We start from the raw sequence: 72089 nt of genomic DNA, 5'->3' as shown, positions 1-72089 counted from the left end.
TGCAGGTCAGATGGATTGGCCATGATAAATTGCCCTTAATGTCCAAAATTGCCCTTAGTGTTGGGTGGGGTTACTGGGTTATGGGGATAGGGTGGAGGTGTTGACCTTGGGTAGGGTGCACTTTCCAAGAGCCGGTGCAGACTTGATGGGCCGAATGGCCTCATTCTGCACTGTAAATTCTATGAAAGGTTAGTCATGGCACGACTCAACTCCAGCCTCCCGGATTCCCTTGATCCACTACAGTTCGCCTACCTCTACAACAGGTCCACAGGAGATGCCATCTCCATGGCCCTGCACTCTACCCTGGAACACCTAGACAACAAAGGCACCTATGTCAGACTCCTATTTATCGACTACAGTTCAGCCTTCAACACCATCATTCCTACGAAACTCATCTCCAAACTCCATGGCCTTGGCCTCGGCTCCTCCCTCTGCGACAGGATCCTGAACGTTCTAACCCACAGGCCACAATCAGTAAGGATAGGCAACAACACCTCCTCCACGATCAACCTTAATACTGGTGCCCCACAAGGCTGTGTCCTCAGCCCCCTACTATACTCCTTATACACCTATGGCTGTGTGGCCAAATACACCTCCAAATCGATTTTCAAATTTGCTGCTGGCACCACCGTAGTGGGTCGGATATCAAACAATGGCGAGACAGAGTATAGGAATGAGATAGAGAATCTGGTGAACTGGTGCGACGACAATAATCTCTCCCTCAATGTCAACAAAATGAAGGAGATTGTCATCGACTTCAGGAAGTGTAGTGGAGAACATGCCCCAGTCTACATCAATGGGAACGACGTAGAAAGGGTCGAGAGCTTCAAGTTTTTAGGTGTACAGATCACCAACAGCCTGTCCTGGTCCCCCATGCCAACACTCTAGTTAAGAAAACCCACCAACGACTCTATTTTCTCAGAAGACTAAGGAAATTTGGCATGTCAGCTACGACTCTCACCAACTTCTACAGATGCACCATAGAAAGCATTCTTTCTGGTTGTATCACAGACTGGTATGGAACCTGCTCTGCCCCAGACCGCAGGAAACTACAAAAGGTTGTGAATGTAGCTCAATCCATCACGCAAACCAGCCTCCCATCCATTGACTCTATCTATAATTCCCGCAGCCTCAGAAAGGCAGCCAGCATAATTACGGACCCCACACACCCCGGACATAGTCTCTTCCACCTTCTTCCGTCAGGAAAAAGAGACCAAAGTTTGAGGTCACGTACCAAACGACTCAAGAACAGCTTCTTCCCTACTGCCATCAGACTTTTGAATGGACCTACCTAGTATTAAGTTGATCTTTTCTCTACACCTTGCTATAACTGTAACATTATATTCTGCAGTCTCTCCTTCCTTCCCTATGTACGGTATGCATTGTTTGTACAGCATGCAAAAAACTATACTTTTCACTGTATACTAATACATGTGACAATAATAAATAAAATCAAAAACTGGGGAGAGGCCATTCACCTGCTCTCAGTGTGGGAAAGGATTTACTCGAGTATTCAACCTGCAGTCACACCAGCGAGTTCACACTGGGGAGACACCGTCCACCTGCTCTCGGTGTAGGAAGAGTTTCACTCGGTTATCTCACCTGCGGAGACACCAGCGAGTTCACACTGGGGAGACGCCGTCCACCTCTCAATGTAAGACTGGAGTGCATGTTTTATCGCACCTGCTGTGACGCCAACAGTTTCACAATTGATTACAGGGGTTGGATTCTGCTGTTATTGTTTCTGCTCTACACCCAGGACTGTATTTTGTTCATTCTGACAGGTGGTCAGTGGGGTGTTCGGAGGGTTTCTTTCTGCTGGACTGGCCGGTCTCACCACTTTGCCTCCAGTGGGCTGATGCTCTTTGAGCCTTGTTGCTAATACCTGGCTTCAAATTGCACAAGGATCACAGAGTGAAAGGGTGTTTGGAAGTTTGAAGATATTTAGTTTCTATTCCTGTTTCAAACCCCCCCCACCCCCAAAGCCACATTGCCATGGAGATGGGCCCTGGTGGTTACACGGTTCTTTTGTATAATTTATCTGGGTGTTCCTCACAGAAAAATTCTATCAGGGTGTGAGGGGCAAGTTGTCTGAGGTGGACTGGGAAACTGATTGGTACAGGGAATACCTCATGTTTAAGGAATTATTACATATTTATCAGAGGGTCGGTGAGCTCAGTTGGCAGGACGGCTGGTTCATGATGCAGAGCAACGCCAACAGTGAGAATTTAACTCCCGTAGAGGCTGAGTTTATTAATGAACGCCCCGCTTTCTCAACCAGGCCCCTCTCCTGAGGTGTGCTGACCCTCCGGTTAAATCACCTCCAGTCAGCTCTCTATCAAAGGGGAGAGCAGCCTATGGTCCTCTGGGATTTTTGCGACTTTTATTTCGCATATATACAACAAATATAGATTCCTTTAAGGAACAAAAATCCAAGAGGAAAAGTGATGTAACCGTGGCTAACAAGAAAAGTTAAAGATTCCATGAGATCCATTAGAATTCAGCAAAGAAGGACCAAGAAACTGATGGCGAGAAACATAAAAACCGACTGGAAAAACTTCCACAGGAATGTGAAAAGGAAAAGATTAGCAAAGACCAATGTGGGTCCATTCCAGTCAGAGACAGGAGAGTTTAGAATGGGGAGTAAGGAAATGGCAGATAAACTAAACAAAGTGTGTCTGTCTTCACAGAGGAAGATACAGAAATTGTCCCCAAAACACCAGAGAACCAAGGGACTGGCAGAGATTAGTATTGGTGAAAAAGTAGCACTGGAGAAATTAATGGGGTTGAAAGTGAATAAATCCCCAAAAGCTGATGATCCACATCCCAGAGTGTTGAACGAGGTGGCTGCAGGGATCACTATTCCTCATTCTAAATTCTCCTGACTCTATCTGGAACGGACAAACCTTTTGTCTGAGCAAAACGTTTCCTTTTTACGTAGCCACAGAAGCTTTAACTCCATTTTTATGTATTTTGCGAGTTCACATTCTATTCTATTCTCCCTTTTTTCCACAGTGTCTTGGTTGAAGAACTGAAGTAAATCCTCGGGAATGAATCATCACTTTGGACAGGTTCTGAGACAATTAAGTTTCAACTTCCAGGACAGAGCAACTATAATCTTGGAGTGTGATTGTAGGTTATGTAAAAGGGCAAAGTTCTAGTTTATAGTTGAATGTGTAGGTTTCCGAGTTAAAGTAGCTTCTAGTTTGTTTGTTTGTTGTATTAAAAGTCACGTCATGTGATCCTTTAATTTGTTGACTGGGAATTTGATTTTTTCTAAGAAGTTGCTGACCTTTACGGAGATCCTAATCCACAGGTTTTGTATTCCTATTTGAGCCTCGCGCACCTTTCAGTCTCTATTGCTCGTGTCAATGACAGCCAGGTGATGGAGCTGAGGGCAGAATTTAGCTGAGAATAACGGGGCTTGTTCCCCAGGTGGGAAACTGCCATCGGTGTCGCTAATAGGGGCTGATTTAGCACAGGGCTAAAGAGTTGGCTTTTAAAGCAGACCAAGGCAGGCCAGCAGCACGGTTCAATTCCCGTACCAGCCTCCCCGAACAGGTGCCGGAATGTGGCGACTAGGGGCTTTTCACAGTAACTTCATTTGAAGCCTACTTGTGACAAGCGATTTTCATTTCATTTTTCATAATAGAGACAGGAAGGTGCTGGAAGACTGACTGAGAACTGCACCTCCAACCAATCAGGGTTCAAGGAAGGGTGACCGGGGCTGACGGTGATGCGACCCCCAGGGTCCAGTGCCCCCATGTCCAAAGCAGGGAGTCACGAGAACAGGGTACAGAGAAGCCGAAGGGGAACCATTTGGGACCCAGAACATTGGGAACGTCCTGTTACTCTGGTTGTCTTTGATCGTCAAGTAATTTTCTGGGGGGTTTTTAAGCCATGTTTCTGTTTCATCAATAAACTTTTAACAGAAAAATATTTGAATTTGTTGGACTTTTCCTGATTATTCACTTTCGGGAAAGTGGGTGAGAGGGGTTGACAAGCTCTTTAACAGAAAGTGATCCCTCTAAGGTAATTGGCAAAGGGGGCAGAGGAGATTTGATTTTTCTTTTGACAGTGTTTGAAAATGGGTTCAGGGAATCAATCGTGACTGACTAATTTATCAAGGTTCTCTGAGGAAGTAACAAGGGATGTCAATAAAGGGGAACCTGTAGATGTGCTTCATCTGGATTTCCAGAAGGTATTTCCCAAGGTGCCACATCAAAGGTTATTACACAAAATAAGAGCAGCAAATGAGCTGGGGTGGGGATGGACACAGGTGACATTATGGAGATTGAAATATCTGGTATTAGTGATGGTGTGGATATGGGGTCAGAAACTTATCTTGGGGTCAAATCTGACACGGAGATTGTGCAGAGTGTGGTACAGCCTCAGACAGTTCTCAGGGAGAGGGATGGACTCCGGAGTTAGGGAATTGAATTTCTAATGGTGACTGAAGACAATGGCTTTGGTCTTCCCAATTTTTAATTGGAGGAAAACCTTTCACCCAGTATTGGACGTGGGATAAGCAGTTTGATAATTTAGTAACAGTGGAGGAATGGAGAGGAATGGTGGTGAGGTAGAGCTGGGTGTTGTCCGTGTCCATGTGAAAACTAACACGGTGCTTTGGGATTATGTCACCTCGTGGCAGCTTGTAGATGGGAAGTAGGAGGGGCCGAGGATAGATCCTTGGGGGATGCCGAGTACAAGGACTTTGGAGAGGAAAGAGAGATTGGAGATGTCTTCGAAATTTGCAAAGATAGTGGGGTCAAGTGTCCTGTTTAGGATGGGTGATGATGTTGCATTAAAGTGAGAAGGACAGAACCAAATGAGAGAGAACTGGAAACATATCAACTAACATAGAGAAGTTGGATGGTCAACTGTTTTGTGCGAATGGAGTCAAGGGAACAGAAGTTGGGTCTGATGGACAATGTAAGCTCAGAGGGAGATAGAAGATTGGAGAGAAACTGGAGAAAGATCCGAGTTCAGGGCTCAGACGAGGAGGAACTTAAGATGCAGTTTGGTCTGGTGGGTTAGTGGAAGGGAGGGAAGCAGCAGAGGCAGCTGATCAGATTGCCTCAATCTCAGTGACAAAGGAACCCCAGGAACTCCACACACTTGTTGTCGGAGGTGAGGATGGATGAAACGGGGAGGGGGGACAACGTTTCAAAAGGAAGAACTTTTAGAAATATTTTTAAATACTTGATGCACATTGTTTCATGCAATGCTGATTTATTTGACTTTTCCCTGTAATATTAACCCATAACTGAGCTGGAGTTTATTTACTGTTAAGGGCACGGCCAGAAAGGAAATTTGAGACATTTGTCCTCAGTTTGTCTTTGCAATTTGTATAGCACAAGGAGAGGTTGTGAACTCCAGAAATGATGTCCCCGACTACTTGTGATGGTTTCTTAGCAAAGCAAATGTTTATGATGGAATAGGAAAATAAATAAAATGGCTTCACACATCCCAATACTTGAAACAGTTCCAAACAATCTTAATTTAACTACCTCACAGCTAACCTTCCCCAATCTGTCCAGCAACGCCTTATAGATTTTAAGACCTATAAAATGCAGAAACCTTGTCCCAAACTTTGACTTTACTCCAATTTGCTCGAGGTTAACCAGCAGTTAACTGGCTTTTCAAATCTGGCATCCTTCAAACAGCATCTTCACAGGTTTCAGGGGCTTTTTACAGTAACTTCATTTGAAGCCTACGAGTGACAATAAGCAAATTTTATTTCAGTATCCCCTTAACTATGTTCTTTCCCTTTGATCTCGCCATCGTTTTACCCAATTTTGTTTGAACTAATCTCTCCCAGAATTGATCAACATAATCTCTTTACTTTAACATTCATAATTTTAAAAAGTGAATTGACTTTATCCATACTTCATTCCTGACACCTTTCTTTCACACCTTGCATCTTTTGAATCACAACCACCCATTCACATCTGTTTCTGTTCTCTACCCAACCTGACTACATTTTTTCGGTAAACATCTGGTTTGAAGTCATTAACACATCAAACTCAGTTTAAATTCACACAGCTACTCTTTCTACCACTGTGAGGACCAGTCTCACACTTCACCAGTTACAAAAAATGATATTACACATAGAAAAGAGTTCAATTTCTTGGATTCTTCTGACAAATTTTCTTGATAAAACATCAGTAGAAATCGACATTTATGAACAAGGTTCATTCCTGGATGTGATTAACAGTAAAATACAATCACTAATTATTTGCAAACACACTGGTGACTTGTGAGGATGGACAACCGAGTGAATCTCTTCCCACACACAAAGCGGGGGAACGGTCTCTCCCCAGTGTGAACTCGCTGGTGTCTTTGCAGAGTGGATGACTGAGTGAATCCTTTCCCACACTCGCAGCAGGTGAATGGCCTCTCCCTGGTGTGAATTCGCCGGTGTACAGTGAGTTGAGATGATTGCCTGAACCCTGTCCCACAGTGAGAGCACCTGAATGGTCTCTCATCAGTGTGAACAAGCTGATGGCGCATCAGGTCCACAGGACTTTTATAGCACTTCCCACAGTCAGTGCATTGAAATGGTCTCGCTTCAGTGTGAACCTGCTGGTGTTTCAGCAGGGTGGATGTATCGCTGAATCCCTTTCCACACTTGGAGCAGGTGAATGGCCTCTCCCCGGTGTGAACTCGCTGGTGTAGCAGCCCTGATGATCGGGAGAATCCCTTCCCACATTCGGGGCAGGTGAATGGCCTCTCCCCAGTGTGAATTCGCTGGTGTACAATGAGTTCAGATGACTGCCTGAACCCAGTTCCACAGTCCAAGCACCTGAACTGTCTCTCATCAGTGTGAGCTCGCTGATGACGCATTAGGTTGAGGGAACTTTTATAGCACCTCGCACAGTCTACACATTTAAAAGGTCTCTCGTCTGTGTGAACCTGCTGGTGTTTCAAAAGAGTGGAAGAATCAGTAAATCCCTTTCCACACTTGGAGCAGGTGAATGGCCTCTCCCCAGAGTGAACCCGCTGGTGTTGTTGCAGCCCTGATGATCGAGTGAATCCCTTCCCACACTCTGGGCAGGTTGTCGTCTTTTAAAATCTTTCCTACTTCAAGACTGAAGAAAACAACTTTACACCTTGGTTTCGATAAAACTAACTTCGTCTTTATTGATCAAAGTCTGCATGCAGTGTGGCAATAGGTTGAAGTGAGAGAGCAGTTAAGGCAAACTGCTAATTCTTCCTCAAGCTCGCAAAGACATGGAGAAAACGTTCAAAATTTATACAAAAGCTGTATCATTTTACAAAAACAGACCTTGTTCAAAAATGTCAATACAGTCATAACTTCTGACCAAACATGTTGTCATGGAAAGACCCTGTATACTTATTTGCAGTATTTTGTCTTTAGAGACGTGGTCCTATTTTGCTTTCATCTCTGCCCTCATGATGCCTTGACGCAGATGGACCTAGGTCATGAGGAGGTTGTGTTATTAGGACATTCCTAGATCGTGGCTTTGTTATCAGGTTTTACTAAGATCAGGCACTATTTTCCCTCTTCTGGCCTTGTATGATACGATTATGTGGATTCTTAGCTTTGTCTAGTTTGTCAGGGTCTGGTCTTGGCACTAGCTGACACAGCTTTCTTATACATGGTTACATAAGTTGGCTATTTTTCCCATCATGCTATTGCTCAGTTTGTACACTTTCACATTCCCTCCTGTTGTCCCATCAGGACAACCACTCAATTGTTCAAATAGGGATATTCAGGAGACAGGTGTAAATACATTGACACAAGCATCCAAGCAATCCTATTGCTAATAGTAATAATATGAAGGCCTTAAAGATCCAATCGAACAATCCGTGTCCCAGCCAACCTAACCAACCTGGTAGGTTATAATTGTGAAATTCTTGGCCAATTTCTTGAAGTTGATCCGCCTGTCTTCTTATATGGTCAGCCAGGTTGGTAATATTTTCAGAGGCATCTGGGATATAAGTACAGCATTCCTGACCTATAATGGCACACGTTCCTCCCTGCGAGGCTAACAGATAATCCAGAGCCATTCGATTTTGTAATGCCACAGTCCGGACAGCCACCAGCTCAGCCGAGACCTCGGCTAGTGCCCGTCCGGTTGCCCTGGATTCTGCTGCTGTTATGTTCGACAGTTGTTCCAATGCCGAGGCCATAAGGATCAATTCGTTTGCTGCCTTGCCTGTTCCGTATTGTGGAAAGGCGATCACAAAGAACTCCTCGGTTTTACTAATGGTCCTCCTGATTCGTGAGGAGTGTTGTTTTCGGGAGAGTAGGTGGTGCATGCAGGCTACGACATATCCTAGATAACAGGACCCTGTCCAATTTCTGGGAAGCCAGGAGTATGCTTTAATGCCACATATGAAATAGGTCCCGTTTATAGGCCGTAAAATTCTCAGCCATTGTCATCCAGGGTACCTGGGAATTATGCGTCCATGAGCTATTTGATGTTTTATTCCACACCCTGGACCAATCAAGAACAAACATACCCTTGTTGGAGAGGTTTGGTATCGGTCCCTGCCATTCAGTTGTAAGATTACACCTGCTCTGCCCCATTGATGGTCGTTCTCCTGATTTACTAAAACATAGGGATCCTTGCGCAGTGCTCGATGGGATGGTAAGGGCAGGGGGATTCGAGACATGGGGATATCCAGGTTGATACCAGGCTGAAAATCTAGTCATCCCATAGCCAGCCGATCTCCAAATGTTCATATCACCACCGAACCCCTGTGTTCGGTTTTGACGCAGTATCCACTCAGCTGTTTCTGCTAAGTGGAATGGGAGTGATTGGAGAGGTAGCTCCTCCTTGGAATGGATGGGGATACGGGTACAAACCCAACAGTTACTTACATTCAATCTGTCAGCATAAATATATGACATATATAGAAAGCTATTAGCACGCAGCTCTTTGTCAGTTTGTTCGCCGACTGTCGAATGGCCATTAAGACCAATTAGTACAAATAGTCCAAACGTGATAATGAAGATCCTCATTCTGCGTCCTCATTGGGGCTGGAACCAATCTTCTTACAATCCGATAGGTGTACCCAACTCGAACGTCCTTCGCGTTTAACGGCAGTCGGTGTAGTCAGCAATACTTGAAAAGGGCCGCTCCAGCGTTGCCCTAACTTCTCTCTGTCCCAATTCTTTATCAGCACGTAGTCTCCTGGTTTGACTACTGGATATCGAGGGATCTTTGTTCCGGCTGTTGCTGGGAGATGGGCCTGTTTTACCTGCGAGTGGAGAAACTTCAAAGAAAATGTTAATTGCTTCAAATAACTCAGCATTTTATCTCCCATAACGTGGAGGTCTATTCCCTCTAGGGGTTCTTCATGGGCATCCCAGGGAGTCCTCATTGGCCGACCGTAGACTATCTCTGCAGCTGACAGTCCGGACCGCGAATGTGGAGTAATCCTCATGTGAAACAGTGCCAAAGGCAATACCTTTAGCCAATTTAATCCAGTTTCTTCGGTCAATTTAGATAATTTTTCTTTTAAGGTCCCATTTGCTCTTTCTACATTTCCTGCTGCCTGTGGATGATACGCGCAGTGCAGTTGTTGTTTAATTTTGAGTGCTTCGCATAATTCAGAATTGATTCGAGCCACAAAATGTGTTCCCTTGTCTGAGCTCATCATTCTGGGAATCCCAAATCGGGGAATAATTTCTGTCAATAGTAATTTTACCACCGTATGTGCAGTACAGTTGGTGGTGGGGAAGGCTTCAATCCATTTACTAAATACATCAATGATCACTAAACAATATTTATAGCATTGTACTTTAGGTAATTCAATAAAATCAAGCTGCATGCAGGCAAAAGGACCATCTGGCAAGGGGGTTGTTCCGGGAGGGCATTTAATGCCTTTACCCTTATTATTTTTCATGCAAATAAGACATCGATCCAGCCGCATTAGTGCTGCTGTATTCAGATCTGGGTGCCACCAAGTTTTCAAAAGTAGCTGTACCATTCCCTCCTTGCCAAGATGGGTACAAGAATGCAAATAATCAATAAGTATCGGCAATAACGAATCTGGAACACAAACTTGACCTACTGGGGTAAGCCAGAGGTTTTGTGTCAACGAGTGCGAACACCCCATTGACTTCCATAGTGTGCGCTCAGAATCAGAGGCGTCCCTCTGTAACCTTTGAATTTCAGCTAACTCTGGCATGCCCTTTGTTGCTAGAATAGGTAGCTGATTTAAAGCCTGTGTACCCCCTGCGGGAACAATCATAGAGGCTGATGCAGACGCGGCCTTAGCGGCTGAATCCGCACGGGCGTTTCCTAATTGCACAGGAGTGTCCCCGGAAGTGTGCGCAGCACATTTAATGATAGCCAATTGACGAGGAAGTTGAATAGCAACGAGGAGATTTTTAACCCAAAGAGCATTTAGAATGGGAGAGCCTGCAGAGGTAAGGAATCCACGTTGCTGCCAGAGGCGGCCAAAATCGTGGGTGACACCAAAAGTGCACCTAGAGTCTGTGTACACATTCGCACTTTGGTCTTTAGCCAGAACACAAGCTCTAGTAAGGGCGAATAGCTCGGCTTTCTGCGCCGAGACTGGAAACTGGAAAGCAACTGCTTCCAGAATGTCAGTGTCTGTAACAATGGCATACCCCGATTGCGGGACACCCATTTGGGAAATAGAAGAACTGCCATCAACATAAAAAGTGAGATCAGGATTATCAAGAGGGTGGTCAGTTAAATTGGGACGAGGTGTGGTAAGGAAGTGATTCCTAAGCAAACAATCATGTGGTGGATCAACAAGTACATCAGGGGGATGTTCGAGGAATGCTGCGGGATTTAAAGTGGAACAGTAATGGAAAGACAGATATGGGTTCTGTAATAGTGAGACCTCATATCGGCTCAAGCGGGCCTGTGTCAGATGCTGGGTCTGCTGAGATGTAAGGAGAGCCACAACAGAGTGTGAGGTATACACATGCACGGGCTGATGAAGGGTTAGATTAGAGGCTGCCTGAGCTAACACATGTACAGCAGTGACAATTTGCGTGCAGGGGGGTAAACCACAAGCTACTGGATCCAATTTAGTAGAATAATAGGCAACCGGACGGCGTCGGTCACCATGTTCCTGTGTCAAGACACCCGTGGCACATAGGTCAAGGACATTAACATACAACTGGAAGGGCCTGTCATAAAGAGGTCGTCCTAAAGCCAGGGCGGAAGCCAGCGCGTTCTTGAGTGACAAAAGATTGCTGTGCTGAATCGGGTAGTTCAAACTTAAGGGGTGAATTCTGGGAGGAATAAGGAGTAAGCTCCTTGGTATGAGCAGTAACATTCGGAATCCATTGTCTGCAAAAGTTCACTAAACCTAAAAAGGCTCTCATCTGCTTTGGCGAGGTAGGAAGTGCGGTTTGCAAAATGGGAGTAATACGATCCTGCGTAAGGGAACGTTCAGTAGCGCTTATCAGAACGCCCAGAAATGTAACCTGCCTCTGCCCTTTGTGTACTTTATTAGGCGGTATTACACATCCCCAGGAATGGAGACGGGTGAGCAGATAAATGGAGTCGCGTTCGTTAGAAGCAAAGTCAGGGCTAGCAAGGAGTAAGTCATCGACATACTGTATAATAGTAGATCCCCCCGGGGGTGTCAAAGTAGCTAATTGGGTGTGCAGTGCCTGTGAGAAGAGTGTCGGTGAATGAATGAAACCTTGCGGTAGCCTAGTCCAAGTGTACTGGTGCCCTTTGAATGTGAAGGCAAACAAATACTGGGATTCAGTGGCAAGGGGGATCGCAAAAAAGGCGTGTTGTAAGTCCACAAGGGTAAAGACAGCTGCCTCAGGCGGGATATTACTGAGGATTGTAGCTGGGTTAGGGACCAGGGGATGCAAGGGCTCAACGATCTGATTGATACGGCGGAGGTCCTGGACCAAACGCCAATCAGACGGCCGCCCAACCTTAGGAACGGGAAGAATAGGAGTGTTACAGGGCGATTGGCACAGAACCAAAATTCCCTGTTGAAGGAAGGACTGTATCATGCTGTTGATTCCTTCCTCAGCGTCAGGGCGAATAGGGTACTGAGAAATGGAGGGCAGGGGCACACCGGACTTAACCTTAATGAGAACTGGAGGCACATTAGTAAGACCAACTTCGTGTTTGGACGCAGCCCATAAGTCTGCAGGAATCTCTGGGGACGGGGAACGGTTGGTCCGATGGTGGTTCAATGTACCATCAACACAAAAGGGCTGTGAAAAATACTGTAACGTGCCTTCAGGGAAGGCCTGTCGTCCAGTATAAAAAGGATCACATTTTCCTTGGAGGGTAGCAACCAGAAAGCCCAGTGACCTGGCACTGTAGCCTGCATTGACAGTGAGGGTAACGTGAGGTGCCACTAGTCCAGACTGTTTCCAGAATACGAGGGGCACTTCAACAAGAAATGCAGAGCCCTCTTTTCCCTCAGCATGAGCGATGAAAGTAACCGCCACCGTGGACCCGAGGGAGTCCTGGTAGGTGGTCTCCAAATCGGGCGAGCACCCCGTGTGGTCATAGCAAAGGGTCTCGTGTGGATGAGGAACATGCAAGGGAGGTGAAAAATTGGAGGGATCAAAATCAACGGACCACCATTGGGGAGTGAAGGCAAGGGGTAAATTTCGAGGCTGGGCTTGTGGAGCCGTGGAGATCGTGACGCCATCGTCAAGGCAAACAATCTCAACTTGTAAGGGACATAACAGATCACGGCCAGCAAGATTAAGACCGAGGGTACGCGTGACAGTGAAGGGAATACAACATTGACGGTCATTAAATTGAACCAGAAGGGGTTTCGTGAGTTGGTATGTAGCCCCCTCACCCATAAAACCAGAAAGTTCCACATAATCGTCTGAGAGAGGAAAACAATATTGTTTAACTATCGTCAAATTCAACGTAGAAGCAGTTGCCCCTGTGTCAATGAGGAAGGGGATGGGAATACCCTCAATGTGAATTGTAGCTGTGGGTTCCTCAGAGTGGTCGCCAGAGAGAACCGGGAAATTGGAGCGGGCCAGTCAATAAGGGTGGGAGTCAGTGAAGGGAGCATACCGCCGTGGAGGGGGTGCCCTGTCTCTGCGTGGAGCAGGGCAATCCCTAGCGTAGTGACCCGTCCGTCTGCAATTAAAGCAAGTGACACTGTCTCGGGTTGGAGGACAAGGCCGGGGAGGGCCTTGGTGACGTTCATAAGGTGGGGGGTTCCTGCGAGGGGGTCGCTGGACAAACTCCGACTTTATTTTGGGTGTAGGAGGGTCCCTTCCGAAAGCTTCTCTGTCACGGCCATTGCTCCAGTAATAAGAGATAGCACGTCGCATGTGGGATTTGGAGCTATCAGACCAATCCATATTATTAGTTTTAATACTGGTTGCTATGCGGTCAGGCACGACCTGCATAAGCAGCGCATTGAACTGGGGAGATTTCAAGCCCGCATTAAAAGTCTCATCACCGGAATAAAGAGTGTAAATTTCACAAAAGCGGTCAAAAAATTCAGGACCCTCCTCCTTAGGAGTGGGTGTACAATCAAGAATTTTGGAGATATCTACAGGTTTACGGAGAGCACGCTTAAGTGCTGGGAACATTAAAGCGAGTTGAGCCTCATCTGATGGATTGTTGGTTTTAAATGCATCCCATGTGGTTCCATGATCCCCTAATTCTCGTTTCCATTTCTCACCTAAATCTGGGGGAAGGGATGAAAAAATAAGGGAATACTGATCCCTAGGGGTAGCATCATACACAGTCGCAGTTCTCCTCAGGTATTCAGTAAAGCCCTCTGGGTCCGTTTTATGTGACGGACAGTGAGCCATGATCAAACAGAGCTCCTGAGGTTTAAAAGCCTGCCATGTCTCAATAAATTGGTCGTCATCATCAGTCGCTCGAGGGTTAACGAGACATCAGATTGGAAAATTTGCAGGGGGAGGCGGTGGTGGAAAAGGCTCCTCTACCGGTGCTGTACTGATAGTTAATTCTTTGAAAGCCTGACTAACAGAGGTAACGGGCTGATCGAGGAAGGGGGGTTGGTGCTTTTGAGCGAGTGCATGTTGCAATGGGAGTAATAGGAGCAGGGAGATTATCGGCAGCAAGGTTGCTACAAGGGGGAGGGTGAGAACGGGGCTGCCGCACCGTGTAACTGGGAAGATGTGGCCATGGGGGCATCGTGGGATTTAATTCCTCCTCCTCCTCCTCTGTATCAATCAAATAGGGAAACAACGGCATGCCAGAGGTAGTGGGAGGATCCTCCTGATTTTTAATCTGATGGACTATTCCGACCTGCTTACCGCCCGATGCAGTATTATCCCCCCCTTGATTCTTAGGATCTTTCCTGTCCCATAGTTCACATTTGAATTTTAACGTTTCCCAGTCTTTGGTTTCTCCATCTTTATAATCAGCAATCCCTCTCCTACGGGCATTGTCCCTCCAACTCATTAACAAGGACAGTTTGTGTCGTCTGTCTGATTCTTTTTGCCATTTGGTAATTAATTTCTTCCATTTGGCTCCGGCATTCCGAGACCAAATGGCTGTCTCTGCCGCGGTGCAGTTTTCTAAATTCCAGGTACCACCTAGTGGCCAAATTTCAGATCCGAATTTCTTATTTAAAGCTGAAGACAAGAGGCGTAAATTGCATTCCTTATCAGGGAACATGGTGCACATAAAAAGCAAGGGAGAATTGTCCTCCGTTTTGTCCAGGCTCTGGCCCATGACTTTTAAGGAGTGGAAAAAAAATTAAAAGAGAGAGAGAAGAGAAAAAAAATGGGGAAAAACTGCCTTGTAAATTTAAAAGTCAAAAATCCAAATCTGGTCCCTGACCTAGCCAAGCCTGTGTATCCCTGTCCTGGGGAAAAAAAAACAAGAGCAGGTGGTCCCTGACCTTAGGCTTTGAACGACAACCGGGTCCCAGACCCTAAGAACATTACTCACAGTCAAATTTAGATTCGAACACCGTCACCTGTGAGCGTTATCCGTCAGGGACGAGGGGTCACAGCACCGATCCGAGAGAGAGAGAGCGACCAAGGTTAAAGCTTACCTTGTTGCGCCGTCCGTCTCCGCTCTCCGGGTTCGTGCTCGATCACTTGTTCGGTCCCCCACGGAAGCCACTCAGGGTATTGGTGAGGGCTCGCAGCGCCACTGTCGTCTTTTAAAATCTTTCCTACTTCAAGACTGTGAAGAAAACAACTTTACAACTCTGTTTCGAAATAAATAACTTTGTCTTTATTGACCAAAGTCTGCATGCAGATGGCTACAGGTTAGAGAGAGAGAGAGCTGTTAAGGTAAACCTACTCATTCTTTCTCAAGCTCGCAAAGACATGGAGAAAACGTTCAATATTTATACAAAAGCTGTATCATTTTACAAAAACAGACCTTGTTCAAAAATGTCAATACAGTCATAACTTCTGATCAAACATGTTGTCATGGAAAGACCCTGACTCGGCTTATTTGCAGTATTTTGTCTTTAGAGGATTTAAGACGTGGTCCTATTTTGTTTTTCACCTCTGCCCTCATGATGCCTTGACGCAGATGGACCTAGGTCATGAGGAGGTTGTGTTATTAGGACATTCCTAGATCGTGGCTTTGTTATCAGGTTTTACTAAGGTCAGGCACTATTTTCCCTCTTCTGGCCTTGTATTATACGATTATGTGGATTCTTAGCACTTAGCTGACACAGCTGTCTTACACTTGGTTACATAAGTTGGCTATTTTTCCCATCATGCTATTGCTGAGTTTGTACACTTTCACACCTCTCACAACAGGTACTTGAGCCCATGATCCAGACCTGTGGTCCAAAGCAGAAGGAGCGTTTTATGTTCAGTTGCTCCATCTTTTGGATGTGATGATATTACAATCTTAGGGATGCTTCGCAATATTATTACTAGACTGGTAATCTGGAGACCTGAGCTATTACTCCAGAGGCAGGAGTACAAATTCCACCAGGGTATACTGCAATGATTTGAGTAGTTTTGGACTCCTTACCTAAGGATAGATATTTTGGAGGCAGTGCAGAGAAGGTTCATTAGGTTAATCTCGAGTACGGATGGATTTTCATATGCAGCTGGAATTTCACAGCACAGAAAGGGGTCCTTCGGCCCATCGTTACTGCGCCTGTCATCAAACGGAGAAGAATCCGGCCCTAGATGGTCTTGAAGCACAGACCTTTCGGTTTACAGCCAAACACGTTGACCAATTGCACCACAGAGACTGACAGGAGGAGAAGTTACGTAGGTAAGGCCTACACGCATTGGAGTTTAGAAGAAGGAGAGGCGAACTGACTGAGGTATTTGGTATTCTCAGGGCGCTCGACAGTGTGGATGCTAGAGGTTGTTTCTGCTTGTGGGAGAGTCTAGGGCCATTGGGCACAATCTCAGAGGAAGGTGTCACTCATTTCAGACGAGGATGAAGAGGAATTTATTCTCTCAGAGGGGAGTGATTCTATGGAATTCTTTCCACAGAGAATTGGAGAGGCCGGGTCAATAAATATGTTCAAGGCTGAGACAGTCAGATTTTTCAACAGTAAGGTAATCAAGGGTTATGCGGATAAGGCGGAAAAAAGGCTGCTCAGCAGGTCAGTGAGCATCAGCAGAGAGAGAAACAGATTCACATTTCAGGTGGACCACCTCATTGACATAATTCTAAAGAGTAGAGCTGGTTTTCCCAGTATCCTCGACCAATGTCCGTTCTTGAACATAAATCGCAGATTAGCTGGTCACTTATCACATCTCAGTATGTGGGCACTTGCTGTGCACACATTCCCTGCTCCGTTTACAACATTACAGCAGTGATTAAATTCAGCAAAATATATCAGTGAGTTTTAAGGGCGTTGGGATGTCCTGAGGTCGGGTAAAGGGTTTTACAAAAGCAAGCTCTTCCCAAATGTTAACATTTTAAAATGCAGGTTGTAATATGTTGAAAGATCTGAGATTACTGTGACTATCGGTCACTCCTCTGCCTGATGTTTTAATTTATCTAGTTTAAATCGGTTACTATTTCAATCAAATTAATATTCAGTGGAATAACAGCCTGGTTAAAGATGCTTCATTAATTGAGGCATCAGAACTTTCAGAATGAATACTTAATTTAAATGTATTTTTTATTTCAATTAAGTAACATCTGTTCTAATGGAAGTTTCTATACATTTTAACCAACTGTCAATATTCTTAAAATAAACCGCTATTTGGAGTTGAAACTAATCAATGTGACTGTGTTTATCTCGTTTTGCTGTCATGGACATTTCATTGTGACCAGTGAGGTGTTTATGTAAATAAACACAAAAATAGAAGTCCCAGATTAGATTGTGGACTGACAAAAACATAACAACTATTTCCCCACCGACACAGCACAGAAATAGAGGCAAAGATGTAAATAGATCAACGGATTCCAGTCGTGATTGTTTTTGGATATTTGTTTCTTCATCAGTTATATGAGAAAAATACCATGATGAACTCCATGTTCAGAATTAGTAAAGATTCCCTCCAATCTCGAAATATATTGACATGCGAAATGTGTTCGTAGAGTTTTCCTGTATCTGATATCTGTGCCTTTCTCCTAACTGGTTCTGTCTCATGTCTCTCCACAATGGGCCATTGCCTTTAATCGACATCATGAAGTCATATTCTCTCAGCCCAATCTCACCCCATTGGCTTCCAACTAAATGGATCGAATCCAATGAATTGGAATACATAGAGGGGGTTTACCCTAAAGTGTGGTTGGAGCATTCAATTACCTTGTAGTGTTTAATGAGAACTGTAGAGAAATATTTACCCTGTATCTAACCTGAGCTGCACAGAGTGGTGAGGATTTGATGTGGCAGTGCCGAAGGATCTTTCCCTATATCTAACCAGGCTGACAGAGATAGATAGTTTCTTTATTAATAATGGGATCAGGGGTTATGGCGAGAAGGCAGGAGATAGGCGATCAGAAACATAACAGTCATGATTGAATCCGGAGCACACTCGATTTGCCGAATGGTCGAATTCTGCTCCTGTGTCTTATGGTTTTATGGTAGGAAGACCATCTCTGCACAATCTTACAACAGATAGGTGCTTCATTGCCATCGCAGATATGGTGGGTGAAGGGCATCTTTCAGTATTGTAAACCGCTAACTCTGCATGACTCTATGACAAGGTCTAAAACGATTGTCAATCATACAGGGTGGAGATTAACCTAAACTAATCCAATAATATTTTTGTCACAAGTAAGGTGACATTAACACTGCAATGAAGTTTCTGTGAAGAAATCCTAGTCGCCACATTCCAGCACCTGTTTGGGTACACAGCCGGAGAATTCAGAATGCCCAAATTACCGAACAGCACATCTTTCGGGACTTGTGGGGGGAAACCGGGGCACCCGATGGAATCCCACGCAGACACGGGGAGAATGTACACAGTTGGGACTCTGGCGATGTGAAGCAACAGTGCGACTGCGATTGGATCTAGTGCAGTGATTACTGATGCAAGGTCTAGACTAGCATAAACCGAGAAAGGTTCTGGTGCAGAAATCACTGATACAAAGGTTGATTACCCTTAAATGATATAGGATATAGAGCAGTGATTATTGATTCAGTGTCTGGAATATTATAAACTGAGGTAGGGTCTATTGCAGTCATTCCTGATGTAGGGTCTATTGCAGTCATTCCTGATGTAGGGTCTGGATTAATATATGTGTAAAGACTTATTAGGTCAGATGATTAAAATCTTGGTCGACGAGGCAGGTTATATGGGATGATTTTATTAAGGGAATTGAGGTAAAGAGGAGTACGGATTGCATACCTGAGATTAGGGCCGAGATGCATGAAGACATCGCAAAGTGAAACACTTAATTCTGAATATAACATTACGCTGTGATCGATTACAGTTGCAAAACTTAAGAACAATATTTTATATAAACACCTACACGAACGGTCAATACCTTTTTGCAGAGAATTCACTTGCTCTTCTTAGCCAGATGAGAGTTCGATGATTGGGTGGACATTTATACTGTGGGTGCCAATCTGGGGATTCTGTGAGAGCACTGATCTGTCTAACATTGCCAGTGTATCAGATGATTGATGAATATAAAACGAGGCAGGAAAATAATCCACGCCATAAAACAACTTTCCAATGGATAGAGTGTAACACAAGAGTAAATTCATCATTTTGAACAAAACAGAGATTTCCATTAACGTTTGGAAATGCTGTGCACCGGTGTTCGCATGTAGACCTGTCCCTCAAGCCCAGTTCAATACTGGGACGTTGGTAAAATATTAAACTCAATATTACCCACATGATAGCAGAGCAAGTACAAATTTCATAGAACTACTTATACGTATTAACAAAAATGAATATAATCTCCAAATCAACAATGATTGTACTCGTACAAACATGCAAATATATACAATCATTCGTTATATCGAATCAGGCAACAGGAACATGGTCCGATAAAATATCAATAGAGTTAGGCCCTAGTATGATGTAAAGAGACAAATTCCTGTGGAACATAAAAGAGGCGGAACTTAATGTAATATAATCCTATGCATGGTCTAATGTGGTATTAAATGCGTGTAACAGAAACAGAACAGTGCAGTATAGACAGGGACAGGGTTTACTTTAATTTAAATAAAGACAGGGTCTCATTCGGCTTGAGAACGGATTTGATGTAATATAGTGACATAAAAAATAGAGCAGGAGTAGACCATTCTGCCCTTCGAGCCTGCTCCGCTTTTCCCCGTTTCATTTGGTCCCTTTAGAGCTTTGATTCCCAAGAGCTATGTCTAACTGTTTCTTTAAAACATGCAATACTTTCGACTCAACTTCGTTCTGTGGTCGAGAATTCCACAGGTTCACGGTTCCCAGGGTGAAGATATTGTTCCTCATCACAATCCTAAATGGTTTACCTCGTATTATTAGAGGGTGACCCCTCGTTCTAGCTTCCCCCACCATCGGGACCATCCTTTCTGTATCCGCCCTGTCTGGTCCTGTTGCAATTTGATCGGTTTATAATTAGAGGGGGGGGGGGAAATTAATTAATATCTAATTGATCAGTGTCCTCTTTTTCTGACCCTCCTGCCAGTGAATCAAGTTTCTTCCTAATTAATCAAACAGAACAATTCTTAATTTTGAACATTTTTACCAGGCCTTGCCATAACCTGCTCGGTTAAAGGAAAACAGTCCCAGCTTCCAACCGCTCTGATCGTGCAGCTCATGCAGTGGGAAGATCAAATTGTACTTATGTTTCTGCCTTGCTCTATTTTTGGAATAACTGATATTTTGTATGGAGCCAATGGAATCCGATTCACCATTCGCATCGTGTCAGCATGAGACCCAAGACTAATAAAAGACCAGCCTCTGAAAATTAAATTGACCCATGTAAGACTGGACCCTGAGTTTGAACTTTAGATTCCTCGAGCAATATTTCAGAATGTCAAAAAGCAAACCATGATAGGTTAACAGTCTTGTCTCAGTAGAATCAATATCACCTCCCACAACAGATAGCTGAGCACATGATCCAGACCTGTGATCCAATGCAGGAGTGTTTAATGTTCAATTGTTCCACCTTTTAGATGTGATGATATTACAGTCTTTGGGATAGTCTCGCAATATTATTACAAAACTGGTAATCTGCAGGTCTGAACTAATACTCCAGACGCAGGAGTACAAATTCCACCAGGGCATATTGTAATGTTGTGAACAGTTTTGGTCTCCTTATATAAGGGTAGATATTTTGGAGGCAGTCCAGAGAAGGTTCTTCAGGTTAAGCCCGAGTATGGAGGGATTTTCAAAGCTAGGTAGCATTTCACAGCACAGAAAGAGACCTTTCGGCCCATCGTTACTCTACCTGTCAGCAGAAAAAGAAGAATCTGGCCTTCAATCACAGGCCTTTTGGTGAACAGCCAAACACGCTGACCAATTGCACTTCAGAGACTGACATGGGCAGAGCTTAAGCCGGTTAGGCCGACACGCATTGGAGTTTAGAAGAATGAGTGGTGAACTTTCTGAGATATATAGTGTTCTTAAGGGGTTTGACAGTGGAGACTATAGGGGTTGTTTCGGCTTGTGGGTGAGTCTAGGGCCATAGGCCACAATCTCAGAGTAAAGTGTCGCTCATTTCAGACGAGGATGAGGAGGAATTTCTTCTCTCAGAGGGTAGTGATTCTATGGAATGCTTTGCCGTAGAGAGTTGGCCTGATCACTAAATATGTTCAAGGCTGAGACAGGCAGATTTTTCATCAGTAAGGCAATCAAGGGTTATGGGGATGAGGCGGCAAAGTGGAGTTGTGGATTTAAAAAAATATATATATATTTATTAAAGTTTTTTAACACAATTTTTCTCCCTTACAAACATAAACCCTCCCCCCGGTAACAAACGAGCAAGAAATTGCGCGGAGCAAGATATATACGTGACAAGATGATATATTTACATAGCTTTGTACACTGGCTCTCTCCCGTAAGTGCCAGTTTCCCCAATCCATCATGTTATCTCTTGCTCGTCCACCCTCCCAGCCAGTCCCCCTTTGCCCCACCCCTCCCAGGGCGTCCCCCCCCCCCCCCATGTTGCTGCTGCTGACCGACCTTCCTCTAATGCTCCGCGCGATAGTCTAGGAACGGTTGCCACCACCTGAAGAACCCCTGCGCAGACCCTCTCAAGGCGAACTTAATTCTCTCCAACTTTATGAACCCAGCCATATCATTTATCCAGGCCTCCACGCTGGGGGGCTTTGCCTCCTTCCACATTAGCAAGATCCTTCGCCGGGCTACTCGGGATGCAAAGGCCAGAATGCCGGCCTCCTTCGCCTCCTGCACTCGCGGCTCGTCCACTACTCCAAATAGTGCTAGCCCCCAGCTTGGCTTGACCCGGACTTTCGCCACCTGAGATATTGCTCCCACCACTCCTCTCCAGAACCCCTCCAGTGCCGGACATGACCAAAACATATGGACATGGTTCGCCGGGCTCCCCGAGCATCTTCCACATCTGTCCTATACCCCAAAGAACCTGCTCAACCTCGCCCCCATCATGTGAGCTCTGTGAACCACCTTAAATTGTATCAGGCTGAGCCTGGCACACAAGGAGGAGGAATTAACCCTACCTAGGGCATCAGCCCACAAACCTTCCTCGATCTCTTCCCCGAGCTCCTCCTCCCATTTACCCTTCAACTCTTCTACCAGCGCTTCCCCCTCTTCTTTCATCTCCTGGTGTATTGCCGACACCTTGCCCTCCTCGACCCATACACCCGAGATCACCCTGTCTTGAATTTCTTATGTCGGGAGCAACGGGAATTCCCTCACCTGTCGCCTCACAAAAGCCCTCACCTGCATATATCTAAAGGCGTTTCCCGGGGGTAACTCGAACTTCTCCTCCAGTGCCCCTAGACTCGCAAACGTCCCGTCAATGAACAGGTCCCCCATTCTTCTAATCCCCAACTGCTGCCAGCTCTGGAACCCCCCCCGTCCATCTTCCCCGGGACAAACCGGTGGTTACCCCTGATCGGGGACCACACCGAGGCTCCCATTGCACCCCTGTGCCGTCTCTACTGGCCCCAGATCCTTAGCGTTGCCGCCACCACCGGGCTCGTGGTACACTTTGACGGCGAGAGCGGCGGCGGTGCCGTCACCAACGCCCCCAGGCACGCTCCTTTACAGGACACCATCTCCATCCTCTTCCATGCTGCCCCCTCGCCCTCCATAACCCACTTGCGGATCATCGCCACATTTGCTGCCCAGTAGTAGCTCCCCAGGTTTGGCAGCGCCAACCCTCCTCAGTCCCTACTGCGTTCCAGGGACCTTCTCCTTACCCTCGGGGTCTTGTTCGCCCACACAAACCCCATAATACTCCTACCTACTCTCTTAAAAAAGGCCTTAGTGATCACGATGCAAAGGCACTGAAACACAAACAGAAACGTCGGAAGGACCACCATTTTGACCGACTGCACTCTACCCGCCAGCAAAAGTGGTAACATGTCCCATCTTTTGAAATCCTCCTCCATTTGCTCCACCAGCCTCGTCAGATTCAGTTTATGTAGGACCCCCCAACTCCTGGCTATCTGGATCCCCAGATACCGAAAGCTCCCCTCCACCCTCCTCAGCGGTAGGTCCCCTATCCCTCTTTCTTGGTCCCCTGCATGTAATACAAAGAGCTCACTCTTCCCTACATTGAGCTCATAGCCCAAAAAGTCCCCAAACTCCCTTAGAGTCTGCATGACCTCCACCATCCCCTCCATTGGATCCGCCACGTACAGCAACAGGTCATCCGCATATAGCGACACCCGATGCTCTTCTCCCCCTCGGACCACCCCCCTCCATTTATTAGACTCCCTCAATGACATGGCCACTGGTTCGATCACCAATGCGAACAACAGGGGGTCTGGGGGCACCCCTGCCTCGTCCCTCAGTACAGTCGAAAGTACTTCGACCTCCGCCGGTTCATCACTACACTCGCCACCGGGGCTCTGTAAAGGAGCTTAACCCAACTGATAAACCCTCCCCCGAACCCAAACCTACGCAGCACCTCCCAGAGGTACTCCCACTCTACTCGGTCAAAGGCCTTCTTCCCGTCCACAGCTACCACTATCTCTGCCTCTCCCTCCACCGATGGCATCATCATTACGTTTAAGAGCCGCCGTACGTTACTGTTTAATTGCCTGCCCTTTACGAATCGCGTCTGGTCTTCATGGATCACCCCCGGGACACAGTCCTCGATCCTCGTGTCCAGCACTTTTGCCAGCAACTTTGCATCCACATTAAGGAGCGAGATCGGCCTGTACGATCCACATTGCTGTGGGTCCTTGTCCCACTTTAGGATCAAAGAAATTGTTGCTTCCTACATTGTCGGAGGCAGTGTCCCCTCCTCTCTTGCCTCATTAAAGGTCCTCACCAATAGCGTGGCCAACAGGTCTACGTACTTCCTGTAGAACTCCACCGGGAACTCGTCCAGTCCCGGGGCCTTCCCTGCCTGCATACTCCCCAAACCCTTGCTCAGCTCCTCCAACCCAGTTGGTGCCCCCAAACCAGCCACCTCTTGCTCCTCCACCCTCGGGAATCTCAGCCGGCCTGGGAATCGTCTCGTCCCCTCTTCCCCTGCTGGGGGCTGGGATCTGTACAGCTCTTCATAGAAGGCCTTAAATACCTCGTTTATTTTTGTCGCACTCCGAACCCTGGCACCCCTTCCATCTCTGACTCCCCCTATTTCCCTCGCTGCCATCCTCTTACGGAGCTGGTGTGCCAGCATCCAAATAGCCTTTTCCCCATACTCGTAGGTCACCCCCTGTGCTTTCCTCCACTGTGCCTCTGCTTTCCCTGTGGTCAACAGGTCAAACTCTGTCTGGAGCCGTCGTCTTTCCCCAAGTAATCTTTCCTCCGGGGCCTCTGCGTATCTCCTGTCCACTCTCAAAATCTCCCCCACTAACCTCTCCCTTTCCATGCCCTCTGTCTTCTCCCTATGGGTCCTAATGGAGGTTAGCTCTCCCTGATCACCGCCTTCAACGCCTCCCATACCACCCCCACCCGCACCTCCCCATTGTCGTTGGCCTCCAAGTACCTTTCGATACACCCCCTCACCTTCCCACACACCACCTCGTCCGCCAGCAGTCCCACATCCAGCCGCCACAGCGGGCGTTGGTTCCTCTCCTCGCCCAGCTCCAGTTCCCCCCAGTGCGGGGCATGGTCCGAAATGGCTATGGCCGAATACTCCGTCCCCTCCACCCTCGGGATGAGCGCCCTGACCAGAACAAAAAAATCTATCGGGAGTAGGCTTTGTGTCCATGGGAGAAGAAAGAAAATTCCCTGGCCTGCGGCCTAGCAAACCACCATGGGTCCACTCCCCCCATCTGATCCATAAACCCCCTAAGGACCTTGGCCGCTGCCTCCTCTTTCCAGTCCTTGATTTGGCGTGGTCCAGTGCTGGATCCAACACTGTATTGAAGTCCCCTCCCATTATCAGGCCTCCTATTTCCAGGTCTGGAATGTGCCCCAACATGCGCTTCATGAATCCTGCATCATCCCAGTTCGGGGCGTATACGTTTACCAACACCACCCACGTCCCTTGCAGCCTACCGCTCACCATTACATATCGCCCTCCATTGTCCACTACAATAGTCTTGGCCTCAAATGACACCCACTTTCCCACCAATATTGCCACCCCTCTATTCTTCGCGACCAGTCCCGAGTGGAATACCTGTCCTACCCATCCCTTTCTTAGCCTGATCTGGTCCGCCACCTTCAGGTGTGTGTCTTGGAGCACGACCACGTCCGCCTTCAGTCCCTTGAAGTGCGCGAACACTCGAGCCCTCTTCACTGGCCCTTTCAGGCCCCTCACGTTCCACGTTATCAGCCGGCGACTAGCCATCTCCTTTTCTGGGCCAGTCCCGTGTCCACGCCTCACTCACCCTCCAAACCCCAGACGGGGGAGCCCCGCCCACCTCTTCTGTGTCCCATTCTCTTTCGGCCAGTGCAGTAGCAACCCTTTCCCACCCCCCCTTCCCCCTTCCCCTCCCCCCACGCTATACCCCTGTCTAGCTTTTTTGCTCCCCCCCATGTCACTCCCGTAAGTCAGCTGACACCTGCTGACCCCGGCTTCCCCCGCCATCCCATTGACCTCCCCGTGTGGGAGCCCCCATTCTATCTGCGTCCCTTCATTCCCCTTCCCACCTTTCTTACTGCGCGCGGGAAAAACACAGCGCTTTCCACAGCCCACTCCTCCCCCTCTGGCGCAGCTCCTGTCGCGGCCTTGTCTCTCTCCCCCAGACCATGTAACATTCCTGCGCGTGGTTGACCCCCTATATACACCAACCATCACACATCAAACCTCAAACATCCCCCCCACCCTCACAAACCCTCAGTTAGAGTCCAACTTTTTGGTTTGAATAAAGGTCCACGCCTCTTCAGGCGTTTCGAAGTAATAGTGTTGGCCCTTGTATGTGACCCACAGTCGCGCTGGCTGCAGCATTCCGAATTTCACTCCTTTTCGGTGCAGCACCGCTTTGGCCCGGTTGAAACCCGCTCTCCGCTTTGCAACCTCCGTGCTCCAGTCTGGGTATATTCGGATCTCTGCATTGTCCCACTTACTGCTTCGCTCCTTCTTGGCCCATTTCAGGATCCACTCTCTGTCCGTGAACCGGTGAAACCTCACCACCTCGCCCTTGGCGGCTCATTTGCCTGGAGCTTCCTCGCCAGGACCCGGTGTGCCCCGTCCAACTCCAGCGGCCTCAAAGGGGCCTCCTTGCCCATCATCGCCCCGAGCATCGTGCCCCGGCATCGGCCCCCTCCAATCCTTCAGGGAGACCTAGGATCTGCAGATTCTTTCTCCTCGACCTGTTCTCCAGGTCTTCGAGTCTTCCCGCCCAACTCTTGTGTGGCGCCTCGTGCTGCTCCACTCTCACCGCCAGGACCCAAGAGCTCGTCCTCGTTCTGACTGACTCTTTTCTCTACCTCCTGAATCTTAACCTCGTGGGCCTTCTGGGTGATCCCGAGTCCTTCAATTGCCGAAAGCATAGGCGCCAGCATCTCCTTGCGCATCTCCTCGCGCTGCTCCTCGAAGCAGCGCTTGATGAACTCCTGCAGCTCCCCTTTGTCTCTGGCCGCCGCCATTTTGTTTTCTTTCCCTCGCTTCTCCCGCTGCTCCAGTGCCGATTTTTTGGCCTTTACACTTCTGGTCCCTTTCATAGAAGTTGGAGGGGGACCTCTCTCTTCCCTTCACCACGGGTTGACGTCATAAAAAGTTCCGTTGGGGCTCCTTTAGCGAGTCCGAAAGTCCGTGGTAGCGGGAGCTGCCGAATCTTGCGGCTTAGCTCCGCATAGCCGCAACCGGAAGCAGTTGTGGATTTTATCAGATCAGCCACGATCTCATTGAATGGCAGATCATACTCCATCAGCTGAACGGCCAACATCTGCTCCTCCCTCTTATAGTTTTATGGTAGCTGGGGGAAATAGCAATTGAATGAATTAATAAATCAGAAATAAAAATCATCGTGTCATTCATAATACTCATGAAGCTATCGAAATTTCGCCAAGCCCAGCAGATTCACCAATGCCCTTCAGGCGAAGAAGGCTTCCCTCATTAATCTGTCTGCCCTATATGTAACTCTAGTTCAACAATGATGGGTTGACTATTAACTATCTCCGATATTGCCGAGCAAGCAAGTCAGTTGATGGGAAGATGCTACAAAAAGTCAAATGTGAATTAAACCGCCCGAAGTGCACCTTATCAAAAAGGTGGTTCACATCCGGCTCCTCAGGATGGACAGTTAATGCTGACTGTCATTGATGGCCTTATGGCGGAAATGAATCCAAAACTGTTGAAAGTGCTGCAGATTCTGGAAATCTAAAACTAAAACAACAAGAAAGGCTGCTCAGCAGGTCAGTGATCATCAGCAGAGAGAGAAACAGATTCACATTTCAGGTGGATTACCTCATTGATATAATTCTAAAGAGCAGAGCTGTTTTCCCAGTATGCGAGACCAATGTCCGTTCTTCAACTAAAATCACAGATTAGCTGGTGACTTATCACATCTCAGTTTGTGGGAGCTTGCTGTGCACTAATTCCCTGCTCTGCTTCCAACATTACAGCAGTGACTAAATTCAGCAAAAATATATCAGTGAGTTTTAAGGGCGTTGGGATGACCTGAGGTCGAGTAAAGCGTTTTACAAAAGCAAGCTCTTTCCAAATGATTACTTTTTAAAATGCAAGTTGTAACATGTCGAATGATCTGTGATTAATGTGACAATAGATCACTCCACTGCCTTACGTTTTAATTTAAATACTTTAAATTGGTTAATATTTCAATCAAAGTCACATTCAGTGGAAAAGTAGCTGGTTAAAGGTGCTTTATTAATTGAGGCTTCATAACTTTCAGAATGAATACTTAATTTAAATCTATTTTTCTTTCAATTAAGTAACATCTGTTCTAATGGAAGTTTCTATTCATTTTAACCAACTGTCAATATTCTTAAAATAAACCACTATTTGGAGTTGAAACTAATCAACACGTGAATGTGTTTATCTCGTTTTGCTGAAATGCACACTTAATTGTGACCAGTGAGGTGTTTCGGTAAATAAACACAGAAATAGAAGTCCCAGTTTAGATTGTGGACTGAGAAAAACAAAACAAATATTTCCCCACCAACAGAACACTGAAATAGAGGCAAGGATGCAAATAGATCAACGGATTCCAGTAATGCTTGTTTTTCAACATTTTTTATTCATCAGTTGTATGAGAAAAATTTCATGATGATATCCATGTTCAGAATTAGGAAAGATTCCCTCTAATCTCTAAATATAAGGACCTGCGAAATGTGTTTGTAGAGTTTTTCTGTATCCTATCTCTCTCTCTGCCTTTCTCATAACTCTCCGCGATGGGTCATTGTGCTTAATCGACAACATGAAGTCAACATGTGGCCAATACATTCTCTCAGCCCAATCGCACCCCATTGGTTTCCAACTAAATGGATTGAATCCAATGAATTGGAATACGTAGAGGGAGTTTAACTCTAAAATGTGGTTGGAGCATTCAATGATCTTGGAGTGTTAATGAGAACTGTAGGACAATTTTACTCTATATCTGATCTGGGCTGCACCTGGTGGCGAGGATTTGATGTGGCAGGGCCGGAGAATCTTTCCTTGTACTTCACCAAGCTGCCGTGACCTTGGAGCATTTGTTTGCCCAGGGTGGAGCAAGCTTTACTTGCATGTAACCTGCACTAAACCTGCCCTGTGAGTGTTTGTTATGAATGTGCACAGGGAGCTTTACTCCGTATCTGAACTCTGCTGGACCTGACCTGGGTGGGTTTGATGGAAAAATGCAGAGGTTTCTTTACCCAGTAACTAACCCCACTGTCAACCTGGCTTGGGGATCTCGGAAGGAAGAGTGCAGAAGAGCTTTTACCTGGTATAGAACCCTTGATTTCCAGGCCTTTAATGTGTCTAAGCGAGTTATGTAGAGGGAATTTCGTTCCACCTAATAATAATCGCTTGTTGTCACAAGTAGGCTTCAATTAAGTTACTGTGAAAAGCCTCAAGTCGCCACATTCCACCGCCTGTTGAGAGAGGCAAGTATGGTAATCGAACCCGCACTGCTGGCATTGGTCTGCATTGCAAGCCAGCTATTTAGCCCGCTGTGCTAAACCAGCCCCTCATGCAATCTGCAGCTGCTCTGGGAATGTTTGATGGGGACAGTATGATTGAAGAAGTCCTGGCGACATCTTGCCTCCAACCAATGATGCAACTGTCCTGCGAGTGTTTGAAGGGACAGTAGGCCCTGCCTCTGTATTGTACCAGGCCGTGAACCCACCTCTGTTTATGTTATATTACCTCGTACCCGTGTCAGTTTATATTCAATAATAATAGGTGCAGGGTAAGCACATTCCCTTTAGAGTGAAGGGTAAGACGGGTAGAAGTAGGGAACCCTGGATGACTCGAGATATTGAGACTCTGGTCAAAAAGAAGAAGGAGGCATATGACGTACATAAGCAACTGGGATCAAGTGGATCCCTTGAAGAGAATAGAGATTGTCGAAATAGAGTTAAGAGGGAAATCAGGAGGGCAAAAAGGGACATGAAATTGCTTTGGCAAATAATGCAAGGGAGAATCCAAAGAGATTCTACAAATACATAAAGGGGAAAAGAGTAACTAGGGACAGAGTAGGGCCTCTTCAGGATCAACAAGGGCATCTATGTGCAGAGCCACAAGAGTTGGGTGAGATCCTGAATGAATATTTCTCATCGGTATTCACGGTGGAGAAAGGCATGGATGTTAGGAAACTAGGGGAAATAAATAGTGATGTCTTGAGAAGTGTGCATATTACAGAGGAGGAGGTGCTGGAAGTCTTAAAGCGCATCAAGGTAGATAAATCCCCGGGACCTGATGAAATGTATCCCAGGGTGTTGTGGGAGGCTAGGGAGGAAATTGCGGGTCCCCTAACAGAGATATTTGAATCATCGGCAGCCACAGGTGAGGTGCCTGAAGATTGGAGAGTGGCGAATGTTGTGCCCTTGTTTAAGAAGGGCAGCAGGGAAAAGCCTGGGAACTACAGACCGGTGAGCCTAACGTCTGTAGTAGGTAAGTTGCTAGAAGGTATTCTGAGAGACAGGATCTACAAGCATTTAGAGAGGCAAGGACTGATTCGGGGCAGTCAGCATGGCTTTGTGCGTGGAAAATCATGTCTCACAAATTTGATTGAGTTTTTTGAGGGGGTGACCAAGAAGGTAGATGAGGGCAGTGCCGTAGATGTTGTCTACATGGACTTTAGCAAAGCCTTTGACAAGGTACCGAATGGTAGGTTGTTGCAGAAGGTTAAAGCTCACGGGATCTAGGGTGAGGTTGCCAATTGGATTCAAAATTGGCTGGACGACAGAAGACAAAGGGTGGTTGTAGAGGGTTGTTTTTCAAACTGGAGGCCTGTGACCAGTGGTGTGCCTCAGGGATCGGTGCTGGGTCCACTGTTATTTGTGATTTATATTAATGATTTGGATGAGAATTTAGGAGGCATGGTTAGTAAGTTTGCAGATGACACCAAGATTGGTGGCACAGTGGATAGTGAAGAAGGTTATCTAGGATTTCAACGGGATCTTGATCAATTAGGCCAGTGGGCCGACGAATGGCAGATGGGGAGTTTAATTTAGATAAATGTGAGGTGATGCATTTTGGCAGATCGAATCAGGCCAGGACCTACTCAGTTAATGGTATGGCGTTGGGGAGAGTTATAGAACAAAGAGATCTAGGAGTACAGGTTCATAGCTCCTTGAAGGTGGAGTCGCAGGTGGACAGGGTGGTGAAGAAGGCATTCGGCATGCTTGGTTTCATTGGTCAGAACATTGAATACAGGAGTTGGGACGTCTTGTTGAAGTTGTACAAGACACTGGTACGGCCACACTTGGAATACTGTGTGCAGTTCTGGTCACCCTATTATAGGAAGGATATTATTAAACTGGAAAGAGTGCAGAAAAGATTTACTAGGATGTTGCCGGGACTTGATGGTTTGAGTTATAAGGAGAGGCTGGATAGACTGGGACTTTTTTCCTTGGAGCGTAGGAGGCTTAGGGGTGATCTTATAGAGGTTTATAAAATAATGAGGGGCATAGATAAGGTAGATAGTCAACATCTTTTCCCAAAGGTAGGGGAGTCTAAAACTAGAGGGCATAGGTTTGAGGTGAGAGGGGAGAGATTCAGAAGGGCCCAGAGGGGCAATTTCTTCACTCAGAGGGTAGTGAGTGTCTGAAATGTGCTGCCAGAGGTAGTAGTAGAGGCGGGTACAATTGTGTCTTTTAAAAAACATTTAGATAGTTACATGGGTAAGATGGGTATAGAGGGTTATGGGCCAAGTGCGGGCAACTGGGACTAGCTTAATGGTAAAAACTGGGCGGCATGGACTGGTTGGGCCGAAGGGCCTGTTTCCATGCTGTAAACTTCTATAATAAGGATCTGTTTCTGATTGTTCATATTAAACTAGGCCACCAATTAGAGGACATGCCTTGCTCAATAAGGAGTTCAGGGGTTATTGGAAGAAGGCAGGAGAATGGGGATTCAGAACATATCGGCCAGGATTTAATGGCGGAGCAGTCTCGATGGGTCGAATGGCCTAATTCTGCTCCTATATCTTATGGACACATGGAGCCTGTTTGTCTCTGTTTACATTAACCTAGAACCTGACTCTGTTTCTATTAATTTAAACCTGTCTCTGTATTAAATTAGACACAGCCTCAGTTCTGCATTGGGCCATATCTCTGTTCATATTACATTGGGCCCGGCCTCAGTATTTGCTGCGGTACACCATGCACAATAATGTCGAAAGTGGCTGGGGTGGAAATTGTGAAGATAAAGAAAAACTGAGGTAACAGTAATAATGTAAAATTCTTCAGCGAGCAATGCTGATCTATGCCCAGATAAATGTCGCCATCTGTCTTGTCAGCACCCTAGTCGTGTGTACATACAACCGCAGATCTCCCTGATCTTCTTGCAGCCATATCAAATTGTGCAACTTAACTTCTATTGCCTGGGCCTAGTGCAATAAACTAAGGGAATGGATCAGTTGTAATTGTGCAACATAAGCAAAGGACCATTAGATAAATAACTGAGTACTTAATGTTACAGCAACATTCATTCTCTTCACAACGGCCACACAGTAGCTGCAGTGTGTAACATCGACGGGATGCACTGCAACAACTCGCCAAGAATTCTTCAACAGCACCTTCCATACCCGAGACCTCCGAGAATCACAAGGGCAGCAAGCACATGAGAACATAATACTCTGCATCCTCCTACACATACAGCTCTCTGGGTAGAAATTGGTCTTGGGCATTGGCAAAGAAGAAATGCCAACTGAAATCTAATTCCGCTAACTGCACTGAAAATGAATATCAAATGTTGCATTGCACACACTGTAGACACTATAAATCCCGTTTCAGGCTGTTGCCATATACTGATTTCTTGTCCAAAATATGTATTTAATATATTATATTTCCATCTCAAAGACATGTGGAATAATGCGCCCACAGTTAAAAACAGAGGTATCATCTGGTGCATTAATAAAAGTGAGCACGTCTCGGAAAAAATAGGCAGATTCAGGATCAAATATAGAATCCCTATAGGACAGAAGGTCACTCGGCCCATAGCATCTGCACCTACCTATGAAAGATCACCCTCCCCCATCCCCCACCCTTGCACCATGACCTGCGCAATTTAGAATGGCCAATAAACTTAACCGCCGCATCTTTGGATTATGGGAGGAAACCGGAGCACCCGGCGGAAAGCCACTCAGACACAGGGAGAAAGTGCAATCTCGGCACGATAGTCAAGAATTGAACCCTGGAGCTATGAGGCAGCAGTGCTAACCTCTGCGCCACCGTGCCGCAGGCACCATAAGCAGAGACTGGGTCTAGTGCAATCTAAACTGAGTTCTGGTCTAGCGGAGTGTCGACTGATACAAATTCAGACACAAACAATGCAGCAATAAGAAGGATATTGTACAATACAAGAATAACAGGCAGGGCCTAGTGTTATATAAACAGGGACATGGGCAGGTGTAGCATTAACTAAGGCAGGATTGACTTTATTAGAATCTAACTATCTAGTAGAGTAATAATTGAGACAGAACCACATGTGATGCAAACAGAATGTTGTTCCAGTTTACGATGCACAGATAAACGTTCTGATGCAGTAACGATTGTGACGCATTTCTTGCCAGATTAACCCAGACATGGGTCAGTGCATCATAATTAATGATTTGTAATATAAACAGGGTGTGGGCTGGTATATTAACAACTGATATTCAGCCGAATGCAGGAAAACTGAGAGAGAGCCTGTTGCAATGTGATAGAGACACGGCCGAGTGTACTTTAAACCGAGGCGGGGGCTGGGCGAATGTAAGCTGAGAGATATGTTTAAAATGATTTAATAGGATCTTGGCGTCACCAGTAACGTCAACATTTGATGCCAATTCCTAATTGCCCTTGAGAATGTGGTATTGAACCCTCTTATTGAACCATTGCATCCCATCCTGAGCAAGTGCTGATCGGAAGGGATTCCAGGATTTTGACCAGTGACAGTGAAGGAACAGAAACATAGTTCCCATCAAGATGATGTGTGGCTTGGCGGGGAACTTGCAAGGCCTACTGTTGCAATGCATCGGTCGGGCCTGGTCCTTTTAGATGGCTGAGTTTGTGGGTTTGGAAGGTGCTATAGAAGGAGGCAGTTGCTGCAGTAGATTCTTGAATATCGTTGACGCTGCTAGAATTGTACACCCGTGATTCAAGGAGTGAATGTTTAAGCTGGTCGATGGAGTGTTGTCGAGACGGCTGCTTTGTCCTGGGTGGCGTCGCGATTCTCTTGTGTTGCTTGAGGGTCACATGTGAGACAAATGGAGAACATTCAGTTAAACTCCCGACTTCTGCCTTACGATGATGGATCTGGGTTAGGAAGTCAGGAGGTGAGATACTCACCGCAGAATTTCCAGCCACTGAGCTGCACTTGTAGCCATATTATTTAAAAGAGTCTACCAATTCAGTTATTAATCAATGAAAATCCAGAGGATGTTGATAGTGGGGGATTCAATCACGGCAGTGTCATTTAAAATCCAGGGGAGATGGTTAGAATCTCCCTTTTTGGGATGGTCATTGCCTGACACTTGTCAGCCCAAGCCTGAATGTTGTCCAAGTCTTGCTGCATATGAAGACAGACTGCTTCAGTATTAGAGGAGTCGAATATGGTGCAGAACATTTAGTAATCATCAGCGAACATCCCACTTCTGACCTTATGATGAATTGAGAAGCTAGGGCCGGGGACATTATGCTGTGGAGACTATATGTGACAGGGTGATCCTTGACACTTCTCATAAAGTTGCTGATGATCGAATGCGGACTGATAGGGAAATAATTAGCCGGGTTGGATTTTTCATGCCTTTTGTGGACGGGTCATGTTTGGCAATGTTACACCTTGTTGGGTACATGCCAGTGCTGTACCTGTACTGGAGGAACTTGTCTGGGGCGCAGCCAGTTCTGGAGCACAAACCTTCAATATTGCTGCTGGAATGTTGCCAGGGATAATGCATTTGCAGCGCAGTATGCCATTTCTTGATATCGTGTGGAGTGAATCAAATTTCCTGAAGACTGACACCCATGATGATGCAGACCACCGGAGGAGGCCGAGATGGATCATCCTCTCGGCACCTCTGGCAGAAACTTTCAGTCTTGTTTTTTGCTCTGACCTGCTGGAGTCCCCCATCATTAAAGAGGGGGATTTTATTGAGGCTCCTCTGCTGGTTTTTGTTTATTTATTCATTCATATTCAGGACTGGATGTGGCAAAACTGCAGAGATAGATCCTGTATATTGAAAATAGGATCACATTGATTGTGTGATATAAACATTGACAAGTACTGGTGCAGTATTAATTTAAACAGACTGTTGTGTATTATAAACAAAGACAGAGTCTAGTCTGACAAAAATACAGATGAAGTCCAATTTAAAATTAGCAGAGACAGCAGTAATTATTGAGGCAATGTCTGCTTCATGTAATGCAAGGCATCTCGATTTAAATTCCATCTGCTGGCCAAAAGTTGCAATTGCAGTTACTGTGAAAATGTCGCTGTCAGGTATAATCTATGATGTTGATGTATCCATAATCCATTTCCACAAATGAAATATCGCATCGCCTTCTGCGGGAGGTGCCAACATTTAAAGTGTAACTAATTGCAGGTGTCGCTGGCTGATTCTCCCACATTGAGATCAGCACCAGAGCAAAGCAGCTCAATTCCTGGTCAGGCATTTTTGTTCATCTTTGTTAAATAGAGAAATGTTTACCTGGGCGCTGGATGGAGTCTATGGGAAATGTAACATTCATCTGACAAACATAGTGTTGGGGAGAGTTTATTGATTCATTATACCACCTGGAAAATGGTTGGGGCCATTGTCTCCGAAGCTTCCCAGGAAGTTAACATGGGATTTTAATTTTAAAGGTGAAATGTGGGTGTGCGTGTAAGACAGAGAGAATGCGTGTGTGAGAGACTGTGTGTGTGTGTGTGTGTGTTTGTGTGAAACACATGTTGCGTACAACTAAATTTCACAACGGCCACGGCATCCTTCTATTTCCAATAGATACACAGCAAATATTTCCACAAATGTTGCACCTGAAGCTCCCAATTGTCTTCTGGGTTGTCATTTTCTCGGTTTGTGTCTATTTCAAAGCTGCTAAATCCACTGGTCCTGGTGGTTCACACCAGCCCGCCGGAGGTGTCGCCATTATTTTCAGTTTGCAGCTGGTGACTCCCAAGTGTGATGATCAATGTTTAGGTTCAGGGACATTATGTCACACTTGGAAGAATCCTTGAAGCGGAATATCGGGCTTCCCACTGGGTGCGTGGCTCCGGCTACTTCGCAAAGTGGAAATTCCTTGGTCGTGTGACCATGTCCCATTTAGGGACCATACTGGAAATGTGCAAACCACCTATTTTTAATTGTCTTGGAGAGACTTGGAAGCTCTGTCTTTGAGAGAACTGCCGCATTTCTGATTTTGTCCCGCCAGTAAATATCCATAATGCATTGCGGACAACAAAGATGAAATTGGCTGAGTTTTTTTCTTGACAGCTGTAAGTCTTTGTTTCACAGCCATACAACAAGGTTCTGAGAGCTCGGGCCTTATAAACCATCAGCTTGCTCCAAAGGGTCAGCTTGATATTATTCCATGGACATTCAATGAGTAAAACAAAGGTCGGATCTGCTTTCTCCATGTCAGCATCACATTCTACTTCAAGGCAGCCTCTCAGCGCGGAAACTCGGCAGCAGAAATTGCTCGCCTGCTCTTATTTTGCGTGACCATTGGCGAAAGTGCAACACCTTGTCCCACGACCACGGTTTTCCTCATACTACTCATTGGTAAGGAAGAACAAGTTACAGGCACCGGAGACATAGTTTCTGTAGATGAAGTTTTGTTTGGATGATTCCGCGTAGAGGAATTCTCTGTTGAGGATGTATTGTGATTTTGTCTCCGTTTTGATGACTGGAAGGTTGTAGAGGTTGCAGCCTGGCCTAGTGTGCAAGTGGACTTCATCCATATCTTCAGGGAAGGCGAAGATCAGCAGGATGCTGTCCAATAAAGTTGGGTGTGGGACACGGTCCTCTTTCATTCAATTATTCACTTAGAATCTGTCGGAAGTGGAATCATCAATCTGTACAGTGTTTTGCCAGGGAAAGAGTGAATGAAACAGTGGAGCTTTAGCAGACAGCCAAATGTCTCCAAATCTTATAGTCCCTGCTCTGCTGACGGTGCCGAAAGTTTATTGAGATTGATGAAAGTAAGGTGAAGGGGTGTGGCAGAGGGAGCAGATCATGTCCAGAGTAAATCTTGCGACATGAATACCGCACCTTGCTTCCAGATGAAGTGTTTAAAGTGTGAAACTAGCAATGGCCTTCCCAGTGCTGCTATGAGTGAGATATGCCAATAGTTGCTGCAGTTTCCTCTGTCCACTTTGCTTTCACATATTGGTTGTGATTTTGCATCATGAATCTCCTGTGGGATGGGTTATATCTTCCAGCAGAGAAGGAGAAGGCCATAAATGTTCAGAAACATAGTAATTATATTCACAGTTTTTCATTTATTTATGAACATAAATAATTAGATTCACCAACTACCATCGTTTCACAAAGATTACAACAGTTTTAAATTAAGTTATACGGTGTGGCCGTCGCAGGCTCGCCATGATTTATTGTCCATCGCTAATTACCCTTCACAAAGGGCGGTGAACTGCGTGTTTGAACCTCTGCCATCACTCCAGTGCAGGCACACCGACGATGCTGTTAGGGAGGGAGTTCTACATAGAACATAGAACAATACAGAGCAGTACAGGCCCTTCGGCCCACGATGTTGCACCGAAACAAAAGCCATCTAACCTACACTATGCCATTATCATCCATATGTTTATCCAATAAACTTTTAAATGCCCTCAATGTTGGCGAGTTCACTACTGTAGCAGGTAGGGCATTCCACGGCCTCAGTACTCTTTGCGTAAAGAACCTACCTCTGACCTCTGTCCTATATCTATTACCCCTCAGTTTAAAGTTATGTCCCCTCGTGCCAGCCATATCCATCCGCGGGAGAAGGCTCTCACTGTCCACCCTATCCAACCCCTGATCATTTTGTATGCCTTTATTAAGTCTCCTCTTAACCTTCTTCTCTCCAACGAAAACAACCTCAAGTCCATCAGCCTTTCCTCATAAGATTTTCCCTCCATACCAGGCAACATCCTGGTAAATCTCCTCTGCACCCGCTCCAAAGCCTCCACGTCCTTCCTATAATGCGGTGACCAGAACTGTACGCAATACTCCAAATGCCGCCGTACCAGAGTTCTGTACAGCTGCAACATGACCTCCCGACTCCGGAACTCAATCCCTCTACCAATAAAGGCCAACACTCCATAGGCCTTCTTCACAACCCTATCAACCTGGGTGGCAACTTTCAGGGATCTATGTACATGGACACCTAGATCCCTCTGCTCATCCACACTTTCAAGAACTTTACCATTAGCCAAATATTCCGCATTCCTGTTATTCCTTCCAAAGTGAATCACCTCACACTTCTCTACATTAAACTCCATTTGCCACCTCTCAGCCCAGCTCTGCAGCTTATCTATATCCCTCTGTAACCTGCTACATCCTTCCACACTATCGACAACACCACCGACTTTAGTATCGTCTGCAAATTTACTCACCCACCCTTCTGTGCCTTCCTCTAGGTCATTGATAAAAATGACAAACAGCAACGGCCCCAGAACAGATCCTTGTGGTACTCCACTTGTGACTGTACTCCATTCTGAACATTTCCCATCAACCACCACCCTCTGTCTTCTTTCAGCTAGCCAATTTCTGATCCAGTTCTAGTCATTTGAACCAGCGACAGCGAAGATTCGGCGAGATATTTCCAAGTCAGGGTAGTCAGTGATTTGGAGCGGAATTTCCAGGCGGTGATGGTAGAAATGAAAATGTCTGTACCTAATGTGACGTTATTGCACCTTTAAATCCCGATTTGTTATTACACTGTTTTGGAAAGTAATTCAAAGTCTGCAGCTGTCCACTGAGTTTCGCAGTATTTCTGTTTTCACATTAATATGTTTTTAGTCTGGTGTCTTCATTAATTTGGGTGAGGACATCTTGAGTGACTTATTGTACATGAAATGACCACATGTTCCAAATATTACCGTCCCTCCTCAACCTAATCATGTTCCCGCTTTCTGTCATTGAGATGAAGATTCACCATCAGCAGAGAAGAACACCAGCACCACAGGAGTATCTCCAGTTTCCTCCTAGTAACGCCCAGCTGGTCTGTTCCCAATAGTCTGGGGATGGAATTCACACAGAAAATCTTCAGCCACCGATTGTATCATTCTGACGCAATTTATAAAGGACCAGCTTTAATTTGTGAAGTCATCAAGCGCAAAACTGAGAATGTAGAACAGCATCTTTCAGAACCATCTATCCATCCATCCAGCAACCCCATTCACTGATTCCTCAATCAACATATTTAGGCATCCAACCAACATCCATCCCTACATCAAAGCAGTAATCCTTTTATCTTTTGGTTGGGTGATGGGGGAGTATTAATGCCATTGAACCAATAATGCAAAGGCTCAGGCTAATTCTGTGGGAACTTGCGAACAAATCCTACCATGGCCGGTGGGGGAATTTGAGTTCAATTAATAAATCTGGAATATAGACTAACTGTGTCCATGGAATCCCCTCTGCTTCACCAATGAAGGAAATGTGACATCCCTCCCTGGTCTCACCTACATGTGGCTCCAGTCAGACAGCAACATGTCTGACTCTTCAGTTCCTTCTGAGCTGCCCCAGCAAACCACTCAGTTCAACAGCAATTAGAGACAGGGAACACATGGTGGTCTTGCCGGTGAGTCCCACATTCCATGGAAGCATGTAGGAAAAAATACAGAATATACATGTTGATCTGTTGCAAATGGGCCCCTGTCTGATAGTCTAATTGTATTTCTATCCATCATCACAATGTTATGAGATGTGGGAGAGATCTCCAGCCGGCTGTTGTTGCTAAGAGAGGCTAGAAAAGCTGGATAACTCTCCTTTCCTGAGATGGGAACAGTTCATATAGGTTCGCAATTTAAAACGTAAAATGATCTCCAGTACTGTTGCTGGGTAGATTTGTTCATAAGTAGTCCTCATTGACAATGTTAAGAGTTTGAAGTTGGCTTGCAGCCAAACGGTCAGTACTGAGGAAACAGATCTCTGAAAAAAAATCCAGATGTTTCCTGTAAACAACTTTGAACATTCGAGCCTGCCTGCTGCAAGCGGTTGGATTGCTGCCAAATACTGTGTGGGGCAGATTAGCCTGAATATGAATGGACAAAATGGGATTTATCCATTTAAACAATAAATGTTTCAGTCGCACATGAAGTAAACGTTTTAAATGGTGTTCCATCTAAATAAATATATTCAGTGAATGCTGTGATCACGCTGAGATTAAACGCGATCGGAACATTGTAAACTGACCAGATGCTATTTAATTTATATTAGTTCTGAGTAAAGGTCACTGTAGTTATTGAAGTCCGTTTGTTAAGAACCTAATGAAGTGAGAGTGGGTGGTGTTGATGGACCCAATCCACAAGCCCAATAAGATGAGGTACTGAAATAAAATCATAAAACTGCCTTGAACCCGCCTGAATTCCTGGAATATTCTCGGAGTAGTTCACTTCATATAAACGGAGGCGTCTCTTATACCTGATTAGCACCGTGTTCGGTACAGTTTAATTTGTGCTGATTTCCATTATTATTTAACAGTCCCTCTCATTTCTGCCAATGAGTGGAGAAATGACCAGTTCATGACCTGCTTCAGTGGAAGATAAAACATTTATCCTTGTGATATTGTGTAATATTCCCCAAAATCCTGATATCCTGTGTTCCCAACATAGCGAATGTTAGACAGCCGGTGGTCAGTGAAATTAGCGGCATTGATTTGGATGCTGAAGGATAACTTTGCTGATCGCCCTGTCCGTTCTGATTCATTCTGTCAAATGTTAATGTCAATTTTATGTTTGCAAGCGGGTTTCTTTTACCGCTAATGTTCACAGGACTGTCTGAGGCTCAGGGGCAGTTCCAGAAATGTAAGGAGAGTCATTGTGTAATGTTAGGAGCCTTGTCTGCAGACCCGCAATGCTCAGTGATAGCCATCCGCACTGCAAATGGAATCACCTTGTTCATTCCCGCATTCCGACATAAATCGTCAACAATTCCTCTGATAAATTATACTTTTTTGCAAATGGAATAGGGACCCGGAGTGTTGCAAATCAGACTGACATACAACCTATTCCCTGACAAAATAATTAGTCTTTTTAAGATCATCTCAATATATTGGAGTAGAAATAAAGGGACTGAATTTGCAATGGAATAGTTCTTTTCTTAACAGATGAGCAGACGTAATTTCGCAATGGGGACATTATAAAGAATCAATTCAGACAAACAAATATCCCGTTACAGATAAATGTCTATTTAATAATAACTCATAGTAAATCTCTGGGTCCATTCTGTAGGGGTGGGGGGGGGGGGGGGTGGGGGGGGGGGGGGTGCAAGGTGGGACGTGGATCCAGTCGCCGCCTCCACCAGGGAATCAACAGGCGGCGCCTGGAAACCCGCCCCTTCTGCCGGGTATTTAAATGCCGCTCACTGGGACCCGAATCCAACAGTCCGGGAGCTGGTTTGTTCACTGAGTTCCGGACACAACCATTTCCCCCAAATGACCAGAAGGATGAGGTGGGCCATTTCTCTCAGTTTGTTGCTGACTTTCTTATCCCGTGAGTAGTTTTTATTGTCCAAGTCTCTCACTGTTACTGTCTCAGTGTTAGTCTCTCTCTGGAATGTTCCAGAGTCACCCATCATTTCACCAGCATTAATCCTCGGGCTTTTTGATATATTTTTACAGGTGTCCAGTCGGATGTTGTGTTGACTCAGCCGGAGGCAGAGACCGGGCGTCCCGGCGGCTCCCTGAGACTGACCTGTAAAACCAGCGGCTTCGATCTCAACAGCTACTACATGTACTGGGTCCGCCAGGTTCCCGGGCAGGGGCTGGAGTGGCTGGCTGTCTACTATACTTCATCCTATCAGTACTACGCCTCAGCGATTCAAGGCCGATTCACTGCGTCCAAAGACCTTTCAAACAGCATCTTCTCTTTGGCCATGACGAACCTGAAGACCGAAGACACCGCCATCTATTACTGTGCAGGAGACCACAGCGAGAGGAACCAGGGCTGGACCCGCACAAGAACAGCTCGAGAGGGAATTCAGCAACTTTCATCTTAACCTGAAGGTCAGTACTTGTTTTAAATGTGATGTTAATATCAGCGAGCCAGACCCCAAGCCGTCCGCTACAAAACCAATCTGGAGAAAATGTAATCGTAAAATCTAACAAACCAACCTACTTAATGTGGTGAGACTTTAGTTGTGTTTATCTTCTCTGTTAGCAGTTTTAGCAATTACAGGTCTGGATATAATGTTATCTTGAATATGTCTGTTACACAGAGGAGACCTTTGTGCATTGTGTTTTGTGAAATGTTGCATGAATTCTAAACGACGCATCTATTTGAAGAGAATATTGAGCGGCAGGACTGAACAGAGAGTGAGTGCAGTTTTTGTGCGGGTGTCTGTCACTGTGACTACAGCAGTGGGTCACAGTGCTGTCCACAGCGACATCCTCATACAAAAACCTCAGTGAAAGAGTTTATCCAAATTGGTGATCAGGGCCCCAGCAGGATTGTCAACTTAAATGAGGCTTAAATAAAACACAATATTAGTTTGTAAAAAGGTATAAAAATCTTCCACTTTATCATTGTTGACCGACACGCTAAATGTGCCCCGAGGGTTTAAAAGTGTTCCGATCCTCTTTATAAATGTAATGACCAGGACAAGCTGAAATAACTCACAGATTCGCTCTTGGAAGATACAGAGTTAGTTTTTTGAACGCGCAGTGAAATTAAATCTCTGTATTTTACAGTTAACAGTCTGCCGCAGTATTTGACACGCTGTGTCTCACTGTGATAACTGGATCACAGCAGTTACTGTCAATACAAAAAGCCCCTCAGCACTAATTAACTGAGGCTGGGTCAGTGATCGCTTTTACAATCCAACTTTATTTACAGTGAAGTATTGTTCATATCCAGCACTGACAAAATGACAATAATTAATATGGAAATCTGTGACAATTATTCACTCGTTAGTTGGTGATTTCAAGAACATGTTCATGTGTTACTCTGAAATATAAAACATTAGGGTCATTTCTGAACAGCAAGCGATATCCACAAATGCAATTCTAATTTACTGAAAATTCATTACAAGTTTACTTTGCCGCTGGGTTGTGAATATTTAAAATAATGGTGGATTTCTGTCTATTTTGTGCAGGTCCGGTTATTGTACGGAGCTGCCCAGGGAATGTGACACTGTGACATCATGGGCTACTGGGGACAGGGGACCATGGTGACGGTGACTGCAGGTAAGAACCATTCCATTATTTATGAACTGTTTTACTTGAGTCTTTATTTTATTTATTTATTTCTACTTTAACTATGCATTCGTTCACTGAATTGCGGGTTTGCTGGATTCTGTATTGAGATTTTGTTGCAATGTTTCATGTGATTCTGCTGAAAAATGAATTATTCTGCCTCTTGACAAAAGGTTCTGCTGAGGGATTCAGTCCCTGGTTGTTGTGATTTGATGTTTATTTGCTGAGGATACTGTGGCCGGGTTACTTTAAATACCTAACGCCTGTTAAACAGTTTGGTATTTCTGCAATGTTTAATCTCGGTGACACCTGGTGGCTGCAGATTTTACCGCCTCCTGCACAAGTGTTAGAAATCTACCCAATATTCACAAAATATGCTGAAGTATCTGTGTCAATTTATTGAACACTTCCCGCTTATTGACAATGCTGATGATATTCTTCCATATTTCTGTTTGTTTTAATTGTTCATTCACTTGCTGAAAGGCGGATTTGGTGGGTTCTAGATATAAATTTTCTTGAAATGCTGTTTGATTCTGTTGAAAGTGTTTGAAGAATTGAGCTGGTTCTCCATGAGACGAGTTTCAGCCCCTCGGTGATGTAATTTGGTGTTTTTCTGCTGAGGAGATTGTGTCTGGGTGATTTTGAATGAGTAAAGTTGTGAAACGGTTCTGGCGTGTCTATACTCTTTAAACTCGGTGATATTGAGCGTTTCCATGTTTTGTAATTGAATGAAAATAAGACACGTGTTTGAAACTGCTTGGCACGCGATTGTGGGTGGACAACGGTCAGGATTTTAGAGTTTTTTAAAAGTGATGATTGCAGATTAAACTAAGCCACAGTTTTAAATGCTCTTTCCGAACATAATTTGTTCCTGCAATCACAGCCTGGCTTTTCTTCAATGTTCCATCTTGGTGGGATTGATGGATGCAGCTTTTATCTCTCCTGTCAACTGTTGAAATGCGTTTGAAATATGGTCCAACATGAATAAAATATGGTAAAGTTTCACAAATATTTTGGACATACCCCACCTGCTCACAGTGATATTACTGTTGTTCTGTATTTCTATTTAGTTTGATAATTCATACATTTGGTGCCGAACTGATTTGCTGGATTCGATATTCTGATGTTTTTGAAATGTTACGTTTGATTCTGTTGAATGTAGAATTGAGCTGCTTCTCAATGAAACGGGTTCAGTCCTCACGATGAGTTTTGGTGTTTTGCTGCTGAGGAGATGGTGTGTCTGGGTGACTTTGAATAAGTACAATTTGTGAAGCGGTTTTCTGTTTCTACGTTGTTTCTGCATTGTTCAAACTGGGTGACATTGAGCAGTTACACGTTTTCTGGTTAAATGTAAAAAGGTTTGCGCGTTTGAATCTCCTTGAAACACAATTGTGGGGAGTAAACGTGGCCGGTTTCGAAAATAAAGAAAGGAATTAAAGATTTGATTGACATTTTTAAATTTTACCTAATGATTACTGATTAAACTAAACCATGGCGTCATTAAGAACGCAATTCGTTACTGCAGTCTGAAACTATTTAATTAAAACGTTTTCAAATTCGTGAGTAAAATTAATATAACTTAAACAATTATAATGCGGTATTATCCAAATATGTTTCCATATTAATATCATTAATCATCAATCTCCTTCCACAATTCTGCTGTGCTTTGCACACCATCAGCATGACCGGAAAAGTTTGTAGGCTGGGAATATTTTGTGATTATTTATGAAACTGTTTTAATAATAACATACTGATTCTACAGCACTGTTCAATTACACAAGATATATTTGAATTCATTTTTATTTCTCTGATTACGTTTGCAGTTACTTAAATAGGAGTTTTATATTGCAGTTTGGCAATTTATGTATCCGGTTATAGTATTATTTATGTGCAGCAGCAAGAATATTAATTATCTCTTCAACGTCATTTGTAGTTGTCTCTAACCTAATCATAAAGAGTTTTCTCAGAGGTGGAAGTCGCTGACAGTGCAGGAATTGTTCTTATGATTTTATCTGAATTGTAGGAATGTCCAGACTGCACAGTGCTGGAGCTTGACAAGTAAAAGCTTGAAATTCAAAGAGATTAATTTAATTACAAAAAGAGAATATTAGCTTTGCAAAAAATAATAACATCGTGTCTCGCAGAGCTGTGCTGTACACAATATAACATTATTGAAATAAAACAAATTATACAATCGAAGAATAGATTATATCTGAGCCTCAAGCTTATTTCTTCTTAACTCGTAAATTGAACAAAAACATTTCTCCATCATTTTCTAGATATTACACATGTCTGAATTATTCCATCCGATAATTTGAAGTTTAATATTTAATTAAATCCAAATATTTATCAAATTTCAGGCAGGAGCAGGTTTTGAATTGCAGAGAACCATGTTTTATTATTTATATTATAGAGTACAAATCAGCTGACAGGTGAACTAATTGACAATTGGCAATAACTTGCAATGCGACTTTAGTACTAACTAATTCAACATAAATTAACTGCTACAATTGAGTAGCATACTGGCGTGTTATATCAAAGCTATTGGAGAATGTTTAATTGCCCTGAAAATAATTTAGAAAACAATACATTTATTTGCTCCGGTTGATGAGGTGGCCCGCCTCCATTGTTTTGTTGATTGTATTTAATTAAGACATTGGATCAAATCGGGTAATCAGTTTCCAATGTGAATGTTTCCTGGTTTGTTTATTTCTTATCAAACACTGGATCTCTGTCACAGACATTAAACTCCCCTCAATCTGTTCTATTTAATGTGTTCATTCTCAGTGAAAATACATTCTGCCCAGTTCAGACAGGAGAAATAGCTGAAAGGCGAAGGGAGTTTGAAATTTATATCAGTTTAATTTCACAGTGGTTATTAATTTCATTTGTCGTAAGTTGACCATTTATCAATTAGAATCAAGCAGTTTGAATGATTCGATCCCCTGTGTTTCAGAGTGAAATTTGACACACTAGGTACACTCTCATCCGCACACTGTTTCTCCCTCACACACTCCCTCTCTCCCAGAAACCCGGACTATTCCTCAAACACACAGACACTCTCTCTCACAGACACTCTCACATACACGATAGCTCTTCAAAAACACACAGTCTCTCTCACACACATACTCGGTCACACACGCATTGCCTCACACACTCATTCTCTTACATACTCTCTGTCTCCAACTTTCTCTCTCTCCAACTCTCCCTCACACACCAACAGACTGTCACTCGCTCTCTCACAGACACAGGCACATTATCCCTCTCTCTCTTTCAGACAATCTCCCACTCTCACACTCTCACACACACTCTCTCTTACACGTTTTACCAATCTCACCCACATACACAATCATTCACAGACACACACTCTCGCACACATGCACTCTCGCACACATTATCTCTTGCACACACGCTCGTTCACACACATGCCCTGTCACACACATCTCTCCAACACAAAAACGCTCTCTCACATACAGGCTCTCTGACACATCCGTTCTCTCACACATACACTCTCTCACACATACACTCTCTCTGACATGCATGGTTTCTTGCAGGCATGCTCTCTCACACACATGCTCTCACACACACGCTCTCTCACACACACACAGCCTCTCGCTCACACATGCTCACTTGTACTCCTGCTCTCTCACACATATATCCTCTCTTGCATACATGCTCTCTCATACACATGCGCTCTGATACTCACACTCTCTCGCACATTCACTCACTTGCTCACTCACACTCATGCTCGTTTACACACATGCTCTCTCACACACATGCTTTCTCACACACTTGCTCTGTTGCACACATGCTCTCACACCCATGTACTCTCCCACACATGCTTTCTCACACACACTCTCTCAATCACATATCTCTCACACTCACGCTCTCTTGCGCACACGCTCCCTGACACACATGCCCTCTCACTCACATGCTCTCTCATACACTTGCTCTCTCACATACACACTCTCTCATACACTCACTCTCGACACTCATGCTCTCACACACACACACTCTGACACACACGCTCACACCCACACACTCTCTCTCATTCTCTCTTGCACACACGCACTCTGACACACCTCATGGTCTCTCTCGTACTCATGATTTCTCGCACACATGCTCTCTCACACATGCTGTCTCACAGTCATGCTCTCTCACACACATGTTCTTTTGCACACATGCTGTCTCATGCACACGTTCTCTCACACACATGCTCTCTCACACATATGCTCTCTTGCACACATGCTCTCTCACACATATGGTCTGTTACACACTCACACACATGTGTTCTCACACACATGATCTCTCGCACACATGCTCTCACATACATGCTGTCTCACTCACATGCTTTGATGCATACATGCTCTCTCACACACATGCTCTCTTGTGAAAGCACTCTTTCACTCACATGCTGTCTCACACACACAATTTTGCACATGCAGTCTCTCTCCTGTGCACACTATTTTGCTCCCTCACACACACAGATATCCTGTCGCTCGCAGAAATACACACAATCGCGCTCTCAAACACAGATATTCTCTCACACACAGATACTCTCTTGCACACACACACTCACACGTGTACTCTCTCTCTCCCACTCTCTTGATCCATCTCTCGCAGAAACAATCACACGCATGCATGCAGACACATGCATACACACAGTCACGGGCTCTCACATACCCAAATTCTCCCTCACACACACACACACACACTCAGACACGCACACACTTTCAGATACACAGGTGAGAGCGACTGAACAAACATCAATAATAATAATCATTATTATTGTCACAAGTAGGCTTACATTAACACTGCAATGAAGTTACTGTGAAAAGCCCCCAGTCACCACACTCTGGCGCCTGTTCGGATACACAGAGGGAGAATTCGGAATATCCAAACCACCGAACAGGTCGATTTTCGGGACTTGTGAGAGGAAACCGGATCACTCGGAGAAAACCCACCCAGACTCCGGGGAGAACGTGCAGACTCCGCACAGGCAATGACCCAAGTGGGAATCGAACCCGGGTCCCTGGTGCTGTGAAGCAACAGGGTTAACCACTGTGCTGCCGTGCCGCCAAATCAAGGCAGCATTGAAACGTGAGACCTCAAGCAGCCCAAACAAAGAATGAATGGATGGGAATCAGGGGAAGAATCTCCGCTGGTTGGAGTCACAATCAGCACCAAGGTGGATGGATTCCATTGCTGGAGGCCAATCAGCTCAGTTCTAGGACATCACTGCGAGACTTCTTCAGGGCAGTGTCCGAGGTCCAACCATCTTCAGCTTGTTCATCAATGACCTTCTTTCCATCATCAGGTCTGAACAGGGGTTGATGGCAGATGATTGCATCATGCTCAGCACAATTTGCAACTGTGCAGTCACTAAATAAACCTGTAAATAAAGCAACATGGAGGCTCTATGCGGTTCTGGCTGACAAGTGGTAAGTAACAGTCAAGTCACCCAATTGAAGGCAATGCCCACCTCCAGTAAGAACAGATCTAACCACCGCCCCTTGACATTGACTGGCATTACCATCATTGAAAACCACTAACAACCTCCTGGTGATCAACATGGACCAGAAAGTGATCTGGGCGAGTCATAGAAATTTTGAGGCCAGAAGAACAGATCAAAGGTGAAAACCCATCTCCTGACTCCCCGAAGCCTGTCTACTATCTAAACATCCGCTGCTGAAGCTCATCGTGTCTCCGTAGGCAGCATTTTCCAAACCGATGACAGCGGCCATTTGGACAAGGACAATAGACACATGGGAACATCACCAACTGGAAGGTCACCTCCTCACCATTCACCATCATGACTATGTAATATATCTCCGTTCCTGCACTGCCGCTGGTTCAACATCATGTATCGGACTCGGGGAAACACCACATGGACTGCAATGGTTAAAGAAGGAAGCTCAGCATCTTCTCAAAGTCAATGAGGGATGGAAGATAAATGCAGGCCGAGCCTACATCACAAGAATGAATAAACACAACACACTCTCTCTGACACAATATGACAAGACTTTTACGGGCACAAAAATCCCATTTGCAAAATGAAAATCCGTTAAGTCGCAGGAATGTTCATTGTCCCAGTTCTAAATTGTTTTCTCACTCAACGTTTTTCAGCACCACGCACTCACCCACTCTAACTCATCAACCCTAAATCACACATCCTCACTCACTCATCCTCTTTTAGCAAAGTGCATTCACCCACTCTAACACATCAACCCTCACTCACACACGCTCACTCACCCTTTCACACACACACCCTCATTCACACACCCTCACTCACACGCCCTCACTCACACACCCTTGCATATACACCCTCACTCACACACCCTCACTCACACACCCTCACAAACACACCCTCACTCACACCCTCACTCTCACACCCTCACTCACACACCCTCACTCACACACCCTCACTCACACACCCTCACTCATACAACCTCACTCACACACCCTCACACACCCTCACTCACACACCCTCACTCACACACCCTCACACACACACCCTCACACACACACACCCTCACTCACACACCCTCACTCACACACCCTCACTGACACACCCTCATTCACACACCCTCATTCACACACACTCACTCGCACACCCTCTCACACACCCTCTCTCACACACACCGTCACTCACTCTCATACCCTCACTCTCACACACCCTCACTCACACACCCTCACTCACACACCCTCACTCATACACCCGCAGTCACACACACCCTCATACACCCTCACTAACCCACCCTCTCACACACACATTCACACACACACCGTCTCACACCCTCACTCACACACCCTCTCACACAACCTCACTCACACACCCTCTCACACACAGACTCACACAACCTCACTCGCACGCCCTCACTTACACCCTCATTCACACGCCCTCATTCACACGCCCTCACTCACACAACCTCACTCACACAACCTCACTCACACAACCTCACTCACACAACCTCACTCACACACACACCCTCACACAACCTCACACACACACCCTCACTCACAAACCCTCGCTCACACACCCTCACTCACACACCCTCATACACCCACACTGACATACCCTCACTCACACACCCTCACTCGCACACCCTCTCTCACACACCCTCACTCACACACCCTCACTCACACACCCTCACTCACACACACCGTCACTCACACACCCTCACTCTCATACCCTCACTCACACAACCTCTCACACACCCTCACTTACACATCCTCTCACGCACCCTCACTCACACACCCTCACTCACACACCCTCACTCACACACCCTCTCATACACACAAACTCACACACCCTCTCACACACCCTCTCTCACACACCCTCTTACACACCCTCTCACACACACACACACTCACAGCTCCCACTCTCCCACCCACACACACCCTCACTCACCCACCCACATTCATTCGCCCTTACTCATACACCCTCACTCACACACCCTCACTCACACACCCTCATACACCCACACTCACATACCCTCACTCACATACCCTCACTCACACACCCTCACTCACACACCCTCACTCACACACACTCACTCACACACCCTCTCACACACACCGTCACTCACACACCGTCACTCTCATACCCTCACTCACACAACCCTCACTCTCTCATCCTCACTCACACGCCAAACTTACACCTTCATTCACACGCCCTCACTCACACACCCTCGTGCACACACCCTCACTCACACACCTTCACTCACACACCCTCACTCAAACAACCTCACTCACACACCCTCACACACACACCCTCATTCACACACCCTCACTCACACACAACCTCATTCACACACCCTCACTCACATACCCTCACTCACCCACCCTCACTCACACACCCTCAAACACACGCCCTCAAACAAACGCCCTCACTCACACGCCCTCACTCACACACCCTCACTCACACACCCTCATTCACACACATTCCCTCACACACACACCCTCACTCACACACCCTCATACACCCACACTGACATACACTCACTCACACACCCTCACTCGCACACCCTCTCACACACACCGTCACTCACACACCCTCACTCTCATACCCTCACTCACACACCCTCAATCACACACCCTCACTCACACACCCTCACACACACACTCTCATAGATCTCACTCACTCAACCACCCACATTCATTCACCCTCACTCAAAGTCTCACTCACACACCCTCACTCACAAACCCTCACTCACACACCCTCTCACACACACAGTCACTCACACACCATCACTCTCATACCCTCACTCACACAACCTCACTCATACGCCCTCACTCACACCCTCATTCACACACCATCACTCACACGCCCTCACTCACACACCCTTACATATACACCCTCACTCAAACCCTCACTCACACACACTCACACACCCTCACAAACACACCCTCACTCACACCCTCACTCACACACTCTCAATCACACACCCTCACTCCCACACCCTCACTCACACACCCTCACTCACACACCCTCACTCACACAACCTGACTCACACACCCTCACTCACACACCCTCACTCACACACCCTCACTCACACACCCTCAATCATACACCCTCACTCACACACCCTCACACACACACCCTCACTCACACACCCTCACTCACACACCCTCACTCACACACCCTCACACACCCTCATTCACACACCCTCATTCACACACACCCTCACACACACACCCTCACACACATACCCTCACACACACCCTCACTCATACACCTGCAGTCACACACGTCCTCATACACCCTCACTAACCCGCACTTTCACACACACATTCACACACACCGTCTCACTCCCCCACTCACACACCCTCGCTCACATACCCTCTCACACAACCTCACTCACACACCCTCTCACACACGCTCTCACACACAGACTCACACAACCTCTCTCAAACGCCCTCACTCACACCCTCACTCATACACCCTCTCACACACACCCTCATACACCCTCACTCACACCCTCACTCACACGCCCTCACTCACACGCCCTCACTCACACGCCCTCACTCACACGCCCTCACTCACACGCCCTCACTCACACGCCCTCACTCACACACCCTCGCTCTCACACCCTCAATCACACACCCTCACTCACACACCCTCACACACACACCCTCACTCATACACCCTCAGTCACACACATCCTCAGTCATACACCCTCACTAACCCACCCTCTCACACACACATTCACACACACACCGTCTCACACTACACTCACACACCCTCTCACACAACCTCACTCTCACACACCCTCACTCGCACACCCTCTCTCACACACCCTCACTCACACACCCTCACTCACACACCCTCACTCACACACACCGTCACTCACACACCCTCACTCTCATACCCTCACTCACACACCCTCTCACACACCCTCACTTACACATCCTCTCACGCACCCTCACTCACACACCCTCACTCACACACCCTCACTCACACACCCTCTCATACACACAAACTCACACACCCTCTCACACACCCTCTCTCACACACCCTCTTACACACCCTCTCACACACACACACACTCACAGCTCCCACTCTCCCACCCACACACACCCTCACTCACCCACCCACATTCATTCGCCCTTACTCATACACCCTCACTCACACACCCTCACTCACACACCCTCATACACCCACACTCACATACCCTCACTCACATACCCTCACTCACACACCCTCACTCACACACCCTCACTCACACACACTCACTCACACACCCTCTCACACACACCGTCACTCACACACCGTCACTCTCATACCCTCACTCACACAACCCTCACTCTCTCATCCTCACTCACACGCCAAACTTACACCTTCATTCACACGCCCTCACTCACACACCCTCGTGCACACACCCTCACTCACACACCTTCACTCACACACCCTCACTCAAACAACCTCACTCACACACCCTCACACACACACCCTCATTCACACACCCTCACTCACACACAACCTCATTCACACACCCTCACTCACATACCCTCACTCACCCACCCTCACTCACACACCCTCAAACACACGCCCTCAAACAAACGCCCTCACTCACACGCCCTCACTCACACACCCTCACTCACACACCCTCATTCACACACATTCCCTCACACACACACCCTCACTCACACACCCTCATACACCCACACTGACATACACTCACTCACACACCCTCACTCGCACACCCTCTCACACACACCGTCACTCACACACCCTCACTCTCATACCCTCACTCACACACCCTCAATCACACACCCTCACTCACACACCCTCACACACACACTCTCATAGATCTCACTCACTCAACCACCCACATTCATTCACCCTCACTCAAAGTCTCACTCACACACCCTCACTCACAAACCCTCACTCACACACCCTCTCACACACACAGTCACTCACACACCATCACTCTCATACCCTCACTCACACAACCTCACTCACACGCCCTCACTCACACCCTCATTCACACACCATCACTCACACGCCCTCACTCACACACCCTTACATATACACCCTCACTCAAACCCTCACTCACACACACTCACACACCCTCACAAACACACCCTCACTCACACCCTCACTCACACACTCTCAATCACACACCCTCACTCACACACCCTCACTCACACACCCTCACTCACACACCCTCACTCACACACCCTCACTCACACACCCTCAATCATACACCCTCACTCACACACCCTCACACACACACCCTCACTCACACACCCTCACTCACACACCCTCACTCACACACCCTCACACACCCTCATTCACACACCCTCATTCACACACACCCTCACACACACACCCTCACACACATACCCTCACACACACCCTCACTCATACACCTGCAGTCACACACGTCCTCATACACCCTCACTAACCCGCACTTTCACACACACATTCACACACACCGTCTCACTCCCCCACTCACACACCCTCGCTCACATACCCTCTCACACAACCTCACTCACACACCCTCTCACACACGCTCTCACACACAGACTCACACAACCTCTCTCAAACGCCCTCACTCACACCCTCACTCATACACCCTCTCACACACACCCTCATACACCCTCACTCACACCCTCACTCACACGCCCTCACTCACACGCCCTCACTCACACGCCCTCACTCACACGCCCTCACTCACACGCCCTCACTCACACGCCCTCACTCACACACCCTCGCTCTCACACCCTCAATCACACACCCTCACTCACACACCCTCACACACACACCCTCACTCATACACCCTCAGTCACACACATCCTCAGTCATACACCCTCACTAACCCACCCTCTCACACACACATTCACACACACACCGTCTCACACTACACTCACACACCCTCTCACACAACCTCACTCTCACACACCCTCACTCACACACCCTCACTCTCACACACCCTCACTCACACACCCTCTCTCACACACCCTCGCACACACACCCTCACTCACACACCCTCACACACACACCCTCACACACACACCCTCACTCACACACCCTCACTCACACACCCTCACTCACACACCCTCACTCACACACCCTCACTCACATACCCTCACTCACACACCCTCACTCACACACCCTCACACACCCTCACACACACACCCTCACTCACACACCCTCACTCACACACCCTCACTCACACACCCTCACTCACACACCCTCACTCACACACATACCCTCACACACACGCCCTCACTCACAGGCCCTCACTCACACACCCTCACTCACACACCCTCACTCACACACACAAACTCACACACACAAACTCACACACACACCCTCACTCATACACCCTCTCACACACACCCTCATACACCCTCACTCACACCCTCACTCACACGCCCTCACTCACACGCCCTCACTCACACGCCCTCACTCACACGCCCTCACTCACACGCCCTCACTCACACGCCCTCACTCACACACCCTCGCTCTCACACCCTCAATCACACACCCTCACTCACACACCCTCACACACACACCCTCACTCATACACCCTCAGTCACACACATCCTCAGTCATACACCCTCACTAACCCACCCTCTCACACACACATTCACACACACACCGTCTCACACTACACTCACACACCCTCTCACACAACCTCACTCTCACACACCCTCACTCGCACACCCTCTCTCACACACCCTCACTCACACACCCTCACTCACACACCCTCACTCACACACACCGTCACTCACACACCCTCACTCTCATACCCTCACTCACACACCCTCTCACACACCCTCACTTACACATCCTCTCACGCACCCTCACTCACACACCCTCACTCACACACCCTCACTCACACACCCTCTCATACACACAAACTCACACACCCTCTCACACACCCTCTCTCACACACCCTCTTACACACCCTCTCACACACACACACACTCACAGCTCCCACTCTCCCACCCACACACACCCTCACTCACCCACCCACATTCATTCGCCCTTACTCATACACCCTCACTCACACACCCTCACTCACACACCCTCATACACCCACACTCACATACCCTCACTCACATACCCTCACTCACACACCCTCACTCACACACCCTCACTCACACACACTCACTCACACACCCTCTCACACACACCGTCACTCACACACCGTCACTCTCATACCCTCACTCACACAACCCTCACTCTCTCATCCTCACTCACACGCCAAACTTACACCTTCATTCACACGCCCTCACTCACACACCCTCGTGCACACACCCTCACTCACACACCTTCACTCACACACCCTCACTCAAACAACCTCACTCACACACCCTCACACACACACACCCTCATTCACACACCCTCACTCACACACAACCTCATTCACACACCCTCACTCACATACCCTCACTCACCCACCCTCACTCACACACCCTCAAACACACGCCCTCAAACAAACGCCCTCACTCACACGCCCTCACTCACACACCCTCACTCACACACCCTCATTCACACACATTCCCTCACACACACACCCTCACTCACACACCCTCATACACCCACACTGACATACACTCACTCACACACCCTCACTCGCACACCCTCTCACACACACCGTCACTCACACACCCTCACTCTCATACCCTCACTCACACACCCTCAATCACACACCCTCACTCACACACCCTCACACACACACTCTCATAGATCTCACTCACTCAACCACCCACATTCATTCACCCTCACTCAAAGTCTCACTCACACACCCTCACTCACAAACCCTCACTCACACACCCTCTCACACACACAGTCACTCACACACCATCACTCTCATACCCTCACTCACACAACCTCACTCACACGCCCTCACTCACACCCTCATTCACACACCATCACTCACACGCCCTCACTCACACACCCTTACATATACACCCTCACTCAAACCCTCACTCACACACACTCACACACCCTCACAAACACACCCTCACTCACACCCTCACTCACACACTCTCAATCACACACCCTCACTCCCACACCCTCACTCACACACCCTCACTCACACACCCTCACTCACACAACCTGACTCACACACCCTCACTCACACACCCTCACTCACACACGCTCACTCACACACCCTCACTCACACACCCTCAATCATACACCCTCACTCACACACCCTCACACACACACCCTCACTCACACACCCTCACTCACACACCCTCACTCACACACCCTCACACACCCTCATTCACACACCCTCATTCACACACACCCTCACACACACACCCTCACACACATACCCTCACACACACCCTCACTCATACACCTGCAGTCACACACGTCCTCATACACCCTCACTAACCCGCACTTTCACACACACATTCACACACACCGTCTCACTCCCCCACTCACACACCCTCGCTCACATACCCTCTCACACAACCTCACTCACACACCCTCTCACACACGCTCTCACACACAGACTCACACAACCTCTCTCAAACGCCCTCACTCACACCCTCACTCATACACCCTCTCACACACACCCTCATACACCCTCACTCACACCCTCACTCACACGCCCTCACTCACACGCCCTCACTCACACGCCCTCACTCACACGCCCTCACTCACACGCCCTCACTCACACGCCCTCACTCACACACCCTCGCTCTCACACCCTCAATCACACACCCTCACTCACACACCCTCACACACACACCCTCACTCATACACCCTCAGTCACACACATCCTCAGTCATACACCCTCACTAACCCACCCTCTCACACACACATTCACACACACACCGTCTCACACTACACTCACACACCCTCTCACACAACCTCACTCTCACACACCCTCACTCACACACCCTCACTCTCACACACCCTCACTCACACACCCTCTCTCACACACCCTCGCACACACACCCTCACTCACACACCCTCACACACACACCCTCACACACACACCCTCACTCACACACCCTCACTCACACACCCTCACTCACACACCCTCACTCACACACCCTCACTCACATACCCTCACTCACACACCCTCACTCACACACCCTCACACACCCTCACACACACACCCTCACTCACACACCCTCACTCACACACCCTCACTCACACACCCTCACTCACACACCCTCACTCACACACATACCCTCACACACACGCCCTCACTCACACGCCCTCACTCACACACCCTCACTCACACACCCTCACTCACACACACAAACTCACACACACAAACTCACTCACACACCCTCAATCAGACACCCTCACTCACACACCTCACTCACTCACACACCTCACTCACACACACAAACTCACTCACACACCCTCACTCACAGACCCTCACTCACACACCCTCACTCACACACCCTCACTCACACACCCTCACTCACACACCCTCTCACACACACACACTCACAGCTCTCACTCACGCACCCACATTCATTCGCCCTCACTCACTCACCCACATTCATTCGCCCTCACTCATACACCCTCACTCACACACCCTCACTCACACACCTTCACTCACTCACCCTCACTCACACAACCTCACTCACACACCCTCACACACACACCCTCATTCACACACCCTCACTCACACACCCTCACTCACACACCCTCACTCACACACCACTCACTCACTCACCCTCACTCACACACCCACACTCACACACCCTCACTCACACACCTTCACTCACTCACCCTTTCACACACACACCCTCATTCACACACCCTCACTCACACGCCCTCACTCACACACCCTTGCATATACACCCTCACTCACACACCCTCACTCACACACCCTCACAAACACACCCTCACTCTCACACCCTCACTCTCACACCCTCACTCACACACCCTCACTCACACACCCTCACTCACACACCCTCACTCATACAACCTCACTCACACACCCTCACTCACACACCCTCACTCACACACCCTCACGCACCCTCACTCACACACACCGTCACTCACACACCCTCACTCTCATACCCTCACGCACACACCCTCTCACACACCCTCACTTACACATCCTCTCACACACCCTCACTCACACACCCTCACTCACACACCCTCTCATACACACAAACTCACACACCCTCTCACACACCCTCTCTCACACACCCTCTTACACACCCTCTCACACACACACACACTCACAGCTCCCACTCTCCCACCCACACACACCCTCACTCACCCACCCACATTCATTCGCCCTCACTCACACACCCTCACTCACACACCCTCAGTCACACACCCTCACTCACACACCCTCACTCACACACCCTCACTCACATACCCTCACTCACACACCCTCACTCACACACCCTCACTCACACACACTCACTCACACACCCTCTCACACACACCGTCACTCACACACCGTCACTCTCATACCCTCACTCACACAACCCTCATTCTCTCATCCTCACTCACACGCCAAACTTACACCTTCATTCACACGCCCTCACTCACACACCCTCGTGCACACACCCTCACTCACACACCTTCACTCACACACCCTCACTCAAACAACCTCACTCACACACCCTCACACACACACCCTCATTCACACACCCTCACTCACACACAACCTCATTCACACACCCTCACTCACATACCCTCACTCACCCACCCTCACTCACACACCCTCAAACACACGCCCTCAAACACACGCCCTCACTCACACACCCTCACTCACACAACCTCACTCACACACCCTCATTCACACACATTCCCTCACACACACACCCTCACTCACACACCCTCATACACCCACACTGACATACACTCATTCACACACCCTCACTCACACCCTCACTCGCACACCCTCTCACACACACCGTCACTCACACACCCTCACTCTCATACCCTCACTCACACACCCTCACTCACACACCCTCACTCACACACCCTCACACACACACTCTCATAGATCTCACTCACTCAACCACCCACATTCATTCACCCTCACTCAAAGTCTCACTCACACACCCTCACTCACAAACCCTCACTCACACACCCTCTCACACACACAGTCACTCACACACCATCACTCTCATACCCTCACTCACACAACCTCACTCACACGCCCTCACTTACACCCTCATTCACACACCATCACTCACACGCCCTCACTCACACACCCTTACATATACACCCTCACACAAACCCTCACTCACACACACTCACACACCCTCACAAACACACCCTCACTCACACCCTCACTCACACACTCTCAATCACACACCCTCACTCCCACACCCTCACTCACACACACTCACTCACACACCCTCACTCACACAACGTGACTCACACACCCTCACTCACACACCCTCACTCACACACCCTCACTCACACACCCTCACTCTCACACCCTCACTCTCACACCCTCACTCACACACCCTCACTCACACACCCTCACTCATACAACCTCACTCACACACCCTCACTCACACACCCTCACTCACACACCCTCACACACCCTCACTCACACACACCGTCACTCACACACCCTCACTCTCATACCCTCACGCACACACCCTCTCACACACCCTCACTTACACATCCTCTTACACACCCTCACTCACACACCCTCACTCACACACCCTCACTCACACACCCTCTCATACACACAAACTCACACACCCTCTCACACACCCTCTCTCACACACCCTCTTACACACCCTCTCACACACACACACACTCACAGCTCCCACTCTCCCACCCACACACACCCTCACTCACCCACCCACATTCATTCGCCCTCACTCATACACCCTCACTCACACACCCTCACTCACACACCCTCATACACCCACACTCACATACACTCACTCACATACCCTCACTCACACACCCTCACTCACACACCCTCACTCACACACACTCACTCACACACCCTCTCACACACACCGTCACTCACACACCGTCACTCTCATACCCTCACTCACACAACCCTCACTCTCTCATCCTCACTCACACGCCAAACTTACACCTTCATTCACACACCCTCACTCACACACCCTCGTGCACACACCCTCACTCACACACCTTCACTCACACACCCTCACTCAAACAACCTCACTCACACACACTCACACACACACCCTCATTCACACACCCTCACTCACACACAACCTCATTCACACACCCTCACTCACATACCATCACTCACCCAACCTCACTCACACACCCTCAAACACACGCCCTCAAACACACGCCCTAACTCACACACCCTCACTCACACAACCTCACTCACACACCCTCATTCACACACATTCCCTCACACACACACCCTCACTCACACACCCTCATACACCCACACTGACATACACTCACTCACACACCCTCACTCACACCCTCACTCGCATACCCTCTCACACACACCGTCACTCACACACCCTCACTCGCATCCCCTCACTCACACACCCTCACTCACACACCCTCACTCACACACCCTCACACACACACTCTCATAGATCTCACTCACTCAACCACCCACATTCATTCACCCTCACTCAAAGTCTCACTCACACACCCTCACTCACAAACCCTCACTCACACACTCTCTCACACACACAGTCACTCACACACCATCACTCTCATACCCTCACTCACACAACCTCACTCACACACCCTCACTTACACCCTCATTCACACACCATCACTCACACGCCCTCACTCACACACCCTTACATATACACCCTCACTCAAACCCTCACTCACACACACTCACACACCCTCACAAACACACCCTCACTCACACCCTCACTCACACACTCTCAATCACACACCCTCACTCCCACACCCTCACTCACACACCCTCACTCACACACCCTCACTCACACACCCTCACTCACACACCCTCACTCACACACCCTCAATCATACACCCTCACTCACACACCCTCACACACACACCCTCACTCACACACCCTCACTCACACACCCTCACTCACACAGCCTCACACACCCTCATTCACACACCCTCATTCACACACACCCTCACACACACACCCTCACACACACACCCTCACACACACCCTCACTCATACACCTGCAGTCACACACATCCTCATAAACCCTCACTAACCCGCACTTTCACACACACATTCACACACACCGTCTCACTCCCCCACTCACACACCCTCGCTCACATACCCTCTCACACAACCTCACTCACACACCCTCTCACACGCGCTCTCACACACAGACTCACACAACCTCTCTCACACGCCCTCACTCACACCCTCACTCATACACCCTCTCACACACACCCTCATACACCCTCACTCACACGCCCTCACTCACACGCCCTCACTCACACGCCCTCACTCACACGCCCTCACTCACACGCCCTCACTCACACACCCTCACTCACACACCCTCACTCTCACACCCTCACTCACACACCCTCACTCACACACCCTCACACACGCACCCTCACTCATACACCCTCAGTCACACACACCCTCAGTCATACACCCTCACTAACCCACCCTCTCACACACACATTCACACACACACCGTCTCACACTACACTCACACACCCTCTCACACAACCTCACTCTCACACACCCTCACTCACACACCCTCACTCTCACACACCCTCACTCACACACCCTCTCTCACACACCCTCGCACACACACCCTCACTCACACACCCTCACACACACACCCTCACACACACACCCTCACTCACACACCCTCACTCACACACCCTCACTCACACACCCTCACTCACATACCCTCACTCACACACCCTCACTCACACACCCTCACACACCCTCACTCACACACCCTCACTCACACACCCTCACTCACACACCCTCACTCACACACCCTCACTCACGCACACAAACTCACACACACAAACTCACTCACACACCCTCACTCACACACCCTCACTCACACACCCTCACTCACACACCCTCACTCACGCACACAAACTCACACACACAAACTCACTCACACACCCTCACTCACACACCCTCACTCACACACCCTCACTCACACACACAAACTCACTCACACACCCTCACTCACACACCCTCACTCACACACCCTCACTCACACACCCTCACTCACACACCCTCACTCACACACCCTCACTCACACACACACACTCACACACACACACTCACAGCTCTCACTCACGCACCCACATTCATTCGCCCTCACTCATACACCCTCACTCACACACCCTCACTCACACACCTTCACTCACTCACCCTCACTCACACAACCTCACTCACACACCCTCACACACACACCCTAATTCACACACCCTCACTCACACACCCTCACTCACACACCCTCATACACCCACACTCACATGCCCTCACTCACACCCTCACACACAAACCCTCATTCACACACCCTCACTCACACACCCTCACTCACTCACACACCCTCACTCACTCACACACCCTCACTCACTCACTCACACAACCTCACTCACTCACACAACCTCACTCACACACAACCTTATTCACACACCCTCACTCACATACACTCACTCACCGACCCTCACTCACACACCCTCAAACACACACCCTCACTCACACACCCTCACTCACACACCCTCACTCACACACCCTCACTCACACACCCTCACTCACACACCCTCACTCACATACCCTCACTCACACACCCTCACTCACACACCCTCACTCACACACCCTCACTCACACACCCACACTCACACACCTTCACTCACACACCCTCATCACACACCCTCATCACACACCCTCACTCACACACCCTCACACACCCTGACTCACACACCCTCACTCACACACCCTCAAACACACACCCTCACTCACACACCCTCACACACCCTGACTCACACACCCTGACTCACACACCCTCACTCACACACCCTCACTCACACACCCTCACTCACACACACCGTCACTCACACACACAAACTCACACACACAAACTCACACACCCTCATCACACACCCTCACTCACACACCCTCACACACCCTGACTCACACACCCTCACTCACATATCCTCACTCACACACCCTCACTCACACACCCTCACTCACACATCCTCACTCACATACCCTCACTCACACACCCTCACTCACACACTCACACTCACACACCCTCACTCACACACTCTCACTCACACTCCCTCACTCACACACCCTCACACACACACCCTCACTCACACACCCTCACACACACACCCTCACAAACACACCCTCACTCACACACCCTGACTCACACACCCTCACTCACTCACCCTCACTCACACACCCTCACTCACACACCCTCACACACACACCCTCACTCACATACCCTCACTCACACACCCTCACACACACACCCTCACACACACACCCTCGCTCACACACCCTCACTCACACACCCTCACTCACACACCCTCACTCACACACCCTCACTCACTCACCCTCACTCACTCACCCTCACTCACTCACCCTCACTCATACACCCTCACTCACACACCCTCACTCACACACCCTCACTCACACACCCTCACTCACACACCCTCACTCACACACCCTCACTCACACACCCTCACTCACACACCCTCACTCACACACCCTCACTCACACACCCTCACTCACACACCCTCACTCACACACCCTCACTCACACACCCCCACTCACACACCCACACTCACACACCTTCACTCACACACCCTCACACACCCTCACTCACACACCCTCACTCACACACCCTCACTCACACACCCTCACTCACACACCCTCACTCACACACCCTCACTCACACACCCTCACTCACCCACCCTCACTCACACACCCTCAAACACACAACCTCACTCACACACCCTCACACACCCTGACTCACACACCCTCACTCACACACCCTCAAACACACACCCTCACTCACACACCCTCACTCACACACCCTCACTCACACAACCTCACTCACACACACCCTCACTCACACACCCTCACACTCACACCCTCACACACACACCCTCACTCACACACCCTCACTCACACACCCTCACTCTCACACTCTCACTCTCACACCCTCACTCACACACTCACACTCACACACCCTCACTCACACACTCTCACTCACACACTCTCACTCACACACCCTCACTCACACACCCTCACTCACACACCCTCACTCTCACACCCTCACTCACACACTCACACTCACACGCCCTCACTCACACACCCTCACTCTCACACCCTCACTCACACACTCACACTCACACACCCTCACTCACACACCCTCACACACACACCCTCACACAGACACCCTCACTCACACACCCTCACTCACACACCCTCACTCACACACCCTCACTCACACACCCTCACACACTCACCCTCACTCACACACCCTCACTCACCCACCCTCACTCACCCACCCTCACTCACCCACCCTCACTCACCCACCCTCACACACACACCCTCACTCACACACCCTCACTCACACACCCTCACTCACACACCCTCACTCACACACCCTCACTCACACACCCTCACACACACACCCTCACTCACACACCCTCACTTACACACCCTCACTCACACACTCTCACACTCACTCACTCACACACCCTCACTCACACACCCTCACACACACACTCACACACACCCTCACTCACACACCCTCACTCACACACCCTCACTCACACACCCTCACTCACACACCCTCACTCACACACCCTCACTCACACACTCTCACACTCACTCACTCTCACACTCACTCACTCACACACTCACTCACTAACACACTCACTCACACACACTCACTCACTCACACTCACTCACTCACACACCCTCACTCACACACCTTCACTCACACACCCTCACTCACACACCCTCATTCACACACCCTCACACACACACCCTCATTCACACACCCTCACACACACACCCTCACTCACACACCCTCACTCACATACCCTCACTCACACACCCTCACTCACACACCCACACACCCTCACACACACCCTCACACACACACCCTCACTCACACACCCTCACACACACACCCTCACTCACACACCCTCACTCACATACCCTCACTCACACACCCTCACTCACACACCCTCACTCACACACTCTCACACTCACTCACTCTCACACTCACTCACTCACACACTCACTCACTAACACACTCACTCACACACACTCACTCACTCACACACCCTCACTCACACACCTTCACTCACACACCCTCACTCACACACCCTCATTCACACACCCTCACACACACACCCTCATTCACACACCCTCACACACACACCCTCACTCACACACCCTCACTCACATACCCTCACTCACACACCCTCACTCACACACCCACACACCCTCACACACACCCTCACACACACACCCTCACTCACACACCCTCACACACACACCCTCACTCACACACCCTCACTCACATACCCTCACTCACACTCCCTCACTCACACACCCACACTCACACACCCTCACACACACCCTCACTCACACACCCTCACACACACACCCTCACTCACACACCCTCACTCACATACCCACACTCACACACCCTCACTCACACACCCTCACTCACACACCCACACTCACACACCCTCACACACACCCTCACTCACATACCCTCATTCACACACCCTCATTCACACACCCTCACACACACACCCTCATTCACACACCCTCACACACACACCCTCATTCACACACCCTCACTGGACTGTAACGTACACAGATCAGTTAACTGGATTTTGATGTCCACAGCTCAGCTAGCTGCATTGAGATGTACACAGCTCAGTTAGCCGGATTGTGACGTACACAGCTCAGTTAGCTGGATTGTGACGTACACAGCTCAGTTAGCTGGATTGTGACGTACACAGCTCAGTTAGCTGGATTGTGACGTACACAGCTCAATTAGCTGGATTGTGACGTACACAGCTCAGCTAGCTGGATTGTGATGTACACAGCTCAGTTAGCTGGATTGTGACGTACACAGCTCTGCTAGCTGGATTGTGACGTACACAGCTCAGTGAGCTGGATTGTGACGTACACAGCTCAGATAGCTGGATTGTGATGTACACAGCTCAGTTAGCTGGATTGTGACGTACACAGCTCAGTTAGCTGGATTGTGACGTACACAGCTCAGCTAGCTGGATTGTGACGTACACAGCTCAGTTAGCTGGATTGTGACGTACACAGCTCAGATAGCTGGACTGTGACGTACACAGCTCAGTTAGCTGGATTGTGACGTACACAGCTCAATTAGCTGGATTGTGACGTACACAGCTCAGCTAGCTGGATTGTGACGTACACAGCTCAGTTAGCTGGATTGTGACGTACACAGCTCAGTTAGCTGGATTGTGACGGAAACAGCTCAGTGAGCTGGATTGTGACGTACACAGCTCAGTTCGCTGAATTGTGATGTACACAGCTCAGTGAGCTGGATTGTGACGTACACAGCTCAGTAAGCTGGGCGGCTGGTTCGTGATGGAAAGCGACCCCAACAGCGCGAGTTCAATTGCTGTATCGGCTGAGGTTCTCATGAAGACCACCATTCTCAAACTTGCCCCTCATCTGAGATGTGCTGACCCTCAGGTCAAATCACCACAAGTCAGCTCTGAAAAGGAGAGCAGTCTCTGTGATTATGGCGCCATTTACATTTTATTTTACATGATGGCTGAAATAATGGGGAAAACCCTCTGCTCCTCTCATTCAATTCAATGAAAGTTACATCATTCAGGTGGCATCAAAATGCTATTTTTTGTCATGTGATAGAGATGGAGAGAGAGATGTGAGTTTCTATTGAGGGGCCATAGAGATGGTGATCCCCAAATGATAGACGCTGAAATGTGGATGTAACGTTTAATGAGAAAATATTCGGATAAACGCATGGTCACATTTTGAAGTGCTTGTTAACTTATAAATCACAAATAACAGAGTCTAACTTGTTGAATGGACCATTCTCCCCCAGCGACACCGTCTCCGCCCACTCTCTACAGCCTGGTCTCCTGTCAGCAACACAACAGTGACGGCTCCGTGACCTTCGGCTGTTTGGCGATGGACTACTCCCCAGAAATCACCAGCCTTACCTGGAAGAAAGATGGGCAGCTGATCACCACTGGAGTTAAGAAATACCCGTCAGTGAGAAACAAGAAGGGAACCTACACCCTGAGCAGTCAGTTAACCATCACCGAGTCAGAGGGGGGATGCAGCGAAATCAGCTGTGAGGTTCGACACAGCGGCTCAGACAAGAGCATTGGAATGAAATGTAAGTGTTGTGGAATCTGTGAGAAACAGACGCTTTGATTACTTTATTTACATCTTTGGTCATAACACATTTATGGTTCTCTGCATAGTTCTGATTCCTGCGAGAAATAGTGACCACAGAGAAACTGTTAAAATACAATTAGTAATTTTATTGATTACATCTTCTTCAAGAAATGTCTAACTTGTGTTTCTTGAAGGTGGAGTCAACACTCCAAATGTTCTCCTCACCGTGAGTTCCAATGAAGAAATCTCAAGACAGAAATTTGCAACCATGGTCTGTTCAATCAACGATTTCCATCCAAAGTCAATGACGGTGAAGTGGCTGAAGAATGGACAAGCCATGGGTTCAGGATTTGTCACCTCGCCCCCCTGTGAAGTGAACGGGAACTTCTCGGCGAGCAGTCGGCTGACAGTCTCCGCTGGGGAATGGTTCAGCAAAGCGGTCTATACCTGCCAGGTCACTCATCAAGAGGTCACACAAAGTCAAAATATCACTGCGTCTGGTAAGAGACACAAACAGAGGAAACAATAAATCATCCTGCACTCTGATGTTAATCCAAATCAGGAATTTACTGAAGTTAGTGTAAAGCACAGAACAACTTCTAATTTACTGCCATGTCGTTTGTGTTTCATTCTGATGTAAGAGCTGCATGAGGGTTGCTAATCATTCACGATTTTATGAATATAGAAATAAATTTATCCCTATAATTTGAAGTAATTTAGTGAGTGAGGTGGATGAATGAATTGAAAATCGCTTATTGTCACAAGTAGGCTTCAAATGAAGTTACTGTGAAAAGCCCCTAGTCGCCACATTCCGGCGCCTGTTCGGGGAGGCTGGTATGGGAATTGGACCCGCGCTGGTGGCCTGCCTTGGTCTGCTTTAAAAGCCAGTGATTTAGCCCTGTGCTAAACCAGCCCCTGGTGGACTTGATACCAGCTTTATCCTGAGACGGCTGATTATATTTGAGAGTCAGTGGGTGTCTCAAACACTTAACTGATAACAGCTCCGGGGGAAAGTGTTGGAAAGTTCATCCAACCTATTTATGGATCAGCCTCCAGTACTTCGTTCCTGAGATAAGGAATGGAATATTTGTATTGGGAATGCTGAAATGCTGATTCGTTAGAATGATATCGGGGCTGACTGTATTTCACAATGAGAATAGTTTTCACAAACCAAACTGATTTTCCATTGCGTATAGAAGATTAAAGGCGGTCTTTAGAGGTTGATGTTTCGAAGCTGATTCATTCCCATTTAGAGTTCAGGCTGAATCCTGTTGTCCTGATTCTGAAGATCAAACTTGGGTTGATTTCCACGTTTTTCATTCGCAGATCCTTCCCTTTGCACTGATGCCTCAGTAACAATACTGCCACCACCAATAGAACAGGTCTTACTGGAGGCGACTGTAACCTTAACCTGCGTCATTTCGAATGCTCCTTATGGAGTCAACGTGTCCTGGAGTGAAGCGAAGAAGCCGCTGAAATCAGAGATTACCGACCAGCCTGGGGCAGATACTGAGAGTGTGGTCAGCAAATTAAACATCTCCACACAAGCCTGGCTGAGTGGGGCTGTGTTTGACTGTGTGGCGAGCCACCAGGACCTGCCAACTCCTTTAAGAATTTCAATCCACAAAAAAATAGGTGAGCGGTGAGACTGAAGCAATAAGTGAGTCATTGTGTCTATTTCTCGTGTCAGTGCAGCGGTCAGTATTTAGCATTCAGGGTATTTGTGGTCCATTCTGATTGGTAATTCCACTAACTAAATACTCTGGGCGTTTAGAGTTTAAGGGGGAAATTGATATGCAGATGAATTAACAATGAAACCCAACAGTGATATTGGGTTTAGATGGAGCGAGACCATAGACCACAAGACTGAGGAACAGACGTTGGCCATTGGGCCCATCAACACCGGTCCAGCCTGCAGTGAGGTCATGACTGATCTGATGTGATAATCTTAAACTCGTCTTTCCCGACTTATCCCCATATCTCTTGACGCATTCACAGATTTAAAGTATGTCTCCCTCAACCTTGAACATACTGAACAACCCAGAATCTACAGCCCCCCGGGTTAAATAATTCCACAGCTTCCCTACTCTCTGAGAGAGGAAATTCCACCTCATCTCTGTCTGAAATGGGCGAACCCTCACTTTGTGATCATGCACGCTGGTCCTAGACGCTCCCACACGGGAAAACAACCCCTCAGCATCTATCCTAAGGAGCTCCCTGAGAATCTTTCATGTCTCAATTAGGTGGCCTTCATTCCTCTAAACTCCAATAAGTACAGCCCAGCCTACTTAACCTCAGCTCATAAGAAAATCCCTCCATACTCGGGATCAACCTCGTGAACCTTCTCTGGACTGCCTTCAAAACCAATCTGTCTTCCTTAGATAAGGGCGCCGAGACTGTTCAAAGTATACCAGGTGCAGTCTAACCAATGCCTTGTATAGTTTTAGCCAGACTTCCCCATGTTTATATTCTATTCCCTTTGAAATGAATGTCAACATTCAATTTGTCTCCATATTACCTGCAGAACTTTCTTTGTGTGGTTTCTGCACGAGGACCCCCAATTCCCCCGTTACTTCAGCTTTCTCCAGTCTTTCTCCATCTAAATAATATTCCGTTATGTACTTCCTCCTACCAAAGTGTCTAACCTCACATTCTCTGTCCCTCTGTGTATTTTCTGTGATCCTCACCACTTGCCTTTCTACCTATTTTTTGTCATCTGCAAACGTGGGAATAGAACATTCATTTATTAAACACAGTTTTGAAATTCATGTATATTACATCTACTGGCCCCCCTCTCTCTCGCCTTCTCGTTATCACCTCAAATAAGGGCAATAAATTTGTCAGGCATGATTTACCCTTGACGAGGCCGCGCTGACTCTGTTGATTATATTGAGTATTTCTAAATGCTCAGCGATTGGATCCGTTATAATGGACTCGAACCGTTTCCCACTGACAGATGTTAAGGTCACTGGCCTATCGTTACCTGTTTTTGTCTCCCTTCCCTTTTGAATAAGGGTGTTACATTGGCAGTTTCCCAATCCTCTTGGGGTAAGGTGGGAGGAGCCTGGTGTGGAGTTTATACACCAGCACAGAACAGCTGGGCCGAATGGTCCGTTCCCCTGCTATCCACATTCTGAAACTTTCGAATCCAATATGTAAATTCTCAGGGAAAAGGCTTGTGTCCACCTCTGCTCCGAGCTCGGAAACCGGACAGATCCCAAAGTGGAAAATGGAAACCTTTAAAATCCAACACAAAACACATTTCTCTCACATCTAACCCGCGGTTCCATTGTCTCCGGAATTCCCCATTTTATTTACATTTATTGTACATTTTCTGCAGATCCCAATCCGCGGGAACCGTCCGTCTCTGTCCTCCTGCCCTCGGCTGAAGACGTCTCCGCTCAGAGATTCGTCTCCCTCAGCTGCTTAGTGAGAGGTTTCTCCCCCCGAGAGATCTTCGTCAAGTGGACCGTCAATGACAAGCCGGTGAATGCCGGGAACTACAAGAACACCGAGGTGATGGCGGAGAACGGCAATAACTCCTTCTTCATGTACAGCCTGTTATCCATTGCAGCGGAGGAGTGGGCCAGCGGTGCTTCTTACTCCTGTGTGGTGGGACATGAAGCCATCCCCTTGAAGATCATCAACAGAACGGTTGATAAATCCAGCGGTAAACCCAGTTTTGTGAACATTTCCCTCGCTCTGATGGACACCGTTAATTCATGTCAATGAGAATCTATCAATTGCATTTCGAACTAAATAAAAAAATTAAAAAGGTTTTTTTCCTCCAATTGTGATTTAAATGTACAGCCGCTTAATTAATGGAGCTTCCACTTTGCTGATATTAGATCTGTTCAATGAGACCCTGATTTCTACAGGTCTCAGCCCCAGGTCTGATACAACCAGAGCTCCCAGCTCAGATACACCCTGGGTTGGAGACAGAGTAAAATTCATTCATTGCAGGATTCACAAAATATATTCATTGACTTTCTTCTCGCTGAGGAGAAATCGGACACTTTCCCATTTCAGACAGACAAACACATCACATTTAGATCTCGGTGTTCCTGCTTCTCCCATTGCCCATCCCTTTAAAATTGATGTCAGCTTAAAATTGCTGCATCACACCCACTGGGAACTAAATTGAGAATCAAACAGAAACAAGGACCAACAATCACCCATCAAGGAGAGGGGAAAGGGAAATGTTTAATCCATTATATCTCCACCTCTCCTACAAAATCAGTAGGAGCCCCTAGGTAATCCACTGTCCCCCCACCTCCCCCACAGAGACAGGAGGAGGGGCATTAGTTAATGCACTCTCCTGCCACTTCCTCAAAAGAGAGAGGAAGGGGCATAAATTAATCCACTGCAACCACACTTCCCAAAACAAAGAC

The 72089-nt window shown here is 47.4% G+C and overlaps 1 long non-coding RNA gene and 1 gene segment (V, D, J or C); both read left to right on the top strand.

Moving 5' to 3' along the window:
• Positions 1-3250, top strand: part of LOC140418401 (uncharacterized) — a 7063-nt gene extending 3813 nt beyond the window's left edge. For 2 of the 3 annotated variants that reach the window (XR_011945006.1, XR_011945008.1), the window contains exons 2-3: positions 1-1654; positions 3016-3250. The exon at positions 1-1654 is cut by the window's left edge and continues 1424 nt beyond it. This is a non-coding gene — a long non-coding RNA (uncharacterized lncRNA). The remainder of the gene's footprint in view (positions 1655-3015) is intronic. The other variant, XR_011945007.1, reaches the window with a different exon arrangement.
• A 39606-nt stretch (positions 3251-42856) lies between these two features.
• LOC140418383 (Ig heavy chain C region-like) lies at positions 42857-71489 on the top strand. The segment is given in 5 exon segments: positions 42857-42916; positions 67400-67696; positions 67893-68198; positions 69025-69333; positions 71039-71489. Coding segments are annotated over 5 exon segments (1347 nt in total).
• Positions 71490-72089: the final 600 nt, after the last annotated feature.

Source organism: Scyliorhinus torazame, chromosome 5 (genome assembly GCF_047496885.1).
Source record: "Scyliorhinus torazame isolate Kashiwa2021f chromosome 5, sScyTor2.1, whole genome shotgun sequence".
Classification (NCBI taxonomy): domain Eukaryota; kingdom Metazoa; phylum Chordata; class Chondrichthyes; order Carcharhiniformes; family Scyliorhinidae; genus Scyliorhinus; species Scyliorhinus torazame.
Note: the sequence above shows the minus strand (reverse complement) of the source record. Positions and strands in the feature narration are given on the sequence as shown.